Raw genomic sequence first — 72,089 nt, 5'->3', positions numbered from 1 at the left:
GTGAAGACTTGGTGCATCTGTCTAAAGATGCTTGCCAGTGCCTCCATTAGACCGTGGATAGTGCATATGATATTTAGAACTTACCATGTTCTTTACATTATTATGTTATATAACAAAAGTATATTTAGAACATTCACATATAAGCGGCCAAGGTTATTATTTTGCTTTCAGTGGATTAACAATTTATGTTGGCGCGGTATGAAAATTTAGTTCATGGTCATTTCTCTTATCTTTGATGCAACTGGATCTTTAGCATTTTTACAGTGTTTTCGAGATTAGTATGATATTATGTACTTCTGGTTCTCAAATTAAACATGGTTGATTTTTCTCAAATTTTTTAAAAAAATCTGTGACATTAATCTCACCTTGTAATCAGAAGGGAGATAGATATGGTGAGAGATAGATATAGGCAATGCTACAAGAGCATCAAGTTTTAATGTTTGGTTAACAATTTTGTAGGACACTGGAGTGAACATATTCGCATTTGTACAATCCAAACTAAATATATCATACTTATGGAGCATGAATTTAATTTGTACTAGTAGAATGCCCGTGCGTTGCTACGGGCTATTGCAATATTTTGATGAAGTTATATAAACATAATACATGTTAAATTTCACATGTAAAGAAAAAAATACATAAAAAATCTAGTACTAATATTTAAAGTCCATTACACTTGCAATGCAAATTGATAAAAAAAAGGCAATTTGATGATGTATACATAGAGTGATGATCCAACTAATATCTGTTACAAATTAAGGTTAAAGTTGAGCATTGTTTTAGAGAGTCCAATGTAGTAGCTCATGAATTAGCTAAATGGGAAGTATGAATGACCCTTCTGTTTGGGCCGAGGCACCTCCTAGTTTCCTTGATAAATTCCTAGGGGATGATGTAACCATTATTTGAGTTAATAAAGTAATATTTCCGTCAAAAAATGGCATTAGGTAAACTTTCTACATCGCCAGATCGGTAGTATAACATACTTCCTTTTAGTTTATTCTGGTTTGAATGGAGCAATATGACAACTAATTTCCGTCGAAACAATATGAAAACTAATTAATTTTCATTGAAAGTGTTTCGTATCCTCCTGCAAAATATTTAAAATGACGGTACATTGCCACAGAATAAAAAATATGATGTGAATAGATAAATAATGTCATAACTCAATATGTTTATTTATAGTATTACAATCAACACACCCATGACAATCCACTTTATGCATCAACCTCATATTGTTCATATATGTTACTGCTACATCTATCAAATTTTACACTTACGCGTATGTCCCTCACATATTCTACAAAAACTATATACAACATGCATAAATGGAAAAAGACATACATCTAGAATAAGCAAAACAAGGATAATTTTTTTAAACAAAACCGAACAAGGATAATTTTTTGAGTGACACACATAGCTCTACCTCCGTATTACCGCGGGTTTGTGTGCTAGAAAAGACTGAAATATTTTTGTACATTTTCCACCCTTAAAAAATTCATGTCTTTGTTCATATCCATTTCATATGAAAGGTTATGCACGAATCAGTATGGTCACTATGCCCGACCAACAATCGTATTCTCCTAAAGTCTAGCTAAGATTCTATAGTCGTTAACTTTGTCTAGAAAACCTTAGTTCAGATGTTACGCGTCTCCAGCAAAAAAAAGGAAAAGAAAATTCTACAGCCGTGGGACCAAAAAAAGGAAAAAAAAATCTACAGCGACCACAACACTCACTCCTCCCTCGCTGCTCACTCTTTCCCCTTCGTCTCGCTGCGGTAGACCGGCAACGACAGGCAAGGGCGACGCCTGCCATCCCAGCAAGAGGCAGCACCTCCGCCTCCCGCTGGCCCTACACTGTTGCACCACTCCTTCATCCCGCCCCCAGCCGCGCTCGCGGAACCACATGCCTGATTCTGGCCGTGGCCACGCCCGGCGACTCGCGCGCGCCGTGCAGCGCGAGGTCGGCTCCATCCCATGCGCTCGGGGATCCTGCTCGGCATCCTGGATACCTTCCCGACGCCGTGCGTGCCTGGATGCCCGGATCTGGACAAGGAGGGGATCCGGTGGTGCACCCCAACGTCGACGGCTTCTCTTCGCCATAGAGCTCCTCAACCTGCAGGACACCTTCCAACCCTCCCTTCTACTTATGCATCTGAAATTTTCCTATAATGCATTCAATATCTATACAGTATGGTCAATCTTTTTAATCTTAAGGCAAACTGCTGTCCAAGTCACTTGACTGCAATTTTCAGTCTAGTATTCATTAGTAATTCTCTCTTTTTATTGCTATATGATATTGGATGCCTAATGCTTTTACCATATTAGAAGAACACATGCATTAGGAAAGAAATACGGTACCTTAATTTTTGTTCTTCTCTAGCGAGCAGGAGTCCTAGCATCTCCCTCCTGTATTTGTTGAAACACTCCTCCCATCATTGAAACTTCGACACAGCATACATGAGAACATGGCATGTGTACCATCAGCACAAGCAGGATGTTGTCTTAGTAAGCATATATTTGTACATAGTGTGGTGAAAATGGAAACCAGATTTTCACCCAAAATAAGTTTCCAAGGCATTCCGTTAGTACTTTTAGTTCCTTATTTTGTTGCCCCTTGTTTCCATCGCTTCCAAATGCCAAGATAGCAAGAAAGCCAATGCAAAACTGGGCCAGAGCATGAGAAGTGATGCCACATCTGGCAACACAGTCCGGTGAGCCTCATGTTAGCACTTGATACAGTCAGTACATTAGCAATAGAAACAATAACAGTGCACATGTATTAGCACTTAGTATATAATCCAAACAAGAGGATATGTTGTTGTAGAAGATGCAATGCACATTTGTCCAGCTTAAAATATTTCTAAAATAAAATCACCAAAGTACCTCTTTGTCTCACTTTATGTGTCCTTTTAGCAAATGGATATATCCAAAAGTAAAACCGAGTATTAAAACCCCAGTAATAATTAGATAATGATTGGGCCTTGTATGTCAAAGGACTCAAGATGTATTCTTTTATGAAGATTTCTCATATAATTTTATATAATCAAATTGCAAGAACTATTTTGCTAAACTTTGTCAAGATGAGAACTCCTATCAGAACCGATTCCGAAAGTACAGCCAAGTAAAAAAAGATTCAGACCAATATATCGACGGAGTTCAGAGTATACAATAGAGAACTGTCACCGAAAAGCTAATCCCTAAAATTGAACTTTTAAACTCGCCTTAAAGGAAACATTGACTCTGGCACGTACAGAAACTCGGCATATACTGCTCCCAAATCCAAAGGGAATAAATTTTTCATTACACAAGCACAAACAGAAAACCTGCAGCTAAGATGTGTATGCAATGGTTAGTTTACAATATTGCATACGAAAGCATATAACTTGATCACTTCGAAGTTCTAATATTACCCACATGCATGAGAACTAAATAATTTTAGTTAACAATAGAAGACTACGACTCATGGAAAGTTAATCTGCGTATTCTTCTTGAGAAGTTAAAAAACGTCATCTTTGCATGTCTCTCTATTCTGGAAGGTTATCACATAAAACTTTTATTCAATTAGAAAACTTTGATTATACCACAAGGAATAAGCAACAGACATTAAAAAATAGGCGTATGATTCCAGCTCGTGCTTCCCGAAATGAAATAATGTCACTCACCTGAAGAACACCAGATTAATTACGACCAATGCCACAATTGGGGTAGTCTTTTCTTAAAAAATCTGCACAAGCCATGTCTTTACTCCAGCTGATTTCATCATCTAAACCAGACTAAATATTATTAGTTTACCCATGTGAAATTATGTATCAAGTAATCAGGTAAACAAGTATAGAACGAGATGTAGATGTAACCTGATCTTCCCAAAACAAACAGTAAGCAAAATGATAATGATAGGCGTGGGGGTGGTAAGGCCAGGGCAACAAAGATGGGAGCAAGAAAAACTCCAGCCCCACGACCATCAGGTTCTTGCGCAACTCCTCTGATATCGCACAGTTCATACTGCATAGTACGACAACACCAAGGGCTTAAGGGTTGCATCATTGACAAATGAGTGAGCCGGTGGCGCAAACAGACCTCATCTTTTGCTTCATGGCATGATCCAAGCCACCATAGTGCCTTCCACAACTTGTAGCTATCGAAGTGATCGAGCTAATAACCATCCATGGATGCCGCTGCTGCCACGGGTCTAAGAAAACCAAAAGAAGATGAAACACGAGTAAGAATTTGAGAACTTAACTCCGACCGGATCCTCAGAAGCTGAGACGGGTGGATAGGATCAAGCAACAACAATGCAAGGGTCCCTCACATGCCATGTTTAACACTGAAACAAAACAAATTTGCATTGGTGTAAAACTACAACTATTAGCTATTTCGCCTTGTCAGACAGTCCCTTCAATCCAAGAATATACAACATCTAGAAGAAATAAAACAAATGTCATAATTAGTAAACAATTTTCAGCGACAAAAGGATCAACAAATTGGACTTTTAAAACAAAATCTACACCCACACAAGTATATGTTATATTAACACAAGTGCAGATCCTGTCCCACTCTTCACTTTGTTCACAAAAAAGTTTAGAATAGCAATCTTGGTGAGTGATCTCGACCGGGTTCGATCCGTGTGGCGCGCTGCTCATTCTTCCAGGAGTGGCTGCTGCGAGGAAGGATCCCGAACCTCCGCAACTTGTAGCTGTCGAAGTGCCCTCTGCAACTTGTAGCTATCAAAGTGATAGAGCTCATAACCATGCATGGATGCCGCTGCTGCCACGGACCTAAGAAAACCAAAATAAGATGAAACACGAGTAAGGATTTGAGAACATAACTCCGATCGGATCGTAAGAAGATGAGACGGGTGTCGATTGGATCAAGCAACAACAATACAAGTGTCTCTCGCACGCCATGTCCAATACTGAAACAAAACAAATTGCATTGGTGTAAAACTACAACTATTAGCTCTTTCACCTTGTCACACAGTCCCTTCAATCCAAGAATACAACAACAAAAGGATAAACAAATTGGATTTTCAAAACGAAACCTGCACCTGCACAAGTATATGTTATATTAGCACAAGTGCAGATCCTATCTCACTCTTCACTTTCTTTACAATAAACTTCAGAATAGCAATCGTGGCGAGTGATCTCGACGGGGTTCAATCGGCGTGGCACGCCACTGATTCTTCCAGGAGTGGGTGCTGAGAGGAAGGATCCCACACCTCCATTGTCAATCGGCCGGAGCTGCATCGTCCTTTGGATCAGAGCGGGGACGGGATCAAGACGGTAGGGTTTGAGGAATTTGTAGGACGTGAGGGTTTATGGTTGGCAGCACGAGAACTCACCCATATCTTGGCAGACGGCAGGCCCGAGGTGCGGTCGTGTTCATGCTTCGGGAGCTGCCACGTGCTGTCCTTGCCGCCATCAGCAACACCACCGCCATCGCCTGTTGCCACCACTTCAGCGCCACGAGCGTGGGACTGAGGGACGAAGGGAAGGGAAGGAAGTGAATTGACGTACCTATGTTTGGTATATATCACACGAGGAATCAAAACTGGATGCACGTGAAAGCATAGAGATGGGAGAGGAGGACAGAGGAAGGGAAGGGCAAGAGGAACCTGAGGATGTGCGATGAAGGAGCGATGCCAAAACATCACAAAGGGGGACCCGTAGCTCGTCACGTAGCGCGGCCGCATCATTGCCGGCTGCTACCCTGCGCTACCGCCTCCGTGCGCAGGTTCCGTTCGTGGAGCGTGAGGAGCGCATGACCTGCCTCCACCGCGGCTTGGTCCTCCCCACTATCGTGAAGCTCGCCCGCATCGCCGCCGCAATTGCTCAGGATGACGGATGAAGATCCTGCAACAGCGACGTGGGTGAGGGATGCAGCCGACGATGGAGGGATGATTTTCGTGGCTAAACCCTCCCTATCAAAATAACTACTTAAAAAAGGCAAAGATCGATGCAATAGGAAAATTAGGATTTGGAATTGATTGTCATAAAACAAAATTTTATTAATTGATAACGTGCCATCGGTACCTGCCCGTTTATAACGTGTCTAGTTAGGAAACTTTGGAAAAGTTAGGAAAGTTTTTATTGTGAGGGTAAAAAAATCAATGTGAGGAGATATGGTGGTGGGATATGAGACGAAAATAAACCGAACGAAAATAAACCAGACGAAATATAACCAGACGAAAATAAACTGTGGACGCAATCCTACCAACTGCTTCATTAGGAGTAGAGATTATTAATTGATAACGTGCCATCGGTACCTGCCCGTTTATAACGTGTCTAGTTAGGAAACTTTGGAAAAGTTAGGAAAGTTTTTATTGTGAGGGTAAAAAAATCAATGTGAGGAGATATGGTGGTGGGATATGAGACGAAAATAAACCGAACGAAAATAAACCAGCCGAAATATAACCAGACGAAAATAAACCGTGGACGCAATCCTACCAACTGCTTCATTAGGAGTAGAGATTATTAATTGATAACGTGCCATCGGTACCTGCCCGTTTATAACGTGTCTAGTTAGGAAACTTTGGAAAAGTTAGGAAAGTTTTTATTGTGAGGATAAAAAAATCAATGTGAGGAGATATGGTGGTGGGATATGAGACGAAAATAAACCGAACGAAAATAAACCAGACGAAATATAACCAGACGAAAATAAACCGTGGACGCAATCCTACCAACTGCTTCATTAGGAGTAGAGATTTCCTTCCAGGATGCACTTACTCATGGCATCCATTTTAATAAGGTATCTCTTGGAAATCATATGGCATGCATGTATTAACTTTTGAACTTTGCAACTAAATTTGGTACTAAAACATGGTGTAAGTCACGGGTAAATTTTAGGTCATCATCCTAGCTCTAATTGGTTGATTTTCATGATCTTGCTTACATTTTCTCACTATATAGATTAGACACCAACATGACACCCTTTGAAACAATAATGTGTCTTTCCATGGATGTTTTAGTAATGGGCACTGTAATTCAAAAAGGTTGTGTTTCTAGAATCGACTGTGTAATATTTTGAGGGCAACAGGCATGTTTATAGAAGTATCATGTGGTGCATAATCATATTTGATGGCAAGAGGTATGATGTTATCAGACTATACATGTATCTTCTGATTGTCTTGGACAATCTATTTCATAATAGGTTGACACGGTGAATGCACTATGCCGCCCTTATGACTAATTCTAACACCAATTAGGTTATATTGCTTCTGTCAGCCAGTGCAACTTAAATATTGCAGTTATTTCAAGGCCAGGTGCTTTGTCCTTAATTGTTCTTCCCTTTGTTCAATACATCACACCAACCAACATTTATTACTGGATTTATTTTAGGATTTCCAGTGATGCGCATTCAATATATACTCTGTTGTTTTTAATCATGACCTATGATGGATGACTTGTATATCTTCGTCGGTTCTTTCGAAGTGGATGGAAGAAAGTGAAAACTGGTCACGAACATCATTTGGAAGAATGTTGGACTCAGACATAATGGTCCCTGATCTAACATGGAGTAAAGGCACTGGTAGAAAAAGGGCCTATAGTCCCGGTTCGTAAGGGCCTTTAGTCCCGGTTTCGGAACCGGGACTAAAGTGTCGGTACTAATACCTCCCCCCTTTAGTCCCGGTTCAATCCAGAACCGGGACTAAAGGCCCTCCACGTGGGCAGTGCGCAGAGCCCAGTCAGGAGACCCTTTGGTCCCGGTTGGTGCCACCAACCGGGACCAATAGACATCCACGCGTCAGCATTTCTGTGGCTGGGGTTTTTGTTTTTTTTGAAAGGGGGGGGGGTTGGGGGTTTTGGGGGGTTAATTTAGGTGTTTCATATATTGTGTTAGCTAGCTATAATTAATAGAGAGAAGTGTCCTCTCTTATGTCCGTGCTTGGTCGACGCTACGTACTATACATACGTATAGAGAGGACTAGACACGCTGGCTAGCTAGTAAGCAAACGAAGGAAACAGAAGATCGTCATGAACATATATGCATACAGAGAGAAGTGATATCGACCACCTCTCCTTCTCCGAGAGATTGGTCGAACAACAAGTTCTCGTATATCTATCTGACACTACCGGCTACATATATACAATAATTATCTCTTACAAATATAATCATACGGACTCAGGGTCCACATAGAATTCTCCGTCTTCAGGGATCACGTGGTCAAGAAAGAATGCCGCCAATTCCTCTTGAATTGCTCGCATGCGAGCTGGTGCTAGGAGTTCATCCCGCTTCCGAAACATCTAATTTGAAGAAGGGGGTCAATACATATATATATATGAATGAATGAAACTCAACACAAATGATGGTAATAAAATAAAATTGTGAATGTTGTTATTTACGTACTTCATATTGTTCGTTAGAGTACCCGCCCCGCTCACAGGTCGTGTGGCGGATGGACTCGCAGATGTAGTATCCACAGAAATCATTCCCTTGTTCCTGCCACAACCACTTTACAAGAAATAGAGGTCAATCAAACTGATAAGCAAGAATGCTAAATGGTATTGATGAAACTAGCGCTTGAATCACTAGGAGATGCGCGGAACATGCTACTATAGTACTTACTTTCGGGTGTCTAAATTCCAGCTCCTTCGGCAGTCCCGGAACTGTTTTGGTGAATTTTCTCCAAACCCTGCCGGACAAAGAAAACAATTACTTGATATCAGGAAATGAACAAAGTTGCTGATATGGTGGATAATGATCGATTTAACTTACTTCTGGAGTATTTGAGTCATGTCTGCATAGTCCTGGGGATCTTTTCGTTTGAGTCTAAGACGGTTACTACTCCCTGCTCAAGCTTAATCTCTAGGAGAATATAGTGGAAACTGCACACACATGCATAACTCATCAATTACATTACTATAACCTTGACTAATATATAAGGGAAACCGAATACGCACAAGACAGTAACACTCACCTGAAGTTGTAAGGAAAGAGTATTATATCTTTGTTTTGATTTATTACGAACGATCGTAGCAAGTTGGCCTCGGTAGCTGCGGCATGAAGTTTAACCTGAGTTGCATCTATGAGATATGTGTTAATGAACCCAATATCACCGACTTGTCTTTTCTTCAATTCGGCGATCTTCAATCTGCATAATATAGTGAGGATGATTATAAATACATGCAATGAAAGAGCTAAGCTATATAGAGAAACTTAATGACAGAAGTAGTACTACTTACAGACAGTAGCAGGCGACCGTTGTTTTATCGAGGGCCAATTGATTGAAAAACTGATAGAACTCCTCAAATGGAACAGGCAACAGATCAATTCCAACGAGGTCATGCTCCTTTTTAACTTTCACATACAAAGTACTCCTCCCCCCAGAGTCTCTGCAGATTTTCAAGTACCAATCATGCAATCTTCGCATCATCGTTGATAGAGATCTTTCATCTTTGACGAGAGGCTTCCCGTACTCGTATCTTTGTATCTGCACGTCCATGGGTTCATAATGTACTTCGTCGGGCAGGTAATCTGCAAGATTGCTATAACCGGGCACCATCCTCGGATCATTAGCGACGTTGTGGCTAGGCACCTTGAGCGGGGGGCACGATTGCTTCGCTTGTTCGCCGAGCTGGGCAATTTGTTTCCCAGCTCGTCGTTCTTTCAGCCTTTGATCACTGACAGTACTTCCCGACCGCTCCGCTTCGGCAAATTCCTTTCCAATAATGCGGTCATAGTTTCCTTTCGGCGGATCAGACTTCGGTGGTTTTGTCAGGGCAGCCAGAGTGCGCTTCACTTTCACCCGATCTACCTTCTCCTCCGGAGGTGGATGTTTCTTTGCTTTCACCCCTTCAAAGAAGTTCCTCACTTCTTCTCGCGCGATCTCGGCGTTCTCCTCCAGGGTCCTCTCATATGGTAACTTCTCTGGAGTCTTCAGAGAAGGACCGAATCTGTATGTCCTCCCGCCTCTGGTTGTACTGCTAGACGCCGACCGAGCAGACGTAGCGGTTGTCTTCTTTACTTGCTTAAGAGGCGGAGGAGAAGGACTACGACGCGCCGGAGCAGCTGGAGCGGCGGCAGGTCTCTTCCGCCCTTGCTGACGAGGCGGAGAAGGAGGAGGCTGGCTGCTCGGGCGCGTCGGCGCAGGCGGAGAAGGAGGCGGAGTGCCGCCACGCGCCGGAGAAGGAGCCGGCCGAGGGCCCTGATCGTCACTCGCCGGAGGAGGAGGCGGTGGAGGCGGAGTGCCCTGACTCGCCGGAGGAGGAGGAGGAGGCGGTGGCGTCCAGTTCGGAAGGTTGATGAGCTCCTTCCGCCATAGGCATGGAGTCTTCAGAGCAGACCCCAGCCGAGTCTCCCCTTCACCGGTAGGGTGGTCAAGCTGGAGGTCCTCAAATCCCTCCGTTATCTCATCCACCATCACCCTAGCATATCCTTCTGGAATCGGCCGGCAGTGAAAAGTTGCGCCGGGTTCAGTAGGATAAACAGAGCCAACAGCCGCCTTGACCTTCAAATTCATCCATTGCGTCATAAGGTGGCAATTTTGAGACTCCGTTATAGCATCCACGGGATAGCTGGCAGGAGCCGTCAAGGCATGCTCCGGCTGAAGCAGCTCGGTGGAAGCCACGCTGCTTCTGCGCTGAGATGGCGGGGTAGCTTCGGGGGAGGCTTCGGCAGTACGTTTGCTGCGATTTGCTTCTCGTTCCTCTATCGCGTCTACCCTTGCTTGCAGCGCCTGCATTTGGGTCTGCTGCACTTTTTTCCTCCTCTCATGGGATTTGTAACCGCCTGCGTCCGGAAACCCAACCTTCCACGGAATGGAGCCTGGCGTGCCTCGTGTCCGTCCAGGGTGCTCAGGATTCCCGAGGGCCATTGTGAGCTCGTCGTTCTCTCTGTCTGGAAAGAACGTCCCTTCCTGCGCTGCTTCGATATACTGCTTAAGCTTACTGACTGGTATGTCCATTTGATCGTTCGTCCAAATGCACTTCCCTGTTACAGGGTCCAGGGTTCCGCCAGCCCCGAAGAACCAAGTCCGGCAACGGTCTGGCCAGTTAATTGTCTCTGGTTCGATCCCTTTATGAACCAGATCATTCTCAGTCTTGGACCACTTAGGCCGGGCTACGAGGTAGCCACCTGACCCCGTGCGATGGTGAAGCTTCTTCTTCGCAGCATTTTGCTTGTTTGTCGCCGACATCTTCTGACTCTTTTCCGATGTCTTGTGGGCCACAAATGCGGGCCAGTGATCTCTGATCTTCTCATATCTGCCCTTGAATTCTGGTGTCTCATTATTTTCGACAAACTTATTCAGCTCTTTCTTCCACCTCCTGAATAGTTCTGCCATCCTCTTCAGAGCAAAAGACTTGATTAATTTCTCTTTAACTGGGTTCTCTGGATTATCCTCAGGCGGTAGGGTGAAATTTGACTTCAGCTCAGTCCAAAGATCATTTTTCTGCATATCATTGACATAAGAGACCTCAGGGTCTTCTGTAGCCGGCTTAAACCATTGCTGGATGCTTATCGGGATCTTGTCCCTAACCAGAACCCCGCACTGAGCAACAAATGCGCTCTTTGTCCGGAGGGGTTCAATAGGTTGGCCGTCGGGCGCGATTGCTATGATCTCAAACTTTTCATCCGAGCTCAACTTTTTCTTCGGGCCTCGTCTCTTTACCGAAGTTGTGCTCGATCCGGAGGGCTAGAAAAAAGAACAAAGACTTAATTAATATGTGTACATACCAAAACAATGAATGCATCAATCAGCTAGTCAGCATAGGCTTAACTAATATATATACCTGGCCGGACTCGGTTCGGTCACCGGAGCCGTCATCACGGTCTCCTTCTTGCACCGGCATTGGGTCACCGGAGCCGTCCTCATGTTCTTCTTCTTGCACCGGCATTAGGTCACCGTAGCCAGCTTGTTCACCCTCTCCTTCCAGACCATCGGTTTCGTTGAGAAACAACGAGATGGCATCACTTCCTTCTGCGATTATGTCCCTCAACAACGCTTCTTTTGTTGCTTCGTCTAGGGCGGTGTCCATAGTTTCTACAAATATTTACAACATGGCAATTATTATTCAAACATGACAGATGGATATATTAGTGCCAAACGTAGAACTAGCTACCTAATCATAGTAAGCTATCGGGAGGGGGTATATATCGACAACGATGACACTACATCTATGTCCCTCGACGACCCTCGTTCCCGATAAAAAAAGAGGAAGAAGAAGAAAAAAAGAGGAGAAGAAAGAATAGAGGAGAAGAACCCTCGAACCCTCGACCCCTAGACGACCCTCTTCTTCCTCTCATGTTCGAGAGGATCGCCGAGGGGTCGGGAGGTTGCCTAGTGTCAAAGGATTCAACAAAACCATGTCTTCATCATTAGGCGAAAGTAACATGTGCATGATGGTACGAAGCTCTTCAAAGTTGTTCTGGAACGGAGTCCCAGATAGGATAATTCGCTTTTTGGTACAAAGTTCAGCAAGAGCCTTCCGAATATCGCTATTTGGAAGGCCTTTGCTGAATTCGTACCAAAAGGCGGATTATTCTATCCGGGACTCCATTCCAGAACAACTTTGCAGAACTTCGTACCAACATGCCCTGGTTACTTCCGGCTAATGATGAAGGCATGGATTTCTTCAATACTTTGACACTAGGAAACCTCTCTCGACCCCTCGGCGATCCTCGACCCCTCGAACCCTCGACGACCCTGGAACCCTCGACCCCTAGACGACCCTCTTCTTCCTCTCATGTTCGAGAGGGTCGCCGAGGGGTCGGGAGGTTGCCTAGTGTCAAAGGATTCAACAAAACCATGTCTTCATCATTAGGCGAAAGTAACATGTGCATGATGGTACGAAGCTCTTCAAAGTTGTTCTGGAACGGAGTCCCAGATAGGATAATTCGCTTTTTGGTACAAAGTTCAGCAAGAGCCTTCCGAATATCGCTATTTGGAAGGCCTTTGCTGAATTCATACCAAAAGGCGGATTATTCTATCCGGGACTCCATTCCAGAACAACTTTGCAGAACTTCGTACCAACATGCCCTGGTTATTTCCGGCTAATGATGAAGGCATGGATTTCTTCAATACTTTGACACTAGGAAATTAACCTCCCTCGACCCCTCGGCGATCCTCAACCCCTCGAACCCTCGACGACCCTGGAACCCTCGACCCCTAGACGACCCTCTTCTTCCTCTCATGTTCGAGAGGATCGCCGAGGGGTCGGGAGTTTTATATATGCAAAAATTACAATTTTAGAAAAAGAAGGATAGGAAAGAAGAAAATAAGAAGAGGAAAGAAATAAGAAGAGGAAAGAAAGAAGAAGAGGAGAGGAAAAGAAGAGGAGAAATAAATAAGAAGAGGAAAAAAGAAGAAGAAAAAAGAGGAAATTATTCTATTTTATCTTCTTCTCCACTATTCCTTTCTTCCTTCTCCTCTTCTTTTTCTTCTTTTTTCTTCTTCTTATTTATTTCTCCTCTTCTTTTCCTCTCCTCTTCTTCTTTCTTTCCGCTTCTTATTTTCTTCTTTCCTATCCTTCTTTTTCTAAAATTGTAATTTTTGCATATATAAAACTTTTCTAAAATTGTAACTTTCTATATAAAACTTTCCTATCGGGAGGGGGAGAAGATCGAAGAAAAAAAAGAGGAGAAGAAGAAAGGAATAGAGGAGAAGAAGAAAAAATAGAATTTTTTTCTATTTTTTTCTTCTTCTCCTCTATTCCTTTCTTCTTCTCCTCTTCCTTTTCTTCCTCTCCTCGTCTTCTCCTTCTTCTTCTCCTTCTTTCTCTACTTATTTTACTTTTCCTTATTTTACTTTTTCCTCTCCACTAACATAAAATGCACTAACCTAAAATGCAACAAACATAAAATGCGCTAAAGAGGCTCAACTAACCTAAAATCAGTGATAAAATGCACTAACCTAAAATCGATATCTACTAACAACTTAAAAAATTAATACATATATGAAAAAATGCATATATGAAAAAAACATCATCATATCATCAACAGAAAAAAAACATCATCATATCATCAACAGAAAAAAATATCATCATATCATCATATCATCAACATCATCAACCTAAAGGATCGGCGCCGGTGCGGGGCAACGACGGGGCGGGGCCGCGACGGGCTCGGGCGGCGACGGGATCGGGGCGACGACGGGGCGGGGCGACGACGGCGGGCTTGGGGCGGCGACGGGGCGGGGCGACGGCGGCGGGCGCGGGGCGACGACGGGCTCGGGGCGACGACGTACGGGCTCGGGGCGGCGACGGGGCGGGGCGGGGCGACGGCGGGCCGGAGCGGGGCGACGGCGGGGCGGGGCGACGGCGCGGGGCGACGACGGGCTCGGGGCGGCGATGACGACGACGAACGGCCTGGGGGCGTCGGGGCGAATGGGAGGCGGTTGGCCAAAATTTCACAAGTGTTGGCTTATATAGCCAGAGCAATGGTCCCGGTTCGTGCTACGACCCGGGACTAATGCTCCCTTTAGTCCCGATTGGTGCGACAAACCGGGACCAAAGGCCAATTTTCAGCAGCCGAAAGGGCGGGAAGCGAAGGCCATTGGTCCCGGTTGGTGGCACCAACCGGGACTAAAGGGGGGCAATGGTCACGGTTGGTGCCACGAACCGTGACCAATGCCCCCTTTAGTCCCGGTTGGTGCCACCAACCGGGACCAATGGCCTTGTGCTGCCCCGCGCCCAAAAGTTTAGTCCCACATCGCTAGCTGAAGGGCGCCGGCACTGGTTTATAAGCGCTGGTGTGCCTCCCCATTCGAGCTCCTCTCTAATGCAGGCTTTCGGGCCTAAACTTGCTACTGCCTGTGGGCCTATTGGGCCTTCTGCGGGCCTGAATCCTGGCCCATGTAGGGTTTCTAGTCGTATTCAGGCCGTGGAGGCCCAGTAGGAGGCATTTTTTTTGGTTTTTTCTTTTTTATTTCTACATTTTTTGGTTTTTTATTTTTTATTTCTACTTACAACTAAATACTTACAGTTTTTTAGTGATTTCTTTTTGCTTTTAGGTCACAAAAATTATAAACTTTCTGTTAGTGCCATTAGTTTTAAATTTTGAATAGTTTAAATTTGAATTTTTAAAAATTTGTGTGAATCACTAGTTTATGAATAACTTTACTATAAAAATAGAATTTTTTTTCTATTTATTTTTTATTTCTACTTACAACTAAATACTTACAGTTTTTTAGTGATTTCTTTTTGCTTTTAGGTCACAAAAATTATAAACTTTCTGTTAGTGCCATTAGTTTTAAATTTTGAATAGTTTAAATTTGAATTTTTAAAAATTTGTGTGAATCACTAGTTTATGAATAACTTTACTATAAAAATAGAATTTTTTTCTATTTATTTTTTATTTATACTTACAACTAAATACTTATAGTTTTTTAGTGATTTCTTTTTGATTTTAGGTCACAAAAATTATAAACTTTCTGTTAGTGCCATTAGTTTTAAATTTTGAATAATTTAAATTTGAATTTTTAAAAATTGTGTGAATCACTAGTTTATGAATAACTTTAGTATAAAAATAGAATTTTTTTTCTTCTTTGCTATTTATTTTTTATTTATACTTACAATTAAATACTTATAGTTTGATTTTAGGTCACAAAAATTATATTCTTTTTGCTATTGAAGAATATTATAGTTTTATTTTAGTTGATCATAACATAATATTTTAATTGATTGTTTTTATTTTCATAAAAGTTTTGTAGTTCATTCTGTTTGCTATTAATTCATTCTTTGAGCTAAATGACTAAAATTGGAAAGCATTTCAAGATGAACTCTGAAAAGGTTGAAAGTTGGCATGGTATCATCATTTCACCCACATAGCATGTTCCAAAAAGTAGAGAGGCTTACGACAAAAACTTGATGCACTTCGTGTACAAAATGGACAATCACTTTCGAAGTATCAAAGTTTCGAACCATAAGACATGAAAGCATTTCAAATGAACTCTGAAAAAGTTGAAAGTTGGGATGGTATCATAATTTCACCCACATAGCATGTGCATGTACAAAACGGACAATGGTAGCATGTTCGTCTGTTACAAATTTGGCATGGTATCATCATAATAGTTGCGGGAGAAAGTCTTCACTTTTTCTTCGCTTGTGTCATTTGCTTATTGCGCCGTAACCATGGATAATCTTCATTGTTTATCAGGATGCTTGGGTCAGCCTTGACATTGAAGGGAGGAATTTCATGAAACTTTTCATAATCTTCAGACATGTCTGTCTTGCCGTCCACTCCCAGGATGTCCCTTTTTCCTGAAAGAACTATGTGGCGCTTTGGCTCATCGTATGATGTATTCGCTTCCTTATCTTTTCTTTTTCTCGGTTTGGTAGACATGTCCTTCACATAGATAACCTGTGCCACATCATTGGCTAGGACGAACGGTTCGTCAGTGTACCCAAGATTTTTCAGATCCACTGTTGTCATTCCGTACTGTGGGTCTACCTGTACCCCGCCGCCTAACAGATTGACCCATTTGCACTTAAACAAAGGGACCTTAAAATCAGGTCCGTAGTCAAGTTCCCATATGTCCACTATGTAACCATAATATGTGTCCTTTCCGCTCTCGGTTGCTGCATCAAAGCGGACACCGCTGTTTTGGTTGGTGCTCTTTTGATCTTGGGCGATCGTGTAAAATGTATTCCCATTTATCTCGTATCCTTTGTAAGTCAATACAGTCAAAGATGGTCCCCTTGACAACAAGTACAACTCATCACAAACAGTGTTGTCACCTCTGAGACGTGTTTCCAACCAACTGCTGAAAGTCCTGATGTGTTCACATGTAATCCAGTCGTCGCACTGCTCCGGGTGTTTGGAGCGCAGACTGTTCTTGTGTTCATCGACATACGGGGTCACCAAGGTAGAGTTCTGTAGAACTGTGTAGTGTGCTTGAGACCAAGAATATCCGTCCCTGCATATTATTGAGTCTCTTCCAAGAGTGCCTTTTCCAGTCAGTCTCCCCTCATACCGCGATTTAGGGAGACCTATCTTGTTAAGGCCAGGAATGAAGTCAACACAAAACCCGATAACATCCTCTGTTTGATGGCCCATGGAGATGCTTCCTTCTGGCCTAGCGCGGTTACGGACATATTTCTTTAGGACTCCCATGAACCTCTCAAAGGGGAACATATTGTGTAGAAATACGGGCCCCAGGATGACAATCTCGTCGACTAGATGAACTAGGACGTGCGTCATGATATTGAAGAAGGATGGTGGGAACACCAGCTCGAAACTGACAAGACATTGCGCCACATCACTCCTTAGCCTTGGTACGATTTCTGGATCGATCACCTTCTGAGAGATTGCATTGAGGAATGCACATAGCTTCACAATGGCTAATCGGACGTTTTCCGGTAGAAGCCCCCTCAATGCAACCGGAAGCAGTTGCGTCATAATCACGTGGCAGTCATGAGACTTTAGGTTCTGAAACTTTTTCTCTGGCATATTTATTATTCCCTTTATATTCGACGAGAAGCCAGTCGTGACCTTCATACTGAGCAGGCATTCAAAGAAGATTTCTTTCTCTTCTTTCGTAAGAGCGTAGCTGGCAGGACCTTTATACTGCTTCGGAGGCATGCCGTCTTTTTCGTGCAAACGTTGCAGGTCCTCTCGTGCCTCAGGTGTATCTTTTGTCTTCCCATACACGCCCAAGAAGCCTAGCAGGTTCACGCAAAGGTTCTTCGTCACGTGCATCACGTCGATTGAGGAGCGGACCTCTAGGTCTTTCCAGTAGGGTAGGTCCCAAAATATAGATTTCTTCTTCCACATGGGTGCGTGTCCCTCAGCGTCATTCGGAACAGCTAGTCCACCGGGACCCTTTCCAAAGATTACGTAGTGTAAATCATTGACCATAGCAAGCACGTGATCACCGGTGCGCATGGCGGGCTTCTTCCGGTGATCTGCCTCGCCTTTGAAATGCTTGCCTTTCTTTCGACATTGATGGTTGGTCGGAAGAAATCGACGATGGCCCAGGTACACATTCTTCCTGCATTTGTCCAGGTATATACTTTCAGTGTCATCTAAACAGTGCGTGCATGCGTGGTATCCTTTGTTTGTCTGTCCTGAAAGGTTACTGAGAGCGGGCCAATCGTTGATGGTCACGAACAGCAACGCCTTAAGGTTAAATTCCTCCTGTCTGTGCTCATCCCACGTACGTACACCGTTTCCATTCCACAGCTGTAAAAGTTCTTCAACTAATGGCCTTAGGTACACATCAATTTCGTTGCCGGGTTGCTTAGGGCCTTGGATGAGAACTGGCATCATAATGAACTTCCGCTTCATGCACATCCAAGGAGGAAGGTTATACATACATAGAGTCACGGGCCAGGTGCTGTGATTGCTGCTCTGCTCCCCGAAAGGATTAATGCCATCCGCGCTTAAAGCAAACCATACATTCCTTGGGTCCTTTGCAAACTCATCCCAGTACTTTCTCTCGATTTTTCTCCACTGCGACCCGTCAGCGGGTGCTCTCAACTTCCCATCTTTCTTTCGGTTCTCACTGTGCCATCGCATCAACTTGGCATGCTCTTCGTTTCTGAACAGACGTTTCAACCGTGGTATTATAGGAGCATACCACATCACCTTCGCAGGAACCCTCTTCCTGAGGGGCTCGCCGTCAACATCACCAGGGTCATCTCGTCTGATCTTATACCGCAACGCACCGCATACCGGGCATGCGTTCAGATCCTTGTATGCACCGCGGTAGAGGATGCAGTCATTAGGGCATGCATGTATCTTCTCCACCTCCAATCCTAGAGGGCATACGACCTTCTTTGCTGCGTATGTACTGTCGGGCAATTCGTTATCCTTTGGAAGCTTCTTCTTCAATATTTTCAGTAGCTTCTCAAATCCTTTGTCAGCCACAGCATTCTCTGCCTTCCACTGCAGCAATTCCAGTACGGTACCGAGCTTTGTGTTGCCATCTTCGCAATTGGGGTATAACCCTTTTTTGTGATCCTCTAACATGCGATCGAACTTCAGCTTCTCCTTTTGACTAATGCATTGCGTCCTTGCATCGACAATGACCCGGCGGAGATCATCATCATCGGGCACATCGTCTGGTTCCTCTTGATCTTCAGCAGCTTCACCCGTGGCAGCATCATTGGGCACATCGTCTGGTTCCTCTTGATCTTCACCAGCTCCCCCCGTTGCAGCATCACCGTATTCAGGGGGCACATAGTTGTCATCGTACTCTTCTTCTTCGCCGTCTTCCATCATAACCCCTATTTCTCCGTGCCTCGTCCAAACATTATAGTGTGGCATGAAACCCTTGTAAAGCAGGTGGGAGTGAAGGATTTTCCGGTTAGAGTAAGACCTCGTATTCCCACATTCAGTGCATGGACAACACATAAAACCATTCTGCTTGTTTGCCTCAGCCGCATCGAGAAACTCATGCACGCCCTTAATGTACTCGCGGGTGTGTCTGTCACCGTACATCCATTGCCGGTTCATCTGCGTGCATTATATATAATTAAGTGTCCAAATTAATAGAAGTTCATCATCACATTAAAACCAAAGTGCATACATAGTTCTCATCTAACAACATATAGCTCTCCAGAGCATCTAATTAATTAAACCATACATTGAAACTATGTAAAACATTTCAATGCGAAAACAAATGCGATCATAATCGCAACCAAGGTAACAATTGATCCAACGGCATAATGATACCAAGCCTCGGTATGAATGGCATATTTTCTAATCTTTCTAATCTTCAAGCGCATTGCATCCATCTTGATCTTGTGATCATCGACGACATCCGCAACATGCAACTCCAATATCATCTTCTCCTCCTCAATTTTTTTTATTTTTTCCTTCAACAAATTGTTTTCTTCTTCAACTAAATTTAACCTCTCGACAATAGGGTCGGTTGGCATTTCCGATTCACATACATCCTAGATAAATAAAATCTATGTCACGTTGGTCGGCATAATTTTCATAAACAATAAATGAACCAATAGTTATAAAGATAATATACATACCAAATCCGAATCATAGACAGGACGAGGGCCGACGGGGGCGGATACCAAAACCATCGCACTATATAAGATGCAATAATAAATGTAAGAAAATGATACAAGTATCTATCTAAACATACAAGTAAGAATATTTTTCCTTTCAGAAAGAAGATAAGAACAAGAGGCTCACCACGGTGGTGTCGGTGATGAGATCGGCGCGGGTGATCGACGGCGGTGAAGACGGGGACGGGGCGTGACGGACCGCTAAATCTAGACAAATCTCGAGGAAAATGGAGCTTGGAGGTCGAGCTTCGAGAGGAGAAAGCTTAAGTAGTGTGGCTCGGGCATTCCATCGAACACCTCATGTGCATAGGAGGTGAGCTAGAGCACCACAAAGCCCTCTCCCCCTCGGCCAGAAAAAACAGAGCACTGTGCTCTGCTCTTGCGCGAGGGGGTATATATAGGCACCTCATTGGTCCCGGTTGATGACATGAACCGGGACTAAAGGGAAGCCTTTGGTCCCGGTTCAAGCCACCAACCGGGACCAATGGTGGTGGGACAGGAGCGAGGCCCATTGGTCCCGGTTCGTCCCACCAACCGGGACCAAAAGGTCCAGACGAACCGGGACCAATGGCCCACGTGGCCCGGCCGGCCCCCTGGGCTCACGAACCGGGACCAATGCCTATATTGGTCCCGGTTCTAGACTGAACCGGGACTAATGGGCTGAGCCGGCCTGGATCATAGCCCTGTTTTCTACTAGTGAGGGAACCCATTTACGGATTTAATTTTTCCGTGGCTAGACCGACGCGTTCTCATGTAATTCTTGATGTATGCTGGATTGTCTCTTTCTATCTTTGTGGAACGACGTGCAATTCTCTTGTGCATTCGGGAACAAAATCGCGCAACCTTTAAATTCTATGAAGCCTTTGATACTTCTTCTTTTATCTTGTAAATTTCTTTTTGCAGTGTTAACGCACGACTTACCTATTATTATTATTTTCCACCGCCATTTTCTTTGTTAGTTATATATGTTGGGACTGTTCATTTTTGTTTTAGCCATTTTCAGTTCCTCACATTTGATTTCTGTTGAAGTTATTTTTACTGATCAACATGTTGCTATTTCTGCAGGTGACACTTCAATCTTCTTTATATTCAAGTGCAATCTGCTTTATATTCAAGTGCAGGAAGATTTTAGATTGTGTCCTCCTTTTTTCGTTGGCACTATCAGCTCACGCCCTCTTGTAATGCAAGATTATCCATATTTTGAAGTCATTTTTGTGCTGACGTCATTGTATTTTCTCAAATAGATAGATGACATGAGTAAACACTTGTTGAGTTGCAGGCTGGTATTGTTGAATTAGTGGCTGCTACTAACTACCAATATTGTAAAGATACTGATATGATGTGTTCCATACTGAGAATCACGAGGAGATTTTTATTGAGCTTGAGTGAGTAATTGAATCTACTTATTTTGTTAACCACCTTCGTAGTGTATGCTATATATAGGTTGTGGACTTATTGATCCGTTAGGGTTGCTTGTAAATGCATGTAGAATAGACTGCTAGGAGCAGTTCACTAAACAATCTTGCAGAATGAATTGCATCTTAATGTGATTTGACTGAGTACCGTTTTATCTTGTAGTTATATGTCAACACATACAGATTCATAGGGCTTGTAGAAAGCATATTAGAGCTGAGTATGGGATTAGCTTCAGCATTTAGAGCAGCAAGGAGCGACAAATGTTTACAGGGTTGATACCGTGCATAGAAGAAACCTAAGGAGCACGGTTACTATCATGTGCAAAAACTCTTTGATTGAGATAGCAATAGTAGCAAGGTGAATTGCAATGTACGAATATATTGTTATTTGTCTATTAGTTTGGCTTTGTGTAGATGGCTTGGTATTTGAAAAGTAAAACTCTTTCCGCTTTTTTGCAGCAAGGCTGGTGTGAATCTGGAGGAGATGCTATCATCAAATACTATCGAAAAATAGCAATTCTGCATGATGTGGTGGGATGGACTACCGCCTTCTTGATCTTTTACGGTTTTTTCATGTTGCTGAAGTGCAAATGTAGGAGTCAAGGGTGGTAGTGCCCTGTGCTTTTTACACATGTCATTGTACTTGTGATCTCCTGAATATTTTGTTAAATAGTGAAGGATATTTTGGAACAGTGATGTTTTCAATCTTCAAGACACATGATAAGAAACTAACTGGTGAAACTGGGCATCGCCTCACATATAGCTTTTTAGTTTAAGATAGTACTCCCTCTGTAAAGAAATATAGTGATCTAAATGCTCTTATATTTCTTTACGAAGGGAGTATGTTTTTATTTTCTGCTATGATTTGTCAAGTTGCTTATGATGTTTTGAACATCTAACCAATGTTGACAAAAAGAGCATGTTTGGTATGCCTTTATTGCTCAGGTCCAAGGTTGGATAATCATAACATTAATGAAATTCTTGAGACTACGTGTGTTACACGTGCAAGCTTACTAGTAACCATATAAGCCCTTGATATGAATAATGACCACTTCCGTTGTAGATCAAGAAACATACATATGACACATAGTTATTAAGTAAACAATATGTGATAATTAGATACATGACAACTAAATACAAATAGATGACAAATAAGATATTAGTTACCGCTCGCGAGAGAAGGAGAGAGAATGGCTCTCGCTCTCGCTCCCGCTCCCGCCCCCGCTCCACCCTCCCTGTCGGTCACCCCACCGGCCCCCGGCGACGCCCCGGCCACCAAAAACCCGCCGGGCACCCCTGCTTCTGATCTATCCCTTTCCACAAACCCCCTAGACGAGCTCATATCATCTGTGGCTCCACCACCTTCGCCATTCTTCGACCTACCCTATGTCAAGGCCGGGCAAGTAGCACTCCACTGCTTCCTCGGCTGCGGCAATGCCATGGGCTTGGAGTTTGAAGATGACTGCTCCTACTACCTCCGCCTCGCCATCACCACACCGGCCCTTCACCTCGCCTCACCGCTATACATCGCCTTCGGCCACTCCAACCGACACCTCAACGCCATTGTTGTTGCTGCGCTGCTCCAGGCTGTCCTGGGTGGCTCTGCTGCTCACTTCTTCGTTGCACAATGCTCTCCTCTGGTCTTCCGTTTCCACGTCGCGTCTGCGCGCGTGGCTGAGATCATCCTCGCTCAAACCACTCTCCACTTCCGCAATTATTCCTTCTCTTTTGCTAGGACTCTGCCCTCCTTCCCGTCTCCACCACACTTTGCCGCTACATGCATGACGCTTGCCCAGTTGCTCCAAATCCCAGATGACCTGGGTCTTCAGTTCGAAGCTGTGGCTTGGTCACAACTACGTTCCCATGTTACCGCCCGTTCATGCTATCAGCCTCATGGCTGCCGAATGTACGCGTGTGTAATCCAATTTCCCTTCACTCTCAACGCCACGATCATGGCCCTTGTCCTCGCTCATCTGTTTGGGGACTCCTACTTCCATTTCGAGGTCACTGACGATGGAGACTCCTGCTTCTCCTTCACCGTTGCATCGCCCGCAGTAGCCAAACTGATCGCCTCCATGGGTGACTACCGCAAGAGGAGAATGCTGATCCGCTTCCCCTGGCCTATGCTCATGAGTGGTGCCCGACACCTTCTTAGTGATGATGCCATGCCCTTGTCGCTTGGTTCCACGTCTTCCTCTTTGTTGTCGGTCGTCTCTGCATCACTGCCACCAGCGCCTTCAACTCTGGATCTGCCTAAGGTGAGACGCAAACGGCCAGGTATTAGTTTCTTTTACCGCATGCTAAATGTTAGTTGCTTTAATCAGCTTCCACCTCATGTGCACTACACTCACCATACACATCTGTTCTAGATTACTTTCATGCCAATCACTGTCAAACCTAATGAACTACTAGTGGAATCAGCCCTAAACCACTGTTTCTCCGTTCAACAAGATTTCCACACAATCAAGGTTCACGATCTAATTTTTAAATCTAGCGTCTCCTCCCGCCCGGTCAAATTTGAAATTCTCAAGTTGGGGTCTCTTGACTTTGATGGGTTTCGTCTTTTTCTTTTTGACCAACTCGATCTAGCCGTTGCCCACTGCAGCCGCTTCCCACAATCTTATTTTTCCCTCTCCTTCTCCTCGCTGCCCACATGCCCTGGGTCCATACTTGGGCCTTACACCCATCACCACCAGCCACCCCATGCACTGATACGACCGACCCTCGTGTCCACGGCATCGCTGCATGGCCGGTCTACCCTGCATGCATTGCGTCCCCACAACATGCACAATGATAGGGCTGCTGCGTCCCCCGACAGAGCAAATCCTACAAAAGATCCGTACGTACCAATTGATGCCGCGCATGCGGGCGAGCTGCGCACAGGAACCAATACACCCCCATTGGTCTCTCTATTTGTGCCAAAATTGGACACCCCACCTGACCCACGTGCGTCTAATCCGGGCGCCAACGCGCCGCCCGGGTGATCGAGCCAAGAGAGAATCTCGCATTGGGAACCAACGATCTCACGCGACCTCACGTGCTCGCCTGCATTACCGCACCTCTGCTGCACCCCCCTCTATCCCTGACCAGCATCTAGCCATAATCATCGCCTCTAAACCCTACCTAAGCCCTCCATCACCATGCCTCACCCCCCCTGTCGCCTCAACCGCTGACACACGCAAACGATCTCGCCGCTCTGACAACGGATACACTGCATGCTCGGTCCACCTGCTCCACGACGCCCACATATCGAGACGTGCTGCTCTCCGGTCCACATAGCCGCAGTGCGCCGCTGCCTCGCCCCCCTATATATCTCCACGACGGCTCTTCCCTCCTCATCCTCACTCCCTCCCACCTCCATCTGCCAAAAAGAGACGCCGCTGCTTCCGCTGCCTCGCCCTAGACCACTGTGTTGAGCTCTGCCGTGATCCCGTCCGCTGCGCCCGCTGCTGGCGGAATGGCCACCGTAGCCGCGACTGCAGGTACCGACGGATCTGGCCCTTCTTCCCTCCCCTACCAAATACTTTTATTTCCGACCCTAACCCAGCCTTCTGCCTACGTAGTATGGAGCCCGGCAGCTCATCGTCCGCTACGGCTGCCGATCCACGCACCCTCATGATCGGGCAGATCCCCGTCATCCTCTCCGAGCCTTTCCTCGTTGTATGTGTGTCGTCCCCCTTTATCCTCCACGGCATCCCTATTGGCGCCAATGGCGTCCCACTCCCTCCCAACTCGCCGCCACGCTCCTCGATCAGCACCTCCCCCCACTCCCACCACCCCACCCCACGACCCCATGCACGCACACTCCCCCCCCCTTCGACACCCAGGAACTCAGAGATCACCTTGCCAACGTGTTCATTGCCTCCCAGCACACCACAGCCGCATCCTATGTATCTGAGTCTGACTCTAATGATAAGTTGCCTCGCCCTTTCCGTGATGCCGGACCGATGCCTCCCTATGGAGACATGCCTCTCGCCGCCACGCCACCCTGCCTAGTGCACTGCCCACGCCGCTTCGCCTTTGCCCACCTCCGAACACCTGACCCCAACCCCACTCCACTCATCAGTCGTGCCATCCAGCTTACGTGCGGCAACCCCACCTTCATCATGGGTGGCTCATGGCGTTGGGTTGCTTGCCTCACCTTCCACACCCCTTCTGCCCGCAATGATGTCGTTCGCCGCAGCCCTATAGACTTCGAGGGTAACTCCATCATCATCGAGCCGGTCGAGCACGTCGACCGCTCCATTGCTATCTTCACCGACCTAGCCGAAATCGAGGTATCCGAGTTCCCGCACGAGCTTTGGCACAACAACGGCATTCGCTTCGCCTTGGCCTTCCTCGGCGACGTATGTGCCGTTGATGACTTCTGCCTGCATGGCATTGATTACACTTCTATTCTCGCCTTGGTCATGCTCCAGTCCGGCAAGCCAGCCCCGCCCGGCATCATCATCCAGCTCCCTCCCATCAACGAAATCAAGATAGCCAAAGTAGTTGAAATCTCACGTTGGCACCACGGCGATGGCGCCAATCCTTTCGGTGGCGACTCTTCTGATGGAGACTCTGCCCCTCTCTCTCGGCATGCTTCCCCACGACCCGCCTCCCCAGAGCATCTCACCCCCATCATCTCTGCCATTCGTGCTGGCTGGCATGCCGATCCCACGTACGGTGGGACACGACCTGTGGCTGTCAGTGGCGCCGCACCTGCGGCACCGGACCCATCTGGCCATGCCACCATTGCTTCTGCCCTTCCCCTTCCTTTGCCTCCACCTGGCTCTGTGCACCAGCCCCTTGTCATCTCTGGCGACGATTCTGCCGGCTCCGAGGACATGCATGCTCCGCTCCTGCATGCAGACCTGCCAAGGTCCATGGACGTGGTGCATGCACCAGTGGGGGGCTCTTCGGGCCCTCTTGTCATCCGGCCTTCGCCGCTGGTCGGGGCTGTGGACCCGCCACCACCGCCCTCGATCCATGCAGACGCTACACCGCCTGCTCGACTGCTCACTCCCTCTGACACCTCTGCCTTTACGGCGGTTGTGTCGGAGGCTTCTAACATGGCTACTGTCCCCAACTTCACCTTTTCGGCTGGCGAATCGTCCCGTTCTGCTGGTAATGTCCCACTCCCCCAGTCTCCCACTCAATCACTTCCTCTACATACTACCTCAACCGCCCTGACCCATAAAAACCCTGATGCAGCGCTGCCTGTCCATGATCTGGACACCCATGAGTGTACCATACGCAAGGAACGCCGTAAGACGGCCCGTGCCCAGTCCTGCTCTAAGGAAAAGCTGCACCGTAGCGCACGGCTCGCCGGCAAGGAGGCCCGATACTCGCCTATGCTCGCCAAGGCGGTCAAGGCCAAGGCAGCTCGCCTATCTGCCGCGGACGTGGGCACGGCTATCGACCGCGCCATCCATGAGGCTCGCCTTGACGTCTCCGATGGCCCACCGGCCTCAGCTGAAGATCTTACTGCCATCGCCCTGCTTTGCGGGGCGGATGATGGCTAGGTCGATGCCATCCTCTAAGCTGACGACTCGGCCTCCGGTGCTGAAGATTCTCCATGATCAGCACGCCAGCTCTGCTCTGCTCTGCGGGGGGCGACTCCACGCCGCTGCCAACTGCCCGCACCTTACTCTCTTTAGTAGTGTCTCTGTACTTTTGGACCCTCAAATGTGATCGCCAGACCATGTACTGCTCTAATGACGCGATGTACCTTTTGCTACCGTGTACCTGTTGTAGTTCGGACTTAAAAACCCAGGTGTACGCAACCTTCTCATAAGTAATGCAACCTTCTCTATATGTTCATGGAATGTACGTGGACTTGGTGACCATGATAAATGCTCTAACATCCTCTCTGAACTAATCTCTATCAATCCACATATCGCCCTACTACAAGAATCCAAACTTGACACGCTACCGGATCCAAAACTAAGCTCATTCATGCCCCGTCAGCTTGATCAAGTTTTTAACTTACCTGCTGTAGGCACTGCGGGTGGCACCATCTCTGTCGTTAACTCTGCCTTCTTTCAAGTGATCTCCTTCTCTTACCTCTCTTTTTCCTCAACTCTGCTTCTGCAATCAACGGCAACTGACCGTAACATAGCCATCACTAACATTTACACCCCCTCCTCACGCGCGCTCAAGCAACAATTCTTCGATGAACTTCTAGCTATCGCCCAACCAGATGGTTCACCCTGGCTACTCGTAGGTGACTTCAACCTCCTACGGTTTCCCTCAGACAAAAACAACGATGCTTTCAGACACATAGAGGCCAACGCTTTCAATCAAATAATTGATACACTTGCTCTCATCGAGTTACCACTTCTAGAACGCCAATTTACTTGGTCTAACAACAGAACAACACCCACCATAGAACGCATCGATCGCGCCTTCTTCAACTTAGCCTGGGCTGATGCTTTCCCCAACTCCTCACTCACATCCCTCACGCGCTTCACGTCTGATCACGTCCCCCTCATCATCCACGTCACCACAACTATCCCACGCTCAAACTTCTTTAAATTCGAATCTTCCCGGGCCAATTTGCAGCCCTGCCAAGATATCATCTCCTTGGTTTGGGCCTCACATCGGCCCACTTCTCCGCCCAACTCTGCCGCCTCCCTCACCACTCTGCTCAAGCAAACCCGGGCCACGCTTAAAAAATGGGCCCGCTCGCGCCTTCCCGCCCCCTCCGCGAATCACGTTGCAAATTTGCCATCTCTGCTCTCGACCACATAGAAGAATCTAGGCCTCTCTCCCCACCAGAACAACTCACACGTCAGATCATCATTTCTCTCCTAAAAAGCACTATTCTAGAAAAAATGTCCTACTGGAAATGGCGTGCCAAAGTGTCCATAGCAATTCATGGCGGTGAAAACTCCAAGTTCTTCCACATGTCCGCCTCCCAACGGCTTAGAAAAAACAAAATCTTCTCCCTCACTCGAGACGGCTCGGTTTTTACCTCGCATCAGCAAAAAGCTGACATCCTATGAGATTTTTTTGTCAAGCTCGTCGGCTCCACTGTCTCCACAACTTGGCCTTTTGATCTCGCAACGATCTACCCTCATCCCATACCTGGTCTTCATGCCCTTGACGCACTTTTCACTGAAGATGAGATCAAATTGGCCTTCTTCCAAATGAACCCACAAGCGAGCCCCGACCCCGATGGCTTCGGCCCATCTTTCTATAAAACCTTCTGGCCCTCTATCAAGCAGGTAATACTCTCCTTCTTCACATAGTTTCACCAAGGTGTGGCAGACACCGAGCGTCTAAATTGGGCCCATATTGCTCTACTTCCAAAATCTGCCTCCTCACCCTCACCTGACGCCTTCAAACCAATTTCCCTGCAAAACTGCCCGATCAAAGCTGTCGCCAAGGTTCTAACTTCGCGCCTCAAACCCTTCATCTCTCAGCTCGTCCATGGTAATCAGACTGGCTTCATCACTGGTAGGAACATTGCTGAAAACTACGTCTTCGCAGCAGATCTTATCAGCTCTTGTCACTCTCGCAAACGCCCAACCATGATCTTCAAACTTGACTTCAGAAAAGCATTTGATTCGGTTGCCTGGAATGCCCTAGACAGAATACTGGCTGTCCGTGGCTTCTCCCAAACTTTCCGTGGTTGGATTCAAAATATCCTCCATACTGGCAAGACTGCCATCCTCCTCAACAGCATTCCAGGTCGTTGGATCCCATGCAAGAATGGTTTGCGTCAGGGCGACCCGGCCTCCCCCTATCTCTTCCTAATAGTAGTTGATCTGCTCCAGCAACTTATTCTACAAAGCACCAATCCCGATCTCCATCACCCCATCTTTTCCCACATGCCCCCTACCATCCTCCAATACGCAGACGATACGTTGATCATCGCAGCCGCCTCTCCCGCCGCAGCTGCCACACTCAAAAAAATCCTTCAGAACTTCGCTCAAGCTACTGGCCTCACCATAAACTTCTCCAAAACAACCCTAGCGACCTTGCACGTAAATGAAAGCCTAGCTGTCACCACTGCCCTTGCCATGGACTGCATGCATGCCCTCCTTCCCCAAACCTATCTTGGACTTCCCCTCGCTCCGACCAAGCCTCCATCCACTGCCTTCGCCCCATTAATCGAATGACCCCGAAAAGTTCTCAGTGGTTGGCGTGCCAAGCTCCTAGACAGAGGCGATCGGCTCATCCTCATCTCGGCTGTTCTTGACTCCTTGCTTACATACTTCATGTCTGTCTTTCGCATCCCCAAAAAACCCTCAAAATCATTGATTCCCTGAGAAGATCCTTTTTTTGGGCTGGTGAGGATGAATGCTCAGGAGCCAAATGCCTGATTGCGTGGAAAAACGTTTGCACGCCTAAAAACTTCGGTGGGTTAGGGCTGAAAAATCTACAGGTTCAAAATAATTGCCTCCTAATGAAGTTTGCCGTCAAAGCCCTCTCATCCACACCATCACCGTGGCTCGATTGGCTAGAGCTCCAACACCCCAATGCCCTAGTCTCCTCGGCCCCCCAAACCTCTTTCCTATGCCGCATGATTGCTCAACAAATCCCAACCCTACGGTCAATTTCCTTCGCTTTAACAAACAATGGAACACACACTTACTTCTGGTTAGACACCTGGCTCACCCCAAAACCCCTAGCTACCACCTACCCACACCTCTTCTCACACTCAACACTGCAGCTGGTGAAAGTGGCTAACATCTTGCGTTTCAGTATCGAAACAAACCTCCGTAATCGTCCCTCCCTTTCTGCAGAGACAGAGCTGGTTTCGCTTCTGGCTATTTTGCAGGACTTTGCGCCTTCGGCAGAGGAAGATCAACGGTTCCTCCTTAAGGGTCATGACTTCTCTGTTGGGGAACGTTGCAGAAAACAAAGATTTTCCTACGGTTTCACCAAGATCCATCTATGAGTTCATCTAGCAACGAGTGATCAGATTGCATCTACATACCTTTGTAGATCACGCGCGGAAGCGTTCAAAGAACGGGGATGAGGAAGTCGTACTCGATGTGATCCAAATCACCGGAGATCCTAGCGCCGAACGGACGACACCTCTGTGTTCAACACACGTACGATCAGCGTGACGTCTCCTCCTTCTTGATCCAGCAAGGGGATAGGAGAGGTTGATGAAGATCCAGCAGCACGACGGCGTGGTGGTGGATGCAGCAGTCACCGCAGCAGGGCTTCGCCATTCTTCTGCGAGAGGGAGAGGTGTAGCAGGGGAGAGGGAGGCGCCAAGAGTCAAGGGTGTGGCTGCCCCTTCCTCCCCCCCTTTATATAGGCTCCCCAAGGGGGGGCGCCGGCCCTAGGAGATGGGATCTCCTAGGGCCGGGGGCGGCGGCCAAGGGTGGAGTGGCCCCCAAGGCAAGTGGGGCGCCCCCCCTCCCACCCTAGGGTTTCCAACCCTAGGCGCAGGGGGTGGGCCAAGGGGGCGCACCAGCCCACTATGGGCTGGTTCCCCTCCCCACTTCAGCCCATGGGGCCCTCCGAGATGGGTGGTCCCACCCGGTGGACCCCCGGGACCCATCCGGTGGTCCCGGTACAATACCGGTGACCCCCGAAACTCTCCCGATGGCCGAAACAGCACTTCCTATATATATAATTCTTCACCTCCGGACCATTCCGAAACTCCTCGTGACGTCCGGGATCTCATCCGGGACTTCGAACAACTTTCGGGTTACTGCATATTCATATCTCTACAACCCTAGCGTCACCGAACCTTAAGTGTGTAGACCCTACGGGTTCGGGAGACATGTAGACATGACCGAGATGGCTCTCCGGTCAATAACCAACAGCGGGATCTAGATACCCATGTTAGCTCCCACATGCTCCTCGATGATCTCATCAGATGAACCACGATGTCGAGGATTCAAGCAACCCCGTATACAATTCCCTTTGTCAATCGGTATGTTACTTGCCCGAGATTCGATCGTCGGTATCCCAATACCTCGTTCAATCTCGTTACCGGCAAGTCACTTTACTCGTACCGTAATGCATGATCCCGTGACCAGACACTTGGTCACTTTGAGCTCATTATGATGATGCATTACTGAGTGGGCCCAGAGATACCTCTCTGTCATATGGAGTGACAAATCCTAGTCTTGATCCGTGTCAACCCAACAGACACTTTCGGAGATACCCGTAGTATACCTTTATAGTCATCCAGTTACGTTGTGACGTTTGGTACACCCAAAGCACTCCTACGGTATCCGGGAGTTACACGATCTCATGGTCTAAGGAAAAGATACTTGACATTGGAAAAACTCTAGCAAACGAACTATACGATCTTGTGCTATGTTTTGGATTGGGTCTTGTCCATCACATCATTCTCCTAATGATGTGATCTCGTTATCAATGACATCCAATGTCCATAGTCAGGAAACCATGACTATCTGTTGATCAACGAGCTATTCAACTAGAGGCTTACTAGGGACATGTTGGTGTCTATGTATTCACACATGTATTACGATTTCCGGATAACACAATTATAGCATGAATAAAAGACAATTATCATGAACAAGGAAATATAATAATAATCCTTTTATTATTGCCTCTAGGGCATATTTCCAACAGTCTCCCACTTGCACTAGAGTCAATAATCTAGTTACATTGTGATGAATCGAACACCCATGGAATTCTGGTGTTGATCATGTTTTGCTCTAGGGAGAGGTTTAGTTAACGGATCTGCTACATTCAGGTCCGTATGTACTTTACAAATATCTATGTCTCCATCTTGAACATTTTCACGAATGGAGTTGAAGCGACGCTTGATGTGCCTGGTCTTCTTGTGAAACCTGGGCTCCTTGGCAAGTGCAATAGCTCCAATGTTGTCATAGAAGAGTTTGATCGGCCCCGACGCATTGGGTATGACTCCTAGGTCGGTGATGAACTCCTTCACCCAAATTGCTTCATGCGCTATCTCCGAGGCTGCCATGTACTTCGCTTCACATGTAGATCCCGCCACGACGCTCTGCTTGCAACTGCACCAGCTTACTGCCCCACCATTCAAAATATACACGTATCCGGTTTGTGACTTAGAGTCATCCAGATCTGTGTCGAAGCTAGCGTCGACGTAACCCTTTACGACGAGCTCTTCGTCACCTCCATAAACGAGAAACATTTCCTTAGTCCTTTTCAGGTACTTCAGGATATTCTTGACTGCTGTCCAGTGTTCCTTGCCGGGATTACTTTGGTACCTACCTAACAAACTTACGGCAAGGTTTACATCAGGTCTGGTACACAGCATGGCATACATAATAGAATCTATGGCTGAGGCATAGGGGATGACACTCATCTCTTCTATATCTTCTGCCGTGGTCGGACATTGAGCTGAGCTCAATTTCACACCTTGCAACACAGGCAAGAACCCCTTCTTAGACTGATCCATATTGAACTTCTTCAATATCTTATCAAGGTATGTGCTTTGTGAAAGACCTATGAGGCGTCTTGATCTATCTCTATAGATCTTGATGCCTAATATATAAGCAGCTTCTCCAAGGTCCTTCATTGAAAAACTCTTATTCAAGTAGGCCTTAATGCTGTCCAAAAGATCTATATCATTTCCCATCAAAAGTATGTCATCTACATATAATATGAGAAATGCTACAGAGCTCCCACTCACTTTCTTGTAAACGCAGACTTCTCCCTAAGTCTGCATAAACCCAAACGCTTTGATCATCTCATCAAAGCGAATGTTCCAACTCCGAGACGCTTGCACCAGCCCATAAATCGAGCGTTGGAGCTTGCACACCTTGTCAGCATTCTTAGGATCGACAAAACCTTCCGGCTGCATCATATACAATTCTTCCTTAAGGAAACCATTAAGGAATGTCGTTTTGACGTCCATTTGCCATATCTCATAATCATAGAATGCGGCAATTGCTAACATGATTCGGACGGACTTCAGCTTCGCTACCGGTGAGAAATTCTCATCGTAGTCAACCCCTTGAACTTGTCGATAACCCTTAGCGACAAGCCGAGCTTTATAGATGGTCACATTACCATCCGCGTCTGTCTTTTTCTTAAAGATCCATTTATTTTCTATGGCTCGCCGCTTAACGGGCAAGTCAGTCAAAGTCCATACTTTGTTTTCATACATGGATCCTATCTCGAATATCATGGCTTCCAGCCATTTGTCGGAATCCGGGCCCGCCATCGCTTCTTCATAGTTCGAAGGTTCACCGTTGTCTAACAACATGATTTCCAAGACAGGGTTGCCGTACCACTCTGGTGCGAAACGTGTCCTTGTGGACCTACGAAGTTCAGTAGCAACTTGATCTGAAGTTTCATGATCATCATCATTAACTTCCTCTCTAGTCGGTGCAGGCACCTCAGGAACATTTTCTTGAGTTGCGCCATTTTCCGGTTCAAGAGGTAATACTTCATCAAGTTCTACTTTCCTCCCACTTACTTCTTTCGAGAGAAACTCCTTCTCTAGAAAGGATCAATTCTTGGCAACAAAGATCTTGCCTTCGGATCTGAGGTAGAAGGTATACCCAATAGTTTCTTTAGGGTATCCTATGAAGACACATTTTTCCGACTTGGGTTCGAGCTTTTCAAGTTGAAGTTTCTTGACATAAGCATCGCATCCCCAAACTTTTAGAAATGACAGCTTAGGTTTCTTCCCAAACCATAATTCATACGGTGTCGTCTCAACGGATTTCGACGGAGCCCTATTTAAAGTGAATGCGGCAGTCTCTAAAGCATAGCCCCAAAATGATAGCGGTAAATCGGTAAGAGACATCATAGATCGCACCATATCTAATAGAGTGTGATTACGACGTTCGGAAACACCATTACGCTGAGGTGTTCCAGGCGGCGTGAGTTGTGAAACTATTCCATATTTTCTTAAGTGTGTGCCAAATTCGTGACTCAAGTATTCTCCCCCACGATCTGATCGCAAGAACTTGATTTTCCTGTCACGTTGATTCTCAACCTCACTCTGAAATTCCTTGAACTTTTCAAAGGTCTCAGACTTGTGTTTCATTAAATAGACATACCCATATCTACTCAAGTCATCAGTGAGGGTGAGAACATAACGATAACCACTGCAAGCCTCAACACTCATTGGACCGCACACATCAGTATGTATGATTTCCAATAAGTTGGTTGCTCGCTCCATTGTTCCCGAGAACGGAGTCTTGGTCATTTTACCCATGAGGCATGGTTCGCACGTGTCAAATGATTCGTAATCAAGAGACTCTAAAAGTCCATCTGCATGGAGCTTCTTCATGCGTTTGACACCTATGTGACAAAGGCGGCAGTGCCACAAGTATGTGGGACTATCATTATCAACCTTACATCTTTTGGTACTCACACTATGAATATGTGTAGCATTACGCTCGAGATTCATTAAGAATAAACCATTCACCATCGGAGCATGACCATAAAATATATCTCTCATATAAATAGAACAACCATTATTCTCGGATTTAAATGAGTAGCCATCTCGTATTAAACGAGATCCTGATACAATGTTCATGCTCAAACTTGGCACTAAATAACAATTATTGAGGTTCAAAACTAATCCCGTAGGTAAATGTAGAGGTAGCGTGCCGACGGCGATCACATCGACCTTGGAACCATTCCCGACGCGCATCGTCACCTTGTCCTTCGCCAGTCTCCGCTTATTCCGCAGCTCCTGCTTTGAGTTACAAATGTGAGCAACTGCACCGGTATCAAATACCCAGGAGCTACTACGAGTACTGGTAAGGTACACATCAATTACATGTATATCACATATACCTTTCGTTTTGCCGGCCTTCTTGTCCGCTAAGTATTTGGGGCAGTTCCGTTTCCAGTGACCACTTTCCTTGCAATAAAAGCACTCAGTCTCGGGCTTGGGTCCATTCTTTGGCTTCTTCCCGGCAGCTTGCTTGCCAGGCGCGGCAACTCCCTTGCCGTCCTTCTTGAAGTTCTTCTTACCCTTGCCTTTCTTGAACTTAGTGGTTTTATTCACCATCAACACTTGATGTTTCTTTTTGACTTCTACCTCTGCTGATTTCAGCATTGCAAATACTTCAGGAATGGTCTTTTCCATCCCCTGCATATTGAAGTTCATCACAAAGCTCTTGTAGCTCGGTGGAAGCGACTAAAGGATTCTATCAATGACCGCGTCATCCGGGAGATTAACTCCCAGCTGAGTCAGGCGGTTATGTAACCCAAACATAGTGAGTATGTGCTCACTGACAGAACTGTTTTCCTCCATCTTACAGCTGAAGAATTTGTCGGAGACTTCATATCTCTCGACCCGGGCATGAGCTTGAAAAACCATTTTCAGCTCTTCGAACATCTCATATGCTCCGTGTCTCTCAAAATGCTTTTGGAGCCCCGGCTCTAAGCTGTAAAGCATGCCGCACTGAACGAGGGAGTAATCATCGGTACATGTCTGCCAAGCGTTCATAACGTCTTGTTCTGCAGGGAGAGCAGGTGCTTCACCTAGCGGTGCTTGTAGGACATAATCTTTCTTGGCAGCTATGAGGATGATCCTCAGGTTCCAGACCCAGTCCGTATAGTTGCTGCCATCGTCTTTCAGCTTGGTTTTCTCTAGGAACGCGTTGAAGTTGAGGACAACGTTGGCCATTTGATCTACAATACATGTTGTAAAGATTTTAGACTAAGTTCATGATAATTAAGTTCATCTGATCAAATTATTCAATGAACTCCCACTCAGATAGACATCCCTCCAGTCATCTAAGTATAACATGATCCGAGTTAACTAGGCTGTGTCCGATCATCATGTGAGACGGACTAGTCAACATCGGTGAACATCTTCATGTTGATCGTATCTTCTATACGACTCATGCTCGACCTTTCGGTCTTCTGTGTTCCAAGGCCATGTCTGTACATGCTAGGCTTGTCAAGTCAACCTAAGTGTTCGCATGTGTAAATCTGTCTTACACCCGTTGTATGTGAACATTGGAATCTATCACACCCGATCATCACGTGGTGCTTCGAAACAACAAACTGTCGCAATGGCGCACAGTTAGAGGAAACACTTTCTTGAAATTATTATGAGGGATCATCTTATTTACTACCGTCGTTCTAAGTAAACAAGATGCAAAAACATGATAAACATCACATGCAATCAAATAATAGTGACATGATATGGCCAGTATCATATAGCTTCCTTTGATCTCCATCTTGGGGCTCCATGATCATCTTGTCACCGGCATGACACCATGATCTCCATCATCGTGTCTCCATGAAGTTGCTCGCCAACTATTACTTATACTACTATGGCTAACACGATTAGCAATAAAGTAAAGTAATTTACATGGCGTTTCTCAATGACACACAGGTCATACAAAAAATAAAGACAACTCCTATGGCTCCTGCCGGTTGTCATACTCATCGATATGCAAGTCGTGATTCCCATTACAATAGCATGAACATCTCATACATCACATATATATATATCATTCATCATTCATCACAACTTTGGCCATATCATATCACAAAACACTTGCTGCAAAAACAAGTTAGACGTCCTCTAATTGTTGTTGCAAGTTTTACGTGGCTGCAATAGGGTTCTAGCAAGAACGTTTTCTTACCTACGTGAAAGCCATAACGTGATTTGTCAACTTCTATTTACCCTTCATAAGGACCTTTTTCATCGAATCCGCTCCAACTAAAGTGGGAGAGACAGCCACCTGCCAGCCACCTTATGCAACTAGTGCATGTCAGTCGGTGGAACCGGTCTCACGTAAGCGTATGTGTAAGGTTGGTTCGGGCCGCTTCATCCCACAATACTGCTGAAGCAAAATAAGACTAGTAGCGGCAAGAAAGTTGACAACATCTACGCCCACAACAAATTGTGTTCTACTCGTGCAAAGAGAACTACGCATAGACCTAGCTCATGATGCCACTGTTGGGGAACGTTGCAGAAAACAAAAATTTTCCTACGGTTTCACCAAAATCCATCTATGAGTTCATCTAGCAACGAGTGATCGGATTGCATCTACATACCTTTGTAGATCACGCGCGGAAGCGTTCAAAGAACGGGGATGAGGAAGTCGTACTCGACGTGATCCAAATCACCGGAGATCCTAGCGCCGAACGGACGACACCTCCGTGTTCAACACATGTACGGTCAGCGTGACGTCTCCTCCTTCTTGATCCAGCAAGGGGGGAGGACAGGTTGATGAAGATCCAGCAGCACGACGGCGTGGTGGTGGATGCAGCAGTCACCGCAGCAGGGCTTTGCCGTTCTTCTGCGAGAGGGAGAGGTGTAGCAGGGGAGAGGGAGGCGCCAAGAGTCAAGGATGCGGCTGCCCCTCCCCCCCTTTATATAGGCTCCCCAAGGGGGGGCGCTGGCCCTAGGAGATTGGATCTCCTAGGGGGGCGGCGGCCAAGGGTGGAGTTGCCCCCAAGGCAAGTGGGGCGCCCCCCCCCACCCTAGGGTTTCCATCCCTAGGCGCAGGGGGTGGGCCAAGGGGGCGCACCAGCCCACTATGGGCTGGTTCCCCTCCCCACTTCAGCCCATGGGGCCCTCCGGGATGGGTGGTCCCACCCGGTGGACCCCCGGGACCCATCCGGTGGTCCCGGTACAATATCGGTGACCCCCGAAACTCTCCCAATGGCCGAAACAGCACTTCCTATATATAATTCTTCACCTCCGGACCATTCCGGAACTCCTCGTGACATCCGAGATCTCATCCGGGACTCCGAACAACTTTCGAGTTACTGCATATTCATATCTCTACAACCCTAGCGTCACCGAACCTTAAGTGTGTAGACCCTACGGGTTCGGGAGACATGTAGACATGACCGAGATGGCTCTTCGGTCAATAACCAACAGCGGGATCTGGATACCCATGTTGGCTCCCACATGCTCATCGATGATCTCATCGAATGAACCATGATGTCGAGGATTCAAGCAACCCCGTATACAATTCCCTTTGTCAATCGGTATGTTACTTTCCCGAGATTCGATTGTCGGTATCCCAATACCTCGTTCAATCTCGTTACCGGCAAGTCACTTTACTCGTACCGTAATGCATGATCCCGTGACCAGACACTTGGTCACTTTGAGCTCATTATGATGATGCATTACCGAGTGGGCCCAGAGATACCTCTCCGTCATACGGAGTGACAAATCCCAGTCTTGATCCGTGTCAACCCAACAGACACTTTCGGAGATACCCGTAGTATACCTTTATAGTCATCCAGTTACGTTGTGACATTTGGTACACCCAAAGCACTCCTACGGTATCCGGGAGTTACACGATCTCATGGTCTAAGGAAAAGATACTTGACATTGGAAAAACTCTAGCAAACGAACTATACGATCTTGTGCTATGTTTAGGATTGAGTCTTGTCCATCACATCATTCTCCTAATGATGTGATCTCGTTCTCAATGACATCCAATGTCCATAGTCAGGATACCATGACTATCTGTTGATCAACGAGCTAGTCAACTAGAGGCTTACTAGGGACATGTTGGTGTCTATGTATTCACACATGTATTACGATTTCCGGATAACACAATTATAGCATGAATAAAAGACAATTATCATGAACAAGGAAATATAATAATAATCCTTTTATTATTGCCTCTAGGGCATATTTCCAACATTCTCCACCAAGCAAGCTTACGGCACCATTATGGCAAGGCCAGAAACGGACCTCATTGCTCCCCTCATCTGGAACACCAAGGCTTCACGCAAGATCAAGATCTTCGCTTGGCTACTCTTTAAGGATCGCCTAAACACCGCCGTGAACCTTACCCAGAAGAACATAATCCCCTCGGACTTATGCACACGGTGTGCCACGCTACCGGAAGACTCCACTCACCTCTTCATCTCTTGCCCCCTCGCCAATAGAATCTGGTAGAGAGTTGGCATTCTGCCTCAAGATGAAGACCTCAATGAACTTTGGGACGTTCCACTGCCTCACCACCTGCCCAAGAACGCATGGCCTTTCGTCCTTCTTGCACTACTTTCCTCCATATGGGCCGCGAGAAATGATATGCTCTTTAGAAATGTTGATCAATGTTCTGTAATAACTGTTAGGAACCTAGTAGCAGACTTAGATCTTTGGTCACATCGTCTTGTTGATACGGGTGACAAGGAGGACGTCTCCTCGTGGCGTACCTACCTCTCTGCATGATGCACCGTGCCTTTGTAAATTGTTTCTGCTGCTCTGGCAGTCGTTTTGAGCAATATATTCAGGTGGGGAGCTCCCCCCGGTGATTCTCAAAAAAAGAAGATATTAGCTACCAATATGAACTACACATACTTGAATCGCCACCTATAGGCTTTACACAATGCATTAGAAACTCAATTACAACGATGAGACCAAGGCTTAGCCATTTAAACATCGACTAGAGACGTACTCCAAACTTGACAGACATGGTTGAAGATAGAGTAGGAACACAAAACCTCATGGAATCTAGACAACCAGACCCGCCATAAGGCACCTTCACTGGCTCCACATCGACGTTGAAAAAAGACGCCTACCTTTTCACCACCATGCTGCCGCTCTCTAGAAAGAAAGCGACGAAAAACACAAGAAAACAAACAAACACCGAGAGGGAAAAATAAGGTCCGCGCCACCCGACCGTCGGATCGGTGATCGGAGGCGAGGGAATGCGTCGACTCACCGGGAACGTCTTGGCTACATCGCATGGTGACCAAATTTTCGTTACACGCCCTAAACTCTTCCAAATTAGCCACAAACACACATGATCCACCACTCAAGAGCCCAATGACAACTTTTTTTTTCCAAAGCCCTAATGATAACCCTTGATCTGGCTGGGATCATTAGCCACTCTAACCACCACTCGACCGGGAGGCCCCACCCGCAGCTTAACAAAACCACCTCCGCCGCTGTCCCCGTTCCCTTTTCCCCTCCGATCGCAGCAGCTTCCGCGAAGACGGAGCCGCCCCCATTAAAATACCGAACTCGCCACGCCCCCGCATCTCTCCACCCTCCCCGCTCCTCCTCCTCGGCCTCCGCCGCCCCCGCCCCCGCCTCCCCGAATCCCAGCCCTAGCGGCCGGCGAGCGCGGCGATGGGCGCCGTCGCCTCCACGGTGGCGGCGCGCTTCGCCTTCTTCCCGCCCTCCCCGCCGTCGTACGGCGTCGAGCCCCCGCCCTCGCCGGCGGCCGCGGCCGCGGACGGCGCGGTGGTGGAGCTCAGCGGGGTGCCCCGGCGGGGCGGCGTGGAGGCGCGGCGGCTGCCGACCAAGCGCGGCTCGGAGGTGGTGGCCATGTACGTGCGCCAGCCCGGGGCGCGCCTCACGCTGCTCTACTCCCACGGCAACGCCGCCGACCTGGGCCAGATGTACGAGCTCTTCGTCGAGCTCAGCTCACACCTCAACGTCAACCTCATGGGGTGCGTACGTCTCCCATCTGTTAGTAATGTTTCGCTATGAATTACGGTGCTGCTACTGTCAGGTTGCTCGATTAGTAGGGTGGAAGGAATTGGATTTAGTAGAACTTGACTGCTTGGGTTTTGCTTGTTGGGGTATGCTTAGGAACGTTTGGGCCCTGTTGTTCCGTAAAACGTCGATGGAAGTTCAATCTTCAAGGTCGTGCTGGCGGTTGGTTGTGCATCCACGCCTTCATGGAAAGTAGTATTAGTCGTTAGATACTTTTGTGATTTGATTGAGGTTGTTGAACCCATGGGAATGTCTGCGAGGCCGTTGTTATCGGCTGGGTGGTCCGAAGACTAGGCCAGTCTGGTCAATAATTGGTTGATTTGATTGAAGTCGATCATTATTTTTCTAATAAATGTTAGAGGATTTAGGACTGATTGGAAAGTTTGGATGTTAGTGTGCTGTGCTAGTCAGTGGTGGGAACGTCTACTTTATGTCATTGTCACTGCTAGAGTCGTTTGAAAATTCTCGTATCTGTGCACGCAAAATGAAACATTTGGATTCTAGTGTTGAATTGTGAATCTTCTGATCCTACCTTAAATAATTCAGTTGGTAAGGACTGAAGATCCATTGTGTCGGAATGTAGTTTGGTGGTCGCCATTTTTGGCCACAATCTGAATGCCTCATTGGCACATTCATATGTTCTTTTTTATTACCAATATTAAGTTTCTTGCCGTGCGGAAAAATAAAAAAACAAAAGGTTTGCATCATTGTTGTTTGCTCCGTTTGGATATTTATTTTTCCTAGTATAGGGATCTTATACTGTTAACGATGAGGACAGGGTTTTTACTTTCTTTTTACTTCACTTCTAATTAGATTCTTGTATAATTATTATAGTTATCGTTTCTGTTGTACCTGCAAAATTGGTTAGGTTTGTCCAGAAGTTTTAGCTATAGATTTGTTTCGTTCTTCTGTTTAATGGATACCCCCCCCCCCCCCCCCCGGGGGGGGGGGGTAATTTGGTTTGTTCTTGATAAAGTAATGAATTCCCACTTGGGCACTTTGATTAGAACTATTGTAGGTAGTAGTGAATAAATGAAGGAGCTTTTGTTGGTAGCTTCTGTTCCATCTACTCATTTGAGTGGGTCAGGCTTTTGATGAGGGAATTGGGCACTCCTGATCAGTTACTATGTTTATAATTGATAGACTGCCAGATGAGCTGTTTACTGGTTAGATTAATTGAGTTGTCCAGTTGATATTAGGCATACCCAGTTTCAAATCGTGTGGTGTGGAGCAATGAACAATTGCTCTATCGTGTCTCCAGCTTATCTTGTTTGAGTAGCCATTTTTTTTTCAGTTGAGTAGTGAACACCATTTGTATCTGTCTTATAGCTCCAATGCCAGTTTGTCCTTTCTTTCATCTGTTTGCATATTTGACTTTCCAAAGGGTCTATCTCTAGTTTCCTTGACCTTATAATATAGAGTAGACCAGTTGTTGCTTTGACGCGTGGCAGCTACAATAGGTCATGCAAATTTCAAGGAGAATTCTTATATATTACTGTACTTGATTTAAGCTCTGTGTTTGTGTTTATGATATGTATGTTCTTCCATTTGATACTGTTGATAGTTGATACTTACCAGTCATGATCCTGCTGGCAGTGTCACATATATTTCACTGATCCTAATACCCATTTTGGCTTCACACAGTAACTAATGAAGTATATTCTTTCCCACTTTTACAGTTATGATTATTCTGGATATGGGCAATCATCTGGGAAGGTATAGACTCAATCTTTTTCTAGGAAAGTACTTTTCCTCTCCTCTTCCCCTTTGCTTTCTGTTTTAAGAGGTTCAGCTACCATCGGTTTGCATAGCTGACTTGATTTATTTCTATTTGATTCTGCAGCCAAGTGAGCAGAACACTTATGCAGACATAGAGGCCGCTTATAGGTGTCTCATAGAAACTTATGGGGCCTCCGAGGAAAACATCATTCTGTATGGTCAATCAGTTGGCAGTGGCCCTACTTTAGATTTGGCATCTCGTTTGCCTCATTTGAGAGCAGTGGTTCTACATAGTCCAATTTCGTCTGGCTTGAGAGTAATGTATCCTGTGAAACATACATACTGGTTTGACATATATAAGGTGATTATTTTACTTTGTTTCTTTCAGTTTCATCTTTTCCTTGATCTGATCCCTATATTTTTGTTTGCAGAACATTGACAAAGTTACATTGGTCAAATGCCCCGTGTTAGTAATCCATGTGAGTATTCTAGTGACAGCAAGATTCCCTAAAGGTCTTAAAACTCCATATGACATGAAATGCTTTTGTATTTTAATTTTGGTGGTGTTCTTTCCTCCTATGAAAAGGAAATCAATAGTTGGTCCCGTACCAGTTTGGTGGCGCGGGGATGGATTGGAGCCCTTTTTAGATTTGATTATCTCTATATTGTTTTCTCCATTCTCTTCAAATATGTTTCAAGTTAGATGCTTCTAGCACAGTTCTAAAAACCGAACCGATGACCCCAGCCGCCAGGCTGTTGCTTCATCGGTCAACCTGCTGGTTTGCCTGTCCAACAGCCAGTTCACCTATTCACTCACCGGTCTTATAAGTTTTAAGAATATTCATTTGGCATCATATAATGTAATTAGTAAAACAATCACATGTAAAGCGATAGATTAAGTTCAACATAGCTGTACTGTTGTAATGCCTATGTGACTGTCCTTTCCTTTTGAAGAGTACAACTCTTTCCTTGGACGGAAATTTAACAATTTCTGATTATGGTGTTTTGGGAAGAGATGCCTGTTCCATAGCAACATCAATATTCCCTCACCTATTTATGGCATTAAAACTATTTCATCTGCAGGGTACGGCTGATGATGTTGTTGACTGTTCTCATGGGAGAGCACTGTGGGAACTGTCCAAAGTGAAGTATGAGCCTTTGTGGGTCAAAGGTGGGAACCATTGTAATTTGGAACTCTATCCCGAATACATTAAGCACCTAAAGAAGTTCGTCACAGCCATAGAGAAGTCCCCACCACTGAAAGATGAATCTCCAGAAAGTTCAGGCCCTTCAGATCTTGAAACAGGATCTGAAAGTATGGAGAGTTCAAGAAAAAGCACGGATGTGAGGGACAAATCAAGGTCAAGCACTGATCACAGGCGGAGTACAGACCGACGGGAGAAACCAAGGAGCAGCATAGATAGGAAGGATAAAGGCAGAAAGAGTGTAGATCATCCTGACAAACCACGGGCTAGTGTGGATCAATCTGATAAGCCACGGAAAAGCATTGACCGGTCTGTATATTCTTACATGCACTCTGTTTGTTTTACTGTTTAATGTGGATTCCTGTTACAGGACATATGCTTGTCTTGTCTTCTTGACTCTTGCAATGAATTGTGTGACAGCTTTGGAGGGATGATGAGGTCGGTTAAATTGTGCAATATTGACTGCTTCAAAGTAACTTCCACTTCCGGGAGCTGAAAATAGTGGAAGGTTAGTTTTGATAGTATCTGTATTTATTTCATCTGTATAATCTATTCCATTGGGTGTTTTTAGTTTTGCTGTGGAAGGTATATTGGTTTGGGTGAGGGTTATGCACACTGAATTGTTTCGTGAGAAGAAATGATCATTCATTCCCGACCCCCTGAGTTTTCAAAGCCATTCATTTGGCACATCAACAATGCTACTCCCACGGAGTATGAAGCAACACCATTGTTACACTGTACATAAGTTGTTGTATCATTACACTGTCGTAGTTTTTCTTTTTCATAGAAACATTTGATAGATAACTAAACTGGGAATTTGTGTCTTCCCTCTGGAAAGTTCTCTTCAAATATGGATTTATGTCACTTGATTGCTTTGTCATAGAGCTTGAGCTTGAAACGAATCACTGGATCATTCAATGTAATCATCATCTTTGTTCAGTTCAACGCTCATGTTCTAGCTATCCTGTTTCTCTATTAATACAATATATACTCCCTCCGTCGCAGTTTACATGGTGCCTGCACATTTGAGGTTCAAGTATGACCATCAGTCTGACCAATGAAATGTGGGTCACTGTCAATGTAATTAAAACTCGAAATACAAGGATGACATGTAAACTAGGACGGACACATACTTGCTAGAGAATCATGCAAGAACAGCTTGCATGTTAATTGTTGTGGCTGGTTATTACTCTCTCAGATATATTTTGTCCTAAGTCTAAACTCATAATATTTCACCATCTTCATATAAAAATATATCAAATTATACTGTACCAAATAAATAGTGTGAAAATATATTTCATGATGTCTAATGATATTGATTTGGTGTTGTAGATGTTGATACTTCTTTCTATAATTTGGTCAAAACTATAAAGTTCGACTTAAGGATCATTGAAATTTGTAAAATGATTGAAATTATGAACAAGAAATTTGGTGTTGTAGATGTTGTAGACAATTGCAAAATGATTGAAATTATGAACAAGAAATTTGTAAGCTATCATAATTGAAGCTAACATCGTTTGACATCATAGTTTTTAGGAAATTTAGGTACAAAACATCCTATTTCGGGGAAAAACAAATGAATTTTGAAGTAGTTGTACAACATCACTTAGTCGTCGCCTTTTTCCAAAGTAGTTTATCCAATTCCAATGGGCTTCTTTTGTATCTACCTCATGCGTTAGTGTGAATGGGTCATTTTTTCCTTCTAATTTGTAGTACATTTCAAGAGTTTTAGCTGGTTCCTTGTTAGATAGTAGGTAGTGAATAGAAACTCAGAAGCCCGTTGGACATGATGTCTTCTTCAGTTATTTCTACTATTTGTGTTAAATTCTTTGTGACTTGTATGTACTTCCCATTGTTTCAATTATCGATGACAAAATCGATTGGGGCATTTAACCACTGCATAAAGAACGAAATTTTGTTCCAACATAAACTGACAATAACTTTTGGGTCTGCTCTGTTATGTTTGTCTACCTGAGACCTTTTGTCAATGTTAAGCAAACATCCAAACATATTTTCATTAATCAAGATGCGGCCATGGCATGGGCAACAACTTATATATTCTGAAATACAAACCATCGTCTTTATTTGTGACACATTTATCTTAATGCACATGTATCATAAGCATCATGAGAAGTTTGTACCTGATTTTAAAGATGCGTGTACGAAGAGTTTTACTTCAACAACAAGTGGCTTGACTTGTTGTGCGAGTACAATCTTGAGGACAACGGATGGTAAACCTATAAGTTTTTTGGAAAAAATGGAATGCTACCTATCATGATTCTTTTACACAATTGATACGACCTCTACTCAAAAGGACCAAAGGAATGCATAATGTCGTCAAGAAAAGATTTTCTGGGAAACTTAGTCTTTCAGAACTCCCTGTAGAATGTTTTTTTTTCCGAGAAAATGCAGAAGATTTGCATTTCATTGCATTGAAAAGGAAGGGGTTTCAGTTACATCCTCCTAGGAGGCAGTTATACAGGGTGAGGGTGCTGCAATTAATGTACATCCTAGGTTTGGGGAATGAGGGCACGCAGGCCCAACGCTCCGGCTCTGGCCCAAAGGGTCGCCTCCTCTTTGATTTTATCCAGTAGCGTAGCTATAGAAGGGCTGGCTCTGTCGAAGACGCAGTCGTTCCGATGCTTCCATAGCATCCAAGGAATGAGTAGTGTCGCCAAGGCGAGGCCCTTGCGCATAGGCTTGGGCGTGTGCTGCCGCACGGAGAGCCACTAGGTGTTGGTTGATGGCTCGCCATCAGGTGGGTTGCAGGGAACCCTTAGCCAGCTCAGGATTTCATACCATACCTGCCGGGAGAACGGGCAGACGAGGAGGAGATGCTAGAGGGTCTCCGGCGCCTGGTCACAAAGTGGGCAGCACGCGGGGTGCTGCAAGCCGCGACGGGCGAGGCGGTCAGCAGTCCAACACCGGTCTAAGTGGGCGAGCCAATGGAAGAAGCGTACCCGGGGCGGCGCCCAACATTTCCAATTGAGCTTCCAAGCATCACATGCGGTGGATCCGTGGAACATGGCAAGGTAGGCGAACTGCGCGGTGTAGGTGCCTTTGGAGCTTCACTTCCAGAGTAGATGATCTGGCTCGGCGGAGAGCGTTGTGTGCTCAATCATGTGCCAGAGTTGCAGGTACTCGCTGATCTCTTGAATCCCAACGTTGCCCTGTATGTCGCGCGCCCAATTGTTGGCCTGAAGGCCATCCGCCACCGTTCGCAGCTTGCGGCGTCTCTTGGGGATGCAAGAGTATAACGCCGGCGCGATCTCGCTGACGGAGCGTCCGTCAATCCAGCAGTCCTCCCAGAACAAGGCGAGCTGGCCGTTGCCTATCTGCATGGTGGTCGAGGCAAAGAAAAAGGCGCGCTCGTCGGCGAAGAACTGCAGGTCAAGACCACTCCAAGCCCTGGCGCTGTCGGTGCGGCTTAGCCACAGCCAACGTGTGCGAAGGGCGAGGCCTGTGCGCTCGAGGTCGTGGACACCAAGTCCTCCAAGCAAGATTGGCCGTGCGACGCGCCGCCAGTTGACATGGCAGTGGCCGCCGTTGGCTTCGGCGCGTCCGGCCCAAAGGAATCCCCTCTGTATCTTCTCCAGCGCCTTGATGATCCGCTTCGGTGGTGCTAGCGCCAGCAGCTGGTGGATGGGGATGGCGCTGAGCACGGCCTTGACAAAAGCAAGGCGGCCAGCCTTGTTCATGAGGCACGCCTTCCAGGTAGGCAGCATGCCAGCAGTTTTGTCAACCACCGGTTGGAGCAGGGCAGCGGATGGGCGCTTGATCGTGAGCGGGATGCCAAGATATGTGATAGGCAGGTCCACGATGGGGCAGCCAAGTGCGCGATGATGGGCGCCATGTCGTCGGCGTCGCAGCAGATGAGTGTGGCAGAGCTCTTCAGGAAGTTCACCTGGAGGCCCGACGCGCGTCCGAAGAGCTGCAGGACTCCTTTCACTGCCATGGTGCCGCCCGGAGTGGGGTGGCAAAATAGGATCACATCGTCCGCATATAGCAAGACGGCCGGGATCGGGCGCCGCGGTTGAAGCTGCTGCAAGATGCCCGTCTCGGTGGCTCGGCGAAGGAGACGGCTAAGCGTGTCGACCGCGAGGACAAATAGCTGGGGCGAGAGGGGGTCGTCCTGTCGAAACCCGCAGTGATGCCAAATGGTCGGGCCAGGCTTGCCGTTCAGGAGCACCTTGGTGCTGGCCGACGAAAGCAGAATGGCCAGCCAGTCCAGGAAACGGTTGCCGAATCCGTATTGGCGCAATACCTCGAAGAGGAACGGCCAGCTGATCGAGTCGAAGGCCTGTGCCAAGTCGAGCTTCAACAGCAAGCAGGGGGGCCTTGAGCTGATGGAGTAGGCGCGCGGACTGTCGGACGAGGACGAAGTTGTCATGCAACGAGCGTCCAGGGATGAACGCGTTCTGGTTCACGCTGACGAGGGCATTGAGCTTGGGCGCGAGACGCAGCGAGAGGACCTTCGCGAAGATCTTGGCGACGAGGTGGATGAGGCTTATCGGCCTGTAGTCTCCAAGACAGCGAGCGTCCGCGCGCTTGGGCAGCAGCGTGAGGAGCGCCTGGTTAAGGCAGCTGAAACCACGGCCTCGGAGCGCGTAGAGCTGCTGGAACACGTCGATGAGGTCCTGCTTCTCCCTGTAGAATGTGAGAGGGTTTTCGCTAATCTTTGTGAAATTAAGTTTGATGAAGATTTGAATTCACGTGAAAAAATATCTCAAATTATGCTGAAGAATGTAGTTGAACATATACAAAGAGAGTGCATTTAGAATTTGAGGAAGAATTTTAAAAGACAATTTTCATTGTCTTGTAAACTGTCACTCCCTCTGTCCTAGTATCAAAAAACGTCTTACATTATAGGACGGAGGGAGTACAAACCAATGCCAATCTTGACATATATAGTTATGCAAAAGTGCAATGATCATGGAGCAATGGTTGTATTCAGCAGTGCAGATATGACCATTACAAGTTCTTGCACAAAGTACCAATTCATAGTTATGCATACACATTTTATACCAAAATGATAAAATATGCATCCATATCTAGGTATATTGTGCAAGTGTGCCTTTGAAGTTTTCAATATCGATAATGTTTCGTTTTGCCATCACAACATATAATGAAGAGAAGGACAACATGTGCAATTTTTTTTTAATTGAGAAACAAGTAGGAAGGTAAGTTTGAAAACACATGTTGCATGTATCTCATGAAGGGTGGCATCCATTCATTGAAGTGTTTGTGTTATCAAAAGAACTTGACGATTTCAAAAAAGGCCATTGATAAGTTGTACATTCGATAATACTATATGTAAGATGCAAGAAAAAACCCATGAGGTTCTGCTAGTTTTGACTGAATGTGCTACAGGCACTTTAAAAGGTACAATATCGTTTCGAGTCCTTGGGTGATAAAAAGGCAAATGGCAAACTATCTATATACACGGAGGATATGCTAATCCTGTGATGTCAACCTTGGAAAATGATGTGTATGGCAACCTTTGACCATGATTGTTTACCGTTGGCGCCTTCTATCGCCCGAGGAACTCTAAACCAAAATTTCTTGCATCTTCGCTTAAATGATTATGTGCTTCCAAGTCCAACTTCAATGAAGTTCTCCAAATCATTCATAAGTTCTTTTGATAGTGATCACTTCATTGTAGCGGATGCCATCTTTCATGATTATGAGATACGTGTAACATGCAGTTTCAATTGTTTCTTAATATAAAATTCTCTTTTTGCATATTTTGTCCTTCTGTTTAGTGTATATTACGATGGCAAATGAAAACATCATTCGTATTGAAGGCTTACCGAAAAAGGCTTTCGCCCCGCTTTATAGATAAAGCAAACCGCCAAGAGCACACATACAAGTACCAGTTCAGGACAGACGCACCCACAAAACACAATAAGATAACCAAAGGGTTCTGCTGAGGGCACAGCTCAACAAGCCCTAAGAAACAACAAAGAAAGCTGCACGGCCAAGGTCGGAGCCAAAGCCGAAGAGGAACACCAAGCATCTAGTCAGGCTCTGGAGGAGGCGGCGGTGGCGGCGGCGATAGGCGGACAGCCATCGAGCGAAGGTCGGCGATGAAGGCGGAAATGGCGTCCCGGTCTCGAGGGCGGCTAAGTATTGAAGACTTTGAAGACATGCTCGCACAATATACTTATAACATATGGATGCCATATTTTATGAAACCACATTTGCAATTTAAAACATGTATACATACATATGAATTCGTATTTTCTGCAAAACATGTAATGGTCATATGTCAATACTGAGCACTCAATTTGTATCAATTTATAATACAATGACAAATTTCTTTTAAATTGTTTCTCAAACTCTGAGTACACCCTACTTGTATATGATTCAGCTGTGGTCTTCAAGAAAGAGAAGTTTGGGATGCAATAAATCCGTTTCTTTACATGTGAATTAAAATCTTTACCAACTCATTTTTACGAAGACTAACAGAAACCTTCTCACATTCTACAAGGAGTTATGAAAGACCGATTTTCATACGAAATATTTTTCTTCAAGAGATTATTCGTACCGTCGCTCCTTTTAGTCGAGGTCATATCGACTTTAAAAGAGACGCAGTAGATAGCATCCACCTTTTCCCGAGGCCATATAAATTTTCCATCTATTTGTTGTCCTCAAAGTTCAAGCCACTTCTTTTTTACATGAAACTAGGATATGTCTTTCTACACACATCTTTTAAAATCAGGTGGTAACTTCTCAAGATGCTTATGAATTATATGCTCGAGAAATTTAGCAGCATTAACATAAATAATGTGCCACAAACAAAGAAGATGGCTTGTATTTCAGAATACATAAGCAATTATTGATGCCATGGTCGCGTCTTGATTAGTAAAATTGTGCTTGAACGCTTGCTTGATATTGCCATTATAAAGGTCTCAAAGAGCCAAATAAATGATTTAGTTGTCTCATTAAATAATAGAGCATACCCAAAAGTTATTGTCTACTTGTGATGGTTGGTTCCAAGGAGTGGAGCAAAGGCCATTTCACTCTTACTAGTCTCAAATGTGGTGTCAAATGATATAAAATCACCAAAGCATGCATGATCCATGATAGACTAACGTATGCCCAAATGAAATTAGCTATTTGACCACCTTCCTCATCTATCTGAATGGCATAAAAATATATAGAAATCCTCTGTATGCTTATTACTCAAGTATTCTAACTGTTTGCGCATCACTGGATTCTGAATACTTATTGCGTTTGCGACCAATCTCATTATTGCAATCCATCCTTGAGAATGACACTTTCTCCACTCATGTGTGAAACTCCATGAATACATCTGGCACCATCCCGACTTCCTGTATCCGGCGAATTAGCATCCTGTCCACTTCTCTAACACATCTTTGGGATCTCAAGCTTATATGCAACTTATTTGGACTAACAAGATAATGATTGTGATCGATACAACCTTTTGCACTGTCCGAATCCCCTATTTGCTGACACTCAACTGATCACAAGCATCGCAACCCGTCATTGTAGTGTCCTTTGATGACTCGGTTCTCAATGTCCTCGGTTATTGCAATTTATCTGATAGGTGCTTTGTCTGACTGTTTCTAATACTGAACCTAACCTTAATGGCATAGGTGTTGTGCATCTCATAAGCTTTGTCCTTTGATTTGAAGGACATTAATTCCAGCTGCAGGAACGATTCGAATTTGCCAACTTTAACCATGTGTTGTACAACACAATGAGTTGAGAATGAAAAATAATATCATTGACAACATTTTTCCAAGACAAAGTAAATGACACTCCATCTGTTTCAAAATATAAGACGTTTTTGGCCTAAATTTAGAGCAAAAAATGTCTTATATTTTAATACGGACGGAGTATGTTTTTATAACATATAGTTAATATTTTGTTAGTTAATTTGATGCTGAAAGTGAGTGTCAAAAAATGTATCCGAGCCTTGTAAACCCGAGAGAAGGTAGTACTCCTACTTAACATTGGAAATAAAGACTCCTACAGAAATGCTGTGCGATCATGTGTACCTTTGTTCTCACACATGCGTCTAGGCAAAGCACCCCTGCAATGGACGTGGCCTAACGAAAAACTACACCTATTAGATTGCCTTGTCGCACGTTAGCGCTGGCAGCGTGTCCAGATCCACCACAAAGCAGCCTACAACAACAGTTAGGACGATGGAAAAGTTAATCCACGGAAGTTGTGAAATGGTAGAGTGCTCGCTGGTACTACATGAGCTCTGGGTTCGAGCCGCTTTGCTGCCCCTGCAAGGAAGACAATGTGTCTCTGCTGCCTCCGTCCAGGACCAGGGACGCGCCGAGAAGCGAGAAGCGACGGGCCCGCCCGCCCACTCGGCTAGGAGGTCGCGCCCTCGTGCTCCGGCCACTCCCAGTGCGCGCAAATGATGCCGTCGCCGGAGCCCGACGCGGCGTTGCACGTGCTAGCAGCTCACACGGTAAACGCAAGAGCTGCCTTTTGCTGCTGGCGTACGAGTGCGTTCCGAAGTCGCCTGACTGCTGCTTCTCCACAAAAGCTTCCAGCAGAATGGACAGTAAACCTGTCTCGCCTGAGAGATTATACATATTTTTGGTAGGTTCAGCGAAAAGGCGAACGGAAGAAATTCAGTTCCATGGACCTCTCGGCCAAGTGTGAATCGTGAGGACGCACACGGGCGCATCTGGTACAGCTTGAAGCCCCAGGAGACCGAGTTGACTGTCTCCAAGAACGCATTCCGGGCCCAGCGCCTGTTCCCCAAAGCAGCAGTACCGAAGCTCTCATTCGGCATCTTGCTCGTGCTTTAAGAGCCATCGGCAATGGCCAGCAGCTGAAAAGAGGAACCGTCAAGTCAGTCGACGCTCGAAAGCCGAATCAATGTACCGGCCAAACCCAACCAACTGCAACAGTTGACGCTCGAAAGTCTAATCCACCTCTGAAAACTGACCAAATTCAACCGACTGCGAACGGTTTTGCCGACGACGAGCGTTCACTCCTAAGCTCCTGAAATTCAATGGCACCGACAACGGCGGTGGTGTAACACTGGTGCGTGTGATCTTGCATGCGCGGCCGTCTGATTCACGCTCGCCACCGGTTGTTTTTGGTCATCGTCTGGGACTCTGATGCGTAAATATGGTTTGAAGGTACGTGTTGGGAGAACACGGGAACCATTACTATAGATCAATTGGAGGTGAGGTCGAAGCCCTAGGTTCTGGCCTTGGTCACCGAAATCCTTTCTAGTTGGCCACTACACTTTGCTCGTTGCATGCATCCATGGGCAGAATGCCCAATGCACCCAAAATCTTCAGCCGCAAGCAATGGCAGATCCTTGGAGCAGTTTTAATTCACAGTTCACAAGAGATCATCGGAAACTACTGCTTGCCAAACGGCAAGGGACAAACTTTGAGCACTTCCAAGGACGTGAATATACTCAAGCCAATAAGAAAATGCCGAGGGATCAGACTACTATATGGCCTGCAAGTACAGATGCGGCATTCCACGCGCAGGAGATACGTGCCACAAGGTCGGGCTTTGACCAATGAGGTGTCGAATGTCCCTATAAATCCACCCTCTCAGCGTCCTGCTTCTCTCCTTCCCTTTCCTGTTCGTTAGTTACACGACCGACATACTCGACGAACAGGGCCACGGTTAGTTATGCAGCCGTTGAGCTGTGCAAGCTTCTTGCTTGGGGTGGCCGTCCTATCGGCCACCCTTGAGCCCTTCGTCGCCATTGCGCACAGAGGTATACACCGGTGCTTCTGAGTGTTCATGCTAGAGCTATATAAGGCCTTTCATCCGACTGCTCTTTTCTTTCTTATAGTTCACACTGGCACAGGCATGATCATTTATGATTTTGAACAAAACTCTGACATGCTTACTCTTTGTTCTCAGAGTTGCTGACGGCAACCGACAGCGTGAGAGGACCGGAAACCAGGCTGGTAAGTACTGCAAGGGGTTGTCAAAAACTTATAGGTGTTTCGATGAAATGCACTATCCGCCGGGGATAATGTATAACTAAAGTTAGTCTTGATATGCAGGAGCCCACTGTCGACAAAACCATCACAGACGAGGGAAGCAGAAGCAATGCACTGACAAGAGGAGAGATGGTTCTTGGAGATGCAGCCATGGAGAAGACGGATGATAGAAGCACGTCAAGCTCAGCTGCAAAACATTCTGTTGGACAATGTGGGCATGGAGGAGGGAAGGATCTGAGTATGGACTGTTATTTTAGGAGCAGGAAACTTCATCCAGGGGCTTACTTCGATGGCCACATACCCTTCACCGCTGATTACCGTAGACCACGGAACCACCCGCCCAAGAACAACTAGGAGTGGGTAGGGTATAGCTAGCTTGTTTCCCTTGCCTTTTTTCTTTTTCTTTTGGCTGGCCATTCTATTTGTCAGATATGGCCTTCCTTCTTGTTAGATATAGGTGTTTAGTGACGTTGTGTTTCTCCTGTGGCATAATAGTAATATCAGTGCTTTTACTTTAGAAAGGGTGAAGCTTATGTTGGCAGCTTTTAATTTCCTAACAGAAATCATTCTCAGCAACGAAATGGAAGAATTCATGAACTGACACACTAACATTTTCTGATGGATTTGAATATTCCCTCGTTCTAAATAATGCACGAGATAGAAAAAAAAACACGATTAGCGGTTGAGATGGATAAAGGTAGGTATGAATGAGACTCTGAAATTTGTCCAATTTGAATTGATCGATCTCAGTTTATTCCCTCAGCATGAAATTCCACCTCCACATTCACAAGGAACTATACATAGCAGCCAACGTGTGTCAAAATTGAGGTGGATTCAGTGGAGGCTGGCCAGGGAGACTCTCCCCGCCACAACACGGTGGCACCCCGCCGCCCGCCGGTCTCCTACATTGACTTCGGTAGGAGGCGGCAGGAGGCTACTTTGCCCGGCGCCGTCGAGGTGAACAGATATGCTCACTATTTTTTGAGGAAACCCAACGAGGCCAATTGGTTTGAAGCTCCAAGTATTGTTCTGTTTTTTTAGCAGAATTTCCGAAAAGCTAAACCACATCTTTGTGCACACATAAGTGGCAGATGAAAGACATTACTACTTCTAAGATAATTTCCACATAACAAGATGTAAATATATCTCGAAAAATGAATATATCACATACATTTTGAGGATCCAGAAATGATATAGCCTCGAAAGTACTTGAAACCATCCAAAGAAAAAAAAGAAACAATCGTAAGATATATAGGCACCATGTATGAATTAATGCCTCTATGAATTGCTAGTCTGGATTTTTTTTAAACATAATTGACTTTATTCCTCAAATAATAGCGAGATCGTTTACATAAGAGTGAGAAATAAAGTCAGGGATGACAGAATCCCAAAACATAGAAGCATATTCTCTAAAGGAACATTGTGCTAACTCACGAGCCACCATATTTGCTTCACGTAGGCAGTGAGAATACTCCACAATCGCAAAGTCCAAAGATAATTACTTGCATTCCAGTACAGTAACAACGTCACGCCCCACCTATGCATCTGGATTTTGCACTAGTTCCACCACAAAGCTATTATCCGACTCCACCAACACTTTGTTGCATCCAATTTTCCCAGCTAAGTATAGCCCATTCCTGATCGTTGTCATCTCCGCTGAATCAACACTGCCGACTTGAGGTGTATACCATGTTGCCGCTGCAATAAATTTTCCTCGTCCGTCATGAGCAATAGCTCCCGTTGCACCTGACAAGGTTTCAGGCTTAAAGGCGGCATCAACATTAATTTTTACCACGTCCATAGGTGGTCGTTTCCACATGCGTTCATAGCTTCTCACTGGCTGCTTAGTTGTGTAGGCTCGAATGAAGTTGGTGGCTAAGACTCTTATAGAAACAGCAGCCCTATCAGGGGTCTCGATCGCCTCCCCCTTGACATGTTGGCGGCGCTGCCACCAAAGAAACCAAGCGGCCACTGCTATGAGCTCTGCCGTCGGTAGCCCCTCTGTAACAGAGTTATTGCGGCACAAGATTTCTACAGTGATTGAACCCGACCTATCCTGCTCAGTTGCTTCTGCGATAATGTTACGTAGCTTCAATTCTGACCACACCTCCTTCGCCCTCTTGCAAGTGAACAAAATATGTAGAATGTTCTCGATCCCCACTGCACAGAACGGACATTGGGGAACAAGTGGTATGTGTCTATTTGCTAATATCCCAAGACAGGGTAGTGATCCATTGATAGCCTTCCACACAAAATGTTTGATCTTCCCTGGGAGTTTAAGTTTCCATACCTCCTTCCAGATAGTATTAATATGTGTGTTCCCTTGTCCATCTGAACAAACAAGTCGCTGACCGTATTGATGTTCAAATTCCCTATGGTATGCTGACTGGACCGAAAAGGTCCCTGATCGTGTGTAATTCCAAGCTACAAAGTCCTCCATTAACTGAATATTCAAAGGAATATGTAGAATCCTATAAGCGTCCACTGGTGAAAACACATCTCTGATTAAGACTTCATCCCACCTGCCAGTATATGGATCAATAAGTTCTTCCACATATGTTAGCATCGTTGCACCTCTCGGGGTGATTACTTTCCTTGAAGGACTTGATGGAATCCAAGGGTCATGCCATATGTTTATTTGTGCTCCTGATCCCATACGCCAAATGCACCCCCTTTGGAAGGTTTGGATGCCCGCACAGATACTCTGCCAAATAAATGACGATCCCTTCTTTGGTCCTGCCTTCAAAATATTTTCATGGGGGTAGTATTTTGCACTCAACACACGTGCACATAAAGAGTCCGGGTTTTGGATTAGTCGCCAGCACTGTTTTGCTAACATAGCAATGTTGAAACAGTGAAGGTCTCTAAACCCCAAGCCCCCTTTCTTCTTTGGTACATACATCTTCCACCATGCAAACCAATGCATTTTCTTTTTTACCTCACCATCACCCCACCAAAAGCCAGCTATTTCATCTGTGATTGTTTTGCATATTCCTTTAGGTAACTTGAACACTGACATAGCATACGAGGGAATTGCTTGAGCTACTGATTTTACCAGAATTTCCTTACCCTGCATCGAGAGAAAATTTTCCTTCCAACCCTTCAGACGCTGGCATACCCGGTCAATGAGATGTTGGAAACAGTCACTTTTATCAACCCCCACCATAGTGGGCAGCCCCAAATATTTGTCTGATAGTGCTTCAGTAACAATATTAAGTTCCCTGCAAATATTCTCTCGTGCACCAACAGGGGAATTAGGACTAAAAAATATGCTAGATTTGGCGTTGCTAACCAGTTGTCCTGAACTACCACAATAAACGCCCAGAATCCTTTTCAATGTGTTTGCCCATTGCATGTTTGCTTTCATTAAAATCAACGAGTCATCCGCAAAAAGAAGATGAGAGATAGTAGGTGCATTCCTACATACCTTGACACCTTCCAGATTTCCAATCTCTTCCTCACGAGCAAGCATGCTAGAAAGTCCTTCCGAGCATAACAAAAATAAATAAGGGGAGAGGGGATCCCCCTGTCTGAGGCCTCTAGTGGGTAGAAATTCTTCCGTTTCTGTATCATTGAAACGGACTCTATAGCTCACAGAAGGAACACATTCCATTATCATTTGGACCCACTGCCCATGAAACCCCATCTTCAGCATCATCTTTTCCAGAAATCTCCATTCCACTCTATCATATGCTTTCATCATATCAAGCTTTACCGCACAGTACCCCGAAGACCCATGGGTCTTCTTTTTTATGGTGTGGAAACATTCATAGGCAACCAGGACATTATCAGTAATTAATCTACCTGGTACAAAAGCACTCTGCGTTGGAGAAATAACTTCTGAAAGAATTCTCTTTAGTCTATTAGCAATCATCTTTAAAATAATCTTATATATGACATTACATAGACTGATTGGCCTGTACTGACTTATTACCTCTGGACTGTCAACCTTGGGGATCAAAATGATATTTGTTGAATTCCATCCAGCCGGTATTTTTCTTTTGTTTATTGCATCCAACACCTCATCTGTTAGCTCCTCTCCCACAATGTGCCAAAACCTCTTAAAAAAGATTGCATGTAACCTGTCGGGGCCCGGCGCCTTCATATCACCTATTTGAAAAAGAGCTTTGCGCACATCCTCCCGGTATACGGGCAACAAGAAACTCATTCATATTATTTGTTACAACATGTTTAATAGAAGATAACAAACCATGGTCAATCTCAGCAGAACTTGAGGTGAAGAGATTACGAAAATAGTCACGAACTAGCGGACTGAGATTGCCATTGCCTTCCACCCAATTCTGGCTTTCATCTTTAAGTTTTTTTATCAGGTTCCTTCGCCTTCTTGCTGTTGCTGAATGCTGAAAATATGAAGAATTCCGGTCTCCCTTCTTTAACCAATTAACTCGACCCCTCTGGGCCCAATAGATCTCATCCTGTTCAAGCAAGTTTTCAATCAAAACTGATAGTTCTTTTTGCCTCATCTTCACATCATCCGAAAACGGTTCCCTCATTAGCGCCTCAAGTTCCCGTCGAGCCCTCTTTAGTTTTGCCTGTGGTTTTTTCAAGACTCGGCGGTCCCATGCATGGAGGTCTCGGTGAACCGAATTGAGTTTGTCCATGGCTGTAGGGCCTAAGCTAGTCTGGATTATATGGAGCCTAAGCTAGTCTTGATCTATAAACTTTTTCAAAGGCTTTTTGAGCTGCTTCATCACTGCCTCCCACACTGCCAGTGGCGGAGCTAGCTAGGAATAGTTAGGCGGGCCAGTGCCCGACAAGATAGAAGAAATTACATAAAATTTGCCCTCATGACCCCAGTTTACCCTAACGCTACACTATTTCCTGTTTGGATTGGGCGGGCCATAGCACACTTTTGCCCCTATGTAGCTCCGCCACTGCACACTACATAGCTTCCCTAAAAAACACAATGGTCAATGCGTGTCAAATTCGAGGTGGATTCAGTCTAGGCTGGCCAGGGAGACTCTCCCCGTCGTGCGTTCTCCTTTGTGTTGTGCGTCATCACTACCCATGATCATGGTGAAGTTGTACATCGAGTCACATGAAAGACACCTTTGTTGTAGACATACAATGACAAATGAAAGGCATTACTAATTCTAAGGATAATGGCTCTATGAAGATGATATGAAGCCTAAGCTACTCTTGATCTATAAACTCTCTCGAGGGCTTTTCTAGCACCGCCTTGCATCCGTCGGGTGCATGTCGTCCCACAATAGAAAAAAAATGTTAGACTTGTCGCACACAGCGCGACGGAGCTCCAATGAAGACTCACCTTGTTGTCCGCAGTAACCCTTTGAATCCAAACTCTCGTAGCACGGTGACAACATCCCGCGATTGAATTGCTTCGATAGCTCCTCATCGGGAAAGCCTATTTCGAATGATAGCTCCTCATCTCTTGTTTTTCTCCAATATTCCAGAGTTCTAGGTCGGTTGATTTGGCATTCGTGAGCAATTCTTGAACAAGCTAGACCTAAATAGGAGTATTTATAAGTTGGATATCATGGTCATGAGATTCTTACTATTCCTCATGTAATTGACATTGAACTACTCATTGCATGAAGTTTTCAATTCACCCTTTTCTTCTCCTTTTGGAAGGGGAGACAAAGCATGGAAATTGAATGATCACATGATTTTGCGGCATATACTCTCGAGTAATAAAACGATGATAAAACAGTTATTGAATGACTTTGATCAACAACTCATCACGCACTTAGCTAATAAAAAAGGCATATACCCACACCCACCCGCCTCTTTCTAGAAAAACAGGTTTAAGAACATAAAATCACAGCTGTGAAGACTTGAGTGCCGCTCCGTCAGTTGAGATAGGTCCGCGTGCTGACACATACACGTCGAAACTTGTTATATGTGGCATGGGTCGTGTTCGCCAGAAAGGCCCAGTTTAGTTGTGATTTCAGAAGAGAAGGAAGAAGAGGAGGAAGATGATGTGGCATTTGTTTGTCAAATTGATACATGTTGTTCATATTTGCCAAATGCCGGCTGCTCGCGTGTGCTGAATTTTGTAGCAGCTGCTAGAGCTATAGCGGCGTGCCATATTTTATAGCGCCTGCTGGAGCAAGCACCCTCCTACGCGTAAAAAAATATATATGCTATTTCTAACGTTGAAAAAATAATTTAGCGCGTCCATTAGAGATGCTTAAAAGAGCCCGTGCATCGTGCGCGCCGGCGCCGTAAAACAATGAGGCTAGACTATCATGTTGCGTGTTGGTTGGCGTAGTTGCGTCCGACGCCGACTGCACGTAGGAGATCTGCCGCGCCTCTGTGGGTCGTGATCCTCGGGCCAAGTCGAGCGTGCCGTCAACAGATATGGAAAAATAGATTGCTATGTGCTCATCGTGCATCTACTTGTAATTTTTCTTTTCTGAACCGTTCATCTTCTTGCTATCGACTGGCCAAACCTGACCCTTTCTAACGTCGCTGCTTCGAGACCTCTCACTCAAATAGGTGATACGGTACTAAAGAAATACATTGCCATCAAAGATCTTGAGCTGGAGGCGGACCATCTTATAGCGTAGAAACATTGGAGGGCTGAATAATAATCTGGTGGTTAAGTATTGGGGAGCGGAGGTGACCTGTCATATAGGAGGGTTGAACAACGACGTAGAAAATTAGTATCATCTTGCCTTTCACTTTTTTTTTTTGCAGAAATCTTGCCTTTCACTTATGATATGTACGAATCAGAGAAACACACTGTCATTCCTTTATTTAGTAGGTATAGATAAAGGTCAGTATGAAATTACACCTCCACCTTCATGTGGAAATACACATAGTAGTCTACGTGTGCCAAATTGAAGGTGGATTCAGTCGAGGCTGGCCGGGGAGAATTAATCTCCCCACCGTGCGTTGTCCTTTGCGTTGTGTGTCTTCGACTACCCATGATCATTGTGAGGTTGGGTACATCAAGGTTTTTTTTTGAACAATCACCGGGGGGGGGGGGGGGGGGGGGGAGGATCCTCACCTGAATATATTACTCAAAGGTGCCCGAGGGCAAATTACAGAATACATTATAGATTACAGCGAGAGGAGAGGTACAGGCGCCAAGACACGGCAGCCTCCCTACTGACGTGGTCCTTAAATCTGAAGGACCAAAGCGTGAAATCGGAGATAATGTTCCGAATAGTATCTAGGGGGGAGTGTATCTCGTTACGGAACACACGAGCGTTTCTGGAATCCTAGAGCTTCCAGAGGACGGCAAGGGCGACAGTAGGCCAAATGTTGATGTCGAGGCCTACCGGAGTAGGAGTATCCCAGATGAGGTCGATGCGGTTAGGGGCCTGGAGTCCCAGTATGGACCAGACCTGGGGGGGGGGGGGAGAGGATCCCCACCTGAATATATTACTCAAAGGTGCCCGAGGGCAAATTACAGAATACATTATAGATTACAGCGAGAGGAGAGGTACAGGCGCCAAGACACGGCAGCCTCCCTACTAACGTGGTCCTTAAATCTGAAGGACCAAAGCGTGAAATCGGAGATAATGTTCTGAATAGTATCTAGGGGGGAGTGTATCTCGTTACGGAACACACGAGCGTTTCTGGAATCCTAGAGCTTCCAGAGGACGGCAAGGGCGACAGTAGGCCAAATGTTGATGTCGAGGCCTACCGGAGTAGGAGTATCCCAGATGAGGTCGATGCGGTTAGGGGCCTGGAGTCCCAGTATGGACCAGACCTGGCCCGTGCATGGGCAGAGTAGAGCGAGGTGCGCCGCATCCTCAGAAGACAAGTCACATCGAGGGCAAGACGATCCCGAGGTAATGGTCTTGCGATGTAAGTTCGCCATCGTGCTTAGCCTGTCACGGCAGAGGAGCTAGCCGAAGATGGTACATCAAGATGGATGAAAGACATTACACGTACGTGACAGATGAAAGGTATTACTAGTTCTAAAGATAACTTTCACAAAAGGATGCAAATATATAATAAATATTTTGAGAATCTAGGAAAGTTGTAGCCTCTAAAATACTTGAAGATATATAGGCTCCATGAAGATCATGTGAAGCCTAAGCTAGTCTTGATCTATAAACTCTCCTGGGGCTTTTCTAGCTACTTCATCACAGCCTTCCACCCTGCATGCATCGGGTGGAAGTCGTCCCAATAGAAAAAATGGTTGGCCTTGTCGCACATAATGTAAGGAAACTCCAATGAAGATTCGTCTTGCTGCTCACAGTAACCCTTTGAATCCAAGCTCTCGCAGCACGGCGACATCTTGCACTTGCTTGGATAGCTCCTCGTCTCTTGTTTTCCTCCAATATTTCAGGGTTCGCAGTTGTTTTTTTCTTTTTGGCATTCGCGAGCAAGTCTTGAACAAGCTAGACCTGAACGGGAGTATTTATAAGTTGGACATCATGGTCATGAGATTCTTAATTTTTCCTCATGTAATTGACATTGAACTACTCATTGCATGAAGTTTGCAGTTCATCTTTTTCTTCTCCTTTTGGAAGGGGAGACAAAGCATGGAAATTCAATGAACACATGATTTTACGGCCTATACTCTCACGTGATAAAACAATGATAAGAAGGTTCTTAAACTACTTGATCTACACTCATCGCACGCTTGCTAACAAAAAAATGCATATACCCACAACCACCTCCCTCTTTCTAAAAAAACCCAGGTTCAAGAACATAAAATCACATATGTGAAGACTTGAGTGCTGCCCCGTCACCTGACATAGGACCGCTTGCTGACACATACAAGTCGAAATTGTTATGTGGCATAGGCCGTGCTCACCAGAAAGGCCCAGTTTTGCTGTAATTTTCATGTGCAAGTGCAGGTCATTCCAGGAAAAACATGTCAGTGTGGATTATATCTGGCCATGGGCCGTGCCGGGCCTAAAAAAGCCCATGGCAGAAAACTAAGGCCCAGGCCCTACCATCGGGCCTACTTTTCAAGCCCAAGCCCGACCCATCTGGTAAAAAGCCCTGAAAAACCCTTAGGGCTTAGGGCCGTGGGCTGGGCCTCTTCCTTAAAATGTCAATATGCTAAGCCCAAGCCCGCCCAGGCCCTGTTGGTGGGCTCAAAACTCAGGCCCAAGCCTGGCCCACTATCAAGCCCATCGGGCCTAGGCCCTGGATTTTAGGGCCGGGCCTGGGTGGGCCGACAGGGCCGGGCCTGAGATGGCCAGGACTAGTGTGGATGAGGGATGGAAGGCAGCATCACGTCAAGGACGCATGTAATGGGCCAACCCAGTAGCGAGTCAAACGTCTCTTTAAATTATTGTTCGCACGTTCTCTTTTTAACATTTGTTTATATTTTCGAAAAATATTGTAAATAAAAAAATTGCAAAACGTAAACCTACCAAAAATTTCTTAAAAATCATGAATTCGAAAAATGGTAACACGGAGAAAAAATTTCAACTTCCTTTTAAAAGTGTTGATAACATTAAAAATGTTTAACACCTATTAAAAATGTTTTGAATGCATATTAAAAAATACAAAATATATTTAAAAATGTTAAATATCTATAAAACATGTTCCAGATGTATACAAAAAAGTATAATGTGTATGAAAAAAGCACACATCACAACCATATATTTGAAAATATGTTAATTATGAATTTAAAAAGTTAAACATGTTTAAAACAATGTTCCTGGTGTAAGAAACAAATGTACAATATGTATGACAAGTAGACATGGAAAATATATTTCTAAAATGCATCTGAAAAATGTTAAACATGTATATAAAAATGTTCCTGGTGTGTAAGAAAAATGTAATACATGTATGAAAGAAAGTTTACGTGAACATATATTTTTGAAACAATGTTAATCATGTATTTTGTACCGATGGAAGCACTGTTTTTTTAGGAAACATTCCTGATAATGCTTCCAATAATCTAGGCTATTCTTACTGCTAGTGCCACATCTAATTATGGGCCATGCACTTTGCTTCCATATGAGAGAAAAATATTTCCAATTGTGGTGAACCCAGTGCAATGTAAATTAATTTGCTTCCTACCTAGACTATTTTGTTTCCCTTGTTCAACGAGATTGCTTCCAAGACAGCTGAGTAGTTAGTTCACAAGATATACTAGAAAAGAAATATATTTGCTTCCATCAACGGTGCTTCCAAAGAGGGAAGTTAATCTGCTTCCGAAAAAGATTAGTGTTTGGTTCCCAAGTTACAAATATTTTCTCAGATCTACAGTGCCTCCAAAAAGAGAAAAAAAATTGATTACCGAATAAAACATTGTTGATTTCTTTCTTCCAACGAAACAATGCTTCCAACAGCTACAAATAGTGTTTGCTTCTTGTGATAGCAGAATTTGCTTCTGCATACAAGAATTAATGGCCACGGCCCACAGGGGCTATCTTCGTCTTAGTACAATGTCACCATGCTCCACCGTGATGCCAATTGCACGTGCGCGAGGGACACACCGGCCAGACCATGGAAGCACCCACACTGGCATGACCCATGATTAAACATAAGGCTGTCGTGTAGGCAGCGTCGGCATGGAAACGGCGGCCACAAGCAGTGAAGACGACGTGGAGGAGGAACATGCAGCAGGGGAAATATACGCAGCAGTCAATGTTTGCGAAAACTGAGGTGGATTCACATGAAAGTCCTTTGCGCTGTGCGTCATCACTACCCATGATCATGGTGAAGTTGTACATCGACTCACATGAAAGACACCTTTGTTGTAGACATACAATGACAAATGAAAGGCATTACTAATTCCAAGGATAATGGCTCTATGAAGATGATATGAAGCCTAAGCTACTCTTGATCTATAAACTCTCTCAAGGGCTTTTCTAGCACCGGCTTGCATCCGTCGGGTGCATGTCGTCCCACAAAAGAAAACAATATTAGACTTGTCGCACACAGTGTGACGAAGCTCCAATGAAGACTCGCCTTGTTGTCCGCAGTAACCCTTTGAATCCAAACACTCGTAGCACGGTGACAACATCCCGCGATTGAATTGCTTGGATAGCTCCTCATCGGGAAAGCCTATTTCGAATGATAGCTCCTCATCTCTTGTTTTTCTCCAATATTCCAGAGTTTTAGGTTGGTTGATTTGGCATTCGTGAGTAAGTCTTGAACAAGCTAGACCTGAACATGAGTATTTATAAGTTGGACATCATGGTCATGAGATTCTTACTGTTCCTCATGTAATTGACATTGAACTACTCATTGCATGAAGTTTTCAATTCACCCTTTTCTTCTCCTTTTGAAAGGGGAGACAAAACATGGAAATTGAATGATCACATGATTTTATGGCATATACTCTCGAGTAATAAAACGGTTATTGAATGACTTTGATCAACACTCATCACACACTTAGCTAATAAAAAAATGCATATACCCACACCCACCCGCCTCTTTCTAGAAAAGTAGGTTTAAGAACATAAAATCACACCTGTGAAGACTTGAGTGCCGCCCCGTCAGTTGAGATAGGTCCGCGTGGTGACACATACACGTCAAAACTTGTTATATGTGTCATGGGCAGTGTTCGCCAGAAAGGCCCAGTTTAGTTGTGATTTCGGAAGAGAAGGAAGATGAGGAGGAAGATGATGTGGCATTTGTTTGTCAAATTGATACATGTTGTTCATATTTGCCAAATGTCGGCTGCTCGTGTGCTGAATTTTGCAGCAGCTGCTAGAGCTATAGCGGCACGCCATATTTTGCAGCGCCTGCTGGAGCAAGCACCCTCCTACGCGCAAAAAATGCTATTTTAACATTGCAAAATAATTTAGCGTGTCGCGCACCCACGCGTCCGTTAGAGATGCTTAAAAGAGCCCACGCATCGTGCGCCGGCGCCGTAAAACAATGAGGCTAGACTATCATGTTGCATGTTTTTTTAGGATCAATGCCGCCGCTTTATTTCACCTTAAACGAAACTAAGAATGTCGTCCAAAAGAACCTCCAGAATGTGCTCTGAGGGTACAGAAAACCAAACTTTACAAAAACTCTCACCTAAACTTAACTTAGCTAGCTTATCAGCGGCTCTATTGGCATCACGACCATTCCACAAGACTTTAACTTCCAAGAAGGGAAGGAGCGGGTTTTTAACATCCTGGACATGAGGGCCGATGGCAGAGAGATCCCTTGCCTCACTGTTGATTGCTGCAACCACCTTCGTGAAGGAAATATGCCCTAGAGGCAATAATAAAGTTGTTATTTATATTTCCTTATATCATGATAAATGTTTATTATTCATGCTAGAATTGTATTAACCGGAAACTTAGTACACGTGTGAATACATAGACAAACAAAGTGTCACTAGTATGCCTCTACTTGACTAGCTCGTTAATCAAAGATGGTTAAGTTTCCTAACCATAGACACGGGTTGTTATTTGATAAACGGGATCACATCATTAGAGAATGATGTGATTGACATGACTCATCCGTTAGCTTAGCACTATGATCGTTTAGTTTATTGCTATTGCTTTCTCCATAACTTATACATGTTTCTATGACTATGAGATTATGCAACTCCCGAATACCGGAGGAACACTTAGTGTGCTATCAAACATCACAACGTAACTGGGTGATTATAAAGATGCTCTATAGGTGTCTGTGATGGTGTTTGTTGAGTTAGCATAGATTGAGATTAGGATTTGTCACTCCGATTGTCGGAGAGGTATCTCTGGGCCCTCTCGGTAATGCACATCACTATAAGCCTTGCAAGCAATGTGACTAATGAGTTAGTTGCGGGATGTTGCATTACGGAACAAGTAAAGAGACTTCCCGGTAACGAGATTGAACTAGGTATGATGATACAGACGATCGAATCTCGGGCAAGTAACATACCGATGACAAAGGGAACAACGTATGTTGTTATACGGTTTGACCGATAAAGATCTTCATAGAATATGTAGGAACCAATATGAGCATCCAGGTTCCGCTATTGGTTATTGACCGGAGATGAGTCTCGGTCATGTCTACATAGTTCTCGAACCCGAAGGGTTCGCACGCTCAACGTTCGATGACGATATGTATTATGAGTTATGTGATTTGATGTACCGAAGGTTGTTCAAAGTCCCGGATGTGATCACAGACATGACAAGGAGTCTCAAAATGGCCGAGACATGATGATTGATATATTGGAAGGTTATGTTTGGACACCGGAAAGGTTTCGGATAGGTTCGGGCATTTTCTGGAGTACCGGGGGGTTACCGGAACCCCCCGAGGGGTTAATGGGCCTTCATGGGCTTTAGTGGAAGAGAGAGGAGGTGGCCAAGAGAAGGGGCGCCCCTCCCCCAAGTCCAATCCGAATTGGGGAAGGGGGTCGGCCCCCCTTTCCTTCTTCCCCTCTTCCCTTCCTTTCCACTCCTTTATATACGGGGGAGGGGGCACCCCATAGACACACAAGTTGATTCTTAGCCGTGTGCGGTGCCCCCCTCCATAGATTTCCACCTCGATCATATTGTCGTAGTGCTTAGGCGAAGCCCTGCGTTGGTAACTTCATCATCACCATCAACACGCCATCGTGCTAACAAAACTCTCCCTCGGCCTCAGCTGGATCTAGAGTTCGAGGGACGTCACCGAGCTGAATGTGTGTAGATCGCGGAGGTGCCGTGCGTTCGGTACTTGATCGGTTGGATCGCAAAGACGTTCGACTACATCAACTGCATTACTCAATGATTCCGCTTTCGGTCTACAAGGTTACGTAGACACACTTTCCCCTCTCGTTGCTATGCATCTCCTAGATAGATCTTGCGTGATCATATGAGGTTTTTTTTAAATACTGCGTTCTCCAATAGTGGTATCAGAGCCAGGTCAATGTGTAGATGTTATATGCACGAGTAGAACACAAAAGAGTTGTGGGCGTGGGTATATACATATTTCTTGCTATCACTAGTTGTTTCTTAATTCGGCGGTATTATTGGATGAAGCGGTCCGGACCGACATTACATGACCGCGTTCATGAGACTGGTTCTACCGACGTGCTTTGCACACAGGTGGCTGGCGGGTGTCTGTTTCTCCAACTTTAGTTGAATCGGATTCAATGAACAGGGTTCTTTCTGAAGCTCAAAAAGCAATCACTATACCACGTTGTGGTTTTTGATGCGTAGGTAAGAACGGTTCTTGCTAGAAGCCCGTAGCAGCCACATAAAACTTGCAACAACAAAGTAGAGGACGTCTAACTTGTCTTTGCAGGGCATGTTGTGATGTGATATGGTCAAGACGTGACTATATAAATTGTTGTATGAGATGATCATGTTTTGTAACATAGTTATCGTCAACTGGCATGAGCCATATGGTTGTCGCTTTATTGTATGAAATGCAATCGCCATGTAATTGCTTTACTTTATCATTAAGCGGTCGCGATAGTCGTGGAAGCAATAGTTGGCGAGACGACAATGATGCTACGATGGAGATCAAGGTGTCAAGCCGGTGACGATGATGATCATGACGGTGCTTTGGAGATGGAGATAAATGGCACAAGATGATGATGGCCATATCATATCACTTATATTGATTGCATGTGATGTTTATCCTTTATGCATCTTATTTTGCTTAGTATGGTGGTAGCATTATAAGATGATCTCTCACTAAATTTCAAGTTATGTGTTCTCCTTGAGTATGCACCGTTGCTATAGTTCGTCGTGCCGAGACACCACATGATGATCAGGTGTGATAAGCTCTACGTTCACATACAACGGGTGCAAGCCAGTTTTGCACACGCAGAATACTCAGGTTAAACTTGATGAGCCTAGCATATTGTGACGCCCCTAATTTCACCATACACTAATCATACACGCAAACGTGTACGATCAAGATCAGGGACTCATGGGAAGATATCACAACACAACTCTACAAATAAAATAAGTTATAAGAGCATCATAAAGCCAGGGGCCTCGAGGGCTCGAATACAAGAGCTCGATCATAGACGAGTCAGCGGAAGCAACAATATCTGAGTACAGACATAAGTTAAACAAGTTTGCCTTAAGAAGACTAGCACAAACTAGGATACAGATCGAAAGAGGCGCAGGCCTCCTGCCTGGGATCCTCCTAAACTCTCCTGGTCATCGTTAGCGGGTTGCACGTAGTAGTAGGCACCTCCAGTGTAGTAGGAGTCGTCGTCGACGGTGGCGTCTGGCTCCTGGGCTCCATCGTCTGGTCGCAACAATCGGGTATAGAAAGGGAAAAGGGGGGAGCAAAGCAACCATGAGTACTCATCCAAAGTACTCGCAAGCAAGGAGCTACACTACATATGTATGCATTGGTATCAAATGGAATAAGGGTATCATATGTAGACTGAACTGCAGAATGTCGGAATAAGAGGGGGATAGCTAGTCCTATCAAAGACTACGCTTCTAGCCACCTCCATCTTGCAGCATGTAGAAGAGAGTAGATGTTAAGTTCACCAAGTAGCATCGTGTAGCATAATCCTACCCGGCGATCCTCTCCTTGTCGCCCTGTTAGAGAGCGACCACCGGGTTGTATCTGGCACTTGGAAGGGTGTATTTTATTAAGTATCCGGTTCTAGATGTCATAAGGTCAAGGTACAACTTCAAGTCGTCTTGTTACCGAAGATCATGGCTATTTGAATAGATTAACTTCCCTGCAGGGGTGCACCACATTTCCCAACATGCTCGATCCCCTTTGTCCGGACACACTTGTCTGGGTCATGTCCGGCCTCGGAAGATCAACACGTCGCAGCCCTACCTAGGCACAACAGAGAGGTCAGCACGCCGGTTTAAATCCTATGCGCGCAGGGGTCTAGGCCCATCGTCCATTGCACACCTGCATGTTGCGTACGCGGCCGGTGAGCAGACCTAGCAACCTGCATTACAAAGGAAGTTGCGTTACGCGGTCCAACCCGGCGCGCGCCGCTCAGTCGCTGACGTCACGAAGGCTTCGGCTGATACCACGACGTCGAGTGCCCATAACTATTCCCGCGTAGTTGGTTAGTGCGTATAGGCCAGTGGCCAGACTCAGATCAAATACCAAGATCTCGTTAAGCGTGTTATTTTGAAGTAACTGCGGACGCCGACCAGGGCCAGGCCCACCTCTCTCCTAGGTGGTCTCAACCTGCCCTGTCGCTCCACCATAAAGTAACAGTTGGGGGGCGTCGGGAACTCAGGCCCACCACTACCTGGATGGAGCCACCTGCCTCTTCAGCCCCCCACATCGGAATCACTTGCGGGTACTGTCGTGGTTCTAAGCCTGACAGTAGAGTGGGGGGTAGGTATGGAGAGGTTGTAAACACAAAGGATGTACGAGTTCAGGCCCTTCTCGGAGGAAGTAATAGCCCTACGTCTCGGAGCCCGGAGGCGGTCGAGTGGATTATGAGTATATGAGTTACAAGATGCCGAACCCTTCTGCCTGCGGAGGGGGGTGGCTTATATAGAGTGCGCCAGGACCCCAGCCAGCCCACGTAGGAGAGGGTTTAAGGTGAGTTAAGTCTGGGGCGTTACTGGTAACGCCCCACATAAAGTGTCTTTACTATCATAAAGCCTACTTAATTACAGGCCGTTGCAGTGTAGAGTGCCTCTTGACCTCCTGGTAGTCGAGTGAGTCTTCGTGGTCGAGTCCTTCAGTCAGTCGAGTGAGTCCTTTGTTGGTCAACTGGAAGGCGACCTCTTCTAAGGGTGTCCTTGGGTAAGGTACTTAGATCAGGTCCATGACCCTACCCTAGGTACATGACCCCATCATTAGCCCCCGAATGGATTGAGACTTCGAGTGAGGAAGGAGTTGATGTCGTTTCCGATTAACCTTTGCACACTGGTCGTGCGTTGTTCTAGGTCAAAGAATTTCTTCGTCGATAGTGAGCAACTTGTCTTCGGTCGACTCGATCCATTCTCTTCTTTCGTCGAGTGATTTTTCGGGCTTCGACGGTCTCCGAGCGACGGATCGCGGGAAACCCCACGTCTGACAGACCGATCTGCCGTTCGCGGATTCCGCGGGATGCGAAATTTGGGGACGCGCGCGAAGCAGAGCGGACCGCGGCGTTTGGATGGGACGGGGCATAGACGCCTCGATCTCCGTGCCGCTTTCTTTGCCACGTATCCCGTCTGCACAACTGTTTCTGATATGATTAGATCGACCGGGCCCACCTGTCATCCACTCGGAAGGGACCTTATAAATGCGCCCGGCGAGGATTTCTGTACTGCGCCCCAGTCATTCTCTCTCTCTCTCTGCTCCCTTCGTCCCCGTCCAGCGCGCTTGCTCTCGCCCCCGCACAACTTCCCCACGCGCATCTCGCCGGCAACCATGGCCAAGGAGAAGACGGCGGCGCTGGAACGTGCGAAGAAGGCGTCGGCGTCGGAGAAGGCAAAGGGGAGATCCACCAGCCGCGGCGGGTCCTCGTCCAGATCCCGCCTGCCGAAGGGCTGGGTCCAAGGAGACTGGATCCAGTCGACCATCACCGAGAATGACCTCCTCGACATGGCCAACGAGGGCTTGATCCCTCATGGAGCTGCGAGGCTTCCGGGGAAGGAGTGGCAGCCCCAGCCAGAAGAGGGTGAGTGTGTGCTCTTGGCCACCCATGTTGATCGTGGATTTTCCTTGCCGCCGAGTGTTTTCTTCCGTGGCTTCTTGAATTTCTTCGGAGCGCAGCTCCACCACTTTACCCCAAACTCTATTGCCTATCTTGCCGCGTTCGTGTCCATGTGTGAGGGTTTCCTGGGCTGTCGACCGCACTGGGGTTTGTTCAAGCATATATTCACGTGTCGCTCTCAGACCGTGAAGAAGGCGAGCCCAGGTGATGAGAAAACCAGAGTTGTCCAAATGTGCGGGGGTCTGGGGATCCAGGTGAGGAATAAGAGCACCTTCCCGCCCATGACCTTTCCCGAGTCCGTCAGAGGCTGGTAGTCGACTTGGTTCTACTGCCAGGTCCAGTCGACGCCAGGGCAGTCGAGTGGACTCCCTCCGTTTACCATGGACCGAGTGAACAAGCCCTCCCCTCTGAAGTTGATTCCGGAGGAGAAAGCCGACGTGAAGATGTTGATGGAGCGCGTGGTGCAGTTGGTTCGGGAGGGAGTGACGGGCATGGACCTCCTGGAGGTCTTCCTTAGGCGTCGCATCCAGCCCCTTCAGTTCCGGAGCCACTGCATGTGGTTGTACTGTGGGACTGAAGACGAGACTCGAGTCCATCCAGAAGCAGTCGACGATGTCACTCTGGAAAGGTGGATGGTAGCCGTTACCGGAAACAAGGACAACCCACGCGGAGCCAGAAGGATTCCTCCACTCGACCACAACAGCGCCCCAAACAAGGTACACTTGCTCTGCTCTCCGCTGCGTTCTCGTCGCATTCATTTCTGTTTACCCTGCCGACTGGTCGACTGATCCTTGTCTTGATATCTGCTAGGCCCTCACCGAGCTGTACTCGATGCCCAATGGGGCACAAGCTCCGACTGAAGAGGGTGAGGCGAGTGGGGGGGAGAGCCAGGACGAGGAGGAGTGGGACTCGGACGTTGCAGAGGATGATGATGGCGATGATGATGATGACGGTGATGAAGATGACGTTGAAGACGAGGAGGAAGAGGAGGAGGAGGTCGT

At 45.9% G+C, this 72,089-nt stretch overlaps 2 protein-coding genes across 4 annotated transcripts; both read left to right on the top strand.

Annotated features, from left to right (window-relative positions):
• The first annotated feature begins 40,212 nt into the window (after positions 1–40,212).
• Positions 40,213–49,510, top strand: LOC123148334 (alpha/beta hydrolase domain-containing protein 17C). Of its 3 annotated transcripts, none has more exons than XM_044567720.1 (7): positions 40,213–40,683; positions 42,409–42,445; positions 42,573–42,809; positions 42,880–42,927; positions 43,532–43,962; positions 44,074–44,161; positions 49,492–49,510. In XM_044567720.1, exons 1-6 carry the CDS (start codon positions 40,361–40,363, stop codon positions 44,147–44,149), a joined length of 1,152 nt encoding a protein of 383 aa, XP_044423655.1. In that variant the 5' UTR covers positions 40,213–40,360; the 3' UTR covers positions 44,150–44,161; positions 49,492–49,510. The 3 variants fall into 3 exon arrangements, with proteins under 3 accessions (XP_044423655.1, XP_044423654.1, XP_044423653.1); XM_044567719.1 differs by lacking the exon at positions 49,492–49,510 and adding an exon at positions 44,659–44,908; XM_044567718.1 differs by lacking the exon at positions 49,492–49,510 and having other exon boundaries at positions 40,215–40,683; positions 44,074–44,592.
• Positions 49,511–53,247: 3,737 nt separating this feature from the next.
• LOC123147296 (uncharacterized) lies at positions 53,248–54,135 on the top strand. The gene is made up of 3 exons (XM_044566531.1): positions 53,248–53,386; positions 53,536–53,582; positions 53,682–54,135. The coding sequence occupies exons 1-3, from the start codon at positions 53,299–53,301 to the stop codon at positions 53,970–53,972; spliced, it is 426 nt and encodes a 141-aa protein (XP_044422466.1). The 5' UTR covers positions 53,248–53,298; the 3' UTR covers positions 53,973–54,135.
• The last annotated feature ends 17,954 nt before the right edge of the window (positions 54,136–72,089 follow it).

The sequence above is a fragment of the Triticum aestivum genome, chromosome 7A, assembly GCF_018294505.1.
Source record: "Triticum aestivum cultivar Chinese Spring chromosome 7A, IWGSC CS RefSeq v2.1, whole genome shotgun sequence".
Taxonomy (NCBI): Eukaryota; Viridiplantae; Streptophyta; class Magnoliopsida; order Poales; family Poaceae; genus Triticum; species Triticum aestivum.
The sequence above is the reverse complement of the archived record's forward strand: the minus strand, read 5'-3'. Positions and strand labels throughout refer to the sequence as shown.

Coding starts and splice junctions, on each gene's coding strand:
- LOC123148334 (XM_044567720.1), top strand. CDS start 40,361: ATGGGCGCCGTCGCCTCCACGGTGGCGGCGCGCTTCGCCTTCTTCCCG. Junction 42,810..42,879: donor ACTGGTTTGACATATATAAG/GTGATTATTTTA, acceptor TTTTGTTTGCAG/AACATTGACAAAGTTACATT. Junction 43,963..44,073: donor CCACGGAAAAGCATTGACCG/GTCTGTATATTC, acceptor ATTGTGTGACAG/CTTTGGAGGGATGATGAGGT.
- LOC123147296 (XM_044566531.1), top strand. CDS start 53,299: ATGCAGCCGTTGAGCTGTGCAAGCTTCTTGCTTGGGGTGGCCGTCCTA. Junction 53,387..53,535: donor CGTCGCCATTGCGCACAGAG/GTATACACCGGT, acceptor CTTTGTTCTCAG/AGTTGCTGACGGCAACCGAC. Junction 53,583..53,681: donor GAGGACCGGAAACCAGGCTG/GTAAGTACTGCA, acceptor CTTGATATGCAG/GAGCCCACTGTCGACAAAAC.